Source organism: Lolium rigidum, chromosome 6 (assembly GCF_022539505.1).
Source record: "Lolium rigidum isolate FL_2022 chromosome 6, APGP_CSIRO_Lrig_0.1, whole genome shotgun sequence".
NCBI lineage: Eukaryota > Viridiplantae > Streptophyta > Magnoliopsida > Poales > Poaceae > Lolium > Lolium rigidum.
This window is the reverse complement of record NC_061513.1, coordinates 199,029,366-199,101,454: the sequence shown is the minus strand read 5'-3', so window position 1 is coordinate 199,101,454 and position 72,089 is coordinate 199,029,366.

Below are 72,089 nucleotides of genomic sequence, written 5' to 3'. Positions count from 1 at the left end.
GCAATCTTGTTGTGTTTAATGCTTGTCACTAGGGCCCGAGTGGCATGATCTTAGATTTAAGCTCTATACTTATTGCTTAGATTGTATCTACAAGTTGTTTGCACATGTCTATGTCCGGAACGCGAGGCCCCAGAGTGACAACAACTGGGATAACTAGAGGGGAAGGCGTAGGTATGAGGATCACATGTTTTCACCAAGTGTTAATGCTTTGCTCCGGTGCTCTATTAAAAGGAGTACCTTAATTGCCAGTAGATTCCCTTGAGGCCCGGCTGCCACCGGCTGGTTGGACAAAAGATGTTGTACAAGTTTCTCATTGCGAGCATGTATGACTATATATGGAAAACATGCCTACATGATTAATAATCTTGATGTTCTGTCTTAATGCTATTTCAATCCTATCAATTGCCCAACCGTAATTTGTTCACCCAACACTTGTTATTGGAGAGTTACCACTAGTGTAGATAGTCGGGAACCCCGGTCCATCTCTCATCATCATATACTCGTTCTACATGTCATTGGAAGTAGTATCAACTATTTTCTCGGTGCCATTGCCTCTGTGTTACTATTACTCGCTGCTGTGTTACTCGTTACTATTGCTCTCATATCACTGCTACTTTCACATCACCCCTGTTGCTAGTGCTTTTCCAGGTGCAGCTGAATTGACAACTCAGTTGTTAAGGCTTATAAGTATTCTTTACCTCCCCTTGTGTCGAATCAATAAATTTGGGTTTTACTTCCCTCGAAGACTGTTGCGATCCCCTATACTTGTGGGTTATCATATCATCATAGCAAACTTTCTCCTTTAAAGCTGCGGAACTAAAAAGATCATTTTCATAAAACCTAACTTCCTGATGGCGCGTGAGATACACGTCTGTTGGGAACCCCAAGAGGAAGGTGTGATGCGTACAACAGCAAGTTTTCCCTCAATAAGAAACCAAGGTTATCGAACCAGTAGGAGATGAAGGACACGTGAAGGTTGTTGGCAGAGGAGTGTAGTGCGGCGCAACACCAGGGATTCCGGCGCCAACGTGGAACCTGCACAACACAATCAAAATACTTTGCCCCAACTTAACAGTGAGGTTGTCAATCTCACCGGCTTGCTGTAAACAAAGGATTAAACGTATGGTGTGGAGAATGATGTTTGTTTGCGAAGAACAACAGAGAACAGAGTTTGCAGTAGATTGTATTTCACATGTAAAAGAATGGACCGGGGTCCACAGTTCACTAGTGGTGTCTCTCCAATAAGAAATAGCATGTTGGGTGAACAAATTACAGTTGGGCAATTGACAAATAGAGAGGGCATAAAAATGCACATACGTATCATGATGACTACTATGAGATTTAATTAGGGCATTACGACAAAGTACATAAACCGCTATCCAGCATGCATCTATGCCTAAAAAGTCCACCTTCGGGTTAGCATCCGCACCCCTTCCAGTATTAAGTTGCAAACAACAGACAATTGCATTAAGTATGGTGCGTAATGTAATCAGCACAAATATCCTTAGACAAAGCATTGATGTTTTATCCCTAGTGGCAACAAGCACATCCACAACCTTAGAACTTTCCGTCACTGTCCCAGATTCAATGGAGGCATGAACCCACTATCGAGCATAAATACTCCCTCTTGGAGTCACAAGTATCAACTTGGCCAGAGCCTCTACTAGCAACGGAGAGCATGCAAGAACATAAACAACATATATATGATAGATCAATAATCAACTTGACATAGTATTCCATATTCATCGGATCCCAACAAACACAACATGTAGCATTACAAATAGACGATCTTGATCATGATAGGCAGCTCACAAGATCTAAACATGATAGCACAAGAGGAGAAGACAACCATCTAGCTACTGCTATGGACCCATAGTCCAAGGATGAACTACTCACACATCAGTCCGGAGGCGATCATGCTGATGTAGAGTCCTCTGGGTGATGATTCCCCTCTCCGGCAGGGTGCCGGAGGCGATCTCCTGAATCCCCCGAGATGGGATTGGCGGCGGCGGCGTCTCTGGAAATTTTTCCGTATCGTGGCTCTCGGTAATAGGGTTTTCGCGACGGAGAGTTTAAGTAGGCGGAAGGGCAGAGTCGGAGGGCTCACGAGGGGCCCACACCATAGGGCGGCGCGGGCCCCTCCTTGGCCGCGCCGCCTTGTGGTATCGCCACCTCGTGGCCCCACTTCGTATCTCCTTCGGTCTTCTGGAACCTCCGTGGAAAAATAAGACCCTGGGCGTTCGTTTCGTCCAATTCCGAGAATATTTCCTGTGTAGGATTTCTGAAACCAAAAACAGCACAAAACGAGAACCGGCGCTTCGGCATCTCGTTAATAGGTTAGTGCCGGAAAATGCATATTAGTGATGTAAAGTGTGTATAAAACATGTGAGTATTATCATAAAACTAGCATGGAACATAAGAAATTATAGATACGTTTGAGACGTATCAAGCATCCCCAAGCTTAGTTCCTACTCGCCCTCGAGTAGGTAAATGATAACAAGGATAATTTCTGAAGTGACATGCTATCATAATCTTGATCAATACTATTGTAAAGCATATGAGATGAATGAAGTGATTCGAAGCAATGGTAAAGACAATGACTTAAACAACTGAATCATATAGCAAAGACTTTTCATGAATACTACTTTCAAGACAAGCATCAATAAGACTTGCATAGGAGTTAACTCATAAAGCAATAGATTCTTAGTAGAAAGTTTTGAAGCAACACAAAGGAAGATATAAGTTTCAGCAGTTGCTTTCAACTTCAACATGTTTATCTCATGGATGTATATCTCATGGATGATTGTCAATACAAAGTAATATGATGAATGCAAATAAGCAAGTATGTAGGAATCAATGCACACAGTTGACACAAGTGTTTGCTTCTAAGATAGAAGGAAATAGGTAAACTGACTCAACATAAAGTAAAAGAAAGGCCCTTCGCAGAGGGAAGCATGGATTACTAATTTTGTGCTAGAGCTTTTCATTTTGAAAACATAGAAACAATTTTGTCAACGGTAGTAATAATTCATATGTGTTATGCATAAGACATCCTATAAGTTGCAAGCCTCATGCATAGAATACCAATAGTGCTCGCACCTTGTCCTAATTAGCTTGGATTTACATGGATTATCATTGCATAACATATGTTTCAACCAAGTGTGACAAAGGGGTACCTCTATGCCGCCTGTACAAAGTTCCAAGGAGATAGATCGCATTTGATTTCTCGTTTTTGATAGATCTCAACTAAGGACATCCATACCGGGACAACATAGACAACAGATAATGGACTCCTCTTTAATGCTTAAGCATTCAAAAACAGATAATATTCTCATAAGAGATCGAGGATTGATGTCCAAACTGAAACTTCCACCATGATTCATGGCTTTAGTTAGCGGCCCCATGTTCTTCTCTAACATTATGCATACTCAAACCATTTGATCATGATAAATCACCCTTACTTCAGACAAGACGAACATGCATAACAACTCACATGATATTCAACAAAGGTGTAATAGTTGATGGCGTCCCCAGAAACATGGTTATCGCTCAACAAGCAACTTATAAGAAATAAGATACATAAGTAACATATTCAATACCACAATAGTTTTTAAGGCTATTTTCCCATGAGCTATGTATTGCAAAGACAAGGAATGAAATTTTAAAGGTAGCACTCAAGTAATTTACTTTGGAATGGCAGAGAAATACCACATAGTAGGTAGGTATGGTGGACACAAATGGCATAGGTTTTGGCTCAAGGATTTGGATGCACGAGAGGTATTCCCTCTCAGTACAAGGCTTTGGCTAGCAAGGTTGTTTGAAGCAAACACTAGTATGAACCGGTACAGCAAAACTTACATAAGAACATATTGCAAGCATTATAAGACTCTACACTGTCTCCTTGTTGTTCAAACACTTCACCAGAAAATATCTAGACTTAAGAGAGACCAATCATGCAAACCAAATTTCAACAAGCTCTATGGTAGTTCTTCATTAATAGGTGCAAAGTACATGATGCAAGAGCTTAATCATGATCTATTTGAGCACAACAATTGCCAAGTATCAAATTATTCAAGACAATATACCAATTACCACATGAAGCATTTTCTGTTTCCAACCAAATAACAATGAACGAAGCAGTTTCAACCTTCGCCATGAACATTAAAAGTAAAGCTAAGAACACCAGTGTTCATATGAACGAGCGGAGCGTGTCTTTCTCCCAAACAAAGAATGCTAGGATCCGAGTTAATTCAAACACAAACAAAAACAAAAACATACAGACGCTCTAAGTAAAGCACATAAGATGTGACAGAATAAAAATATAGTTTCACTAGAGGTGACCTGATCAGTTGTCGATGAAGAAGGGGATGCCTTGGGCATCCCCAAGCTTAGATGCTTGAGTCTTCTTGAAATATGCAGGGTGAACCACGGGGGCATCCCCAAGCTTAGACTTTTCACTCTTCTTGATCATATTGTATCATCCTCCTCTCTTGACCCTTGAAAACTTCCTCCACACCAAACTCAAAACAAACTCATTAGAGGGTTAGTGCATAATCAAAAACTCACATATTCAGAGGTGACATAATCATTCTTAACACTTCTGGACATTGCACAAAGCTACTGAAAGTTAATGGAATAAATAAATCCATTCAACATAGCAAAAGAGGCAATGCGAAATAAAAGGCAGAATCTGTCAAAACAGAACAGTCCGTAAAGACGAATTTTTCATGGGCACTTAACTTGCTCAGATGAAAAAGCTCAAATTGAATGAAAGTTGCGTACATATCTGAGGATCACACACGAAAATTGGCAGATTTTTCTGAGTTACCTACAGAGAGGTCTACTCAAATTCGTGACAGCAAGAAATCTGTTTCTGCGTAGTAATCCAAATCTAGTATTAACCTTACTATCAAAGACTTTACTTGGCACACCAATGCAATAAAATAAAGATAAGGAGAGGTTGCTACAGTAGTAACAACTTCCGAGACTCAAATATAAAACAAAAGTGCAGAAGTAAAATAATGGGTTGTCTCCCATAAGCGCTTTTCTTTAACGTCTTTCAGCTAGGCGCAGAAAGTGTGAATCGAGTATTATCGAGGGATGAAGCATCAACATAAGAGTTGGGATTTTTCTCAACAATGCATTGTATCTTGTCTATGTAAGTTTCAGAGGCTCCCCTTTCATTACTTTTAGGCTTACTATCCTCCTCAAATAAATTTTCAGGAACAATCCAATCAAAATTCTTTTCTAGTGCCTCATGCATTCCTATGAGCTTAAGAGATATTGGTACTTTCATCTCCCCCTCACAATTGGTTTTGTTAGTGTACTTTAGCCTATCTTTTTCCATCTTTTCAAGGGTATTTGCAAAATTTGTAAAACACCCAAGCATCTTATGTTTAATAAAGACTTTCCTAGCTTCTCTAGCTACATCTCCAAATTCTCTAAGAAGGGTTTCTAAAACAAAATCTTTCTTTGCTCCCTATTCCATATCACCGAGTGTAAGAAACATATGTTGCATTATAGGATTAAGATTAACGAATCTAGCTTCCAACATGTGTACTAAAGAGGCAGTAGCAATTTCATAAGTAGGAGCAAGTTCTGCCAAGTGTCTATCTTCAAAATCTTTAACCGTACTAACATGAGTGAAAAATTCTTCTATATTATCTCTTCCAATGATAGACCCACGCCCTACTGGTATATCTTTCAAAGTGAACTTAGGGGAAGCATGATGAAATAAACAAAAGGTAAATAAAGTAAATGCAAGTAACTATTTTTTTTGTGTTTTTCATATAAAGAACGCAAACAAGACAGTAAATAAAATAATGCAAATAACTATTTTTTTGTATTTTTGATATAGAGAAAGCAAACAAAGCAGTAAATAAAGTAAAGTAAAGCAAGACAAAAACAAAGTAAAGAGATTGGATGTGGGAGACTCCCCTTGCAGCGTGTCTTGATCTCCCCGGCAACGGCGGCAGAAAAATTGCTTGATGGCGCGTGAGACACACGTCTGTTGGGAACCCCAAGAGGAAGGTGTGATGCGTACATCGACAAGTTTTCCCTCAGTAAGAAGCCAAGGTTATCGAACCAGTAGGAGATGAAGGCCACATGAATGTTGTTGGCGGAGGAGTGTAGTGCGGCGCAACACCAGGGTTTCCGGCGCCAACGTGGAACCTGCACAACACAATCAAAATACTTTGCCCCAACTTAACAGTGAGGTTGTCAATCTCACCGGCTTGCTGTAAACAAAGGATTAAACGTATGGTGTTGAGAATGATGTTTGTTTGCGAAGAACAACCGAGAACAGAGTTTGCAGTAGATTGTATTTCAGATGTAAAAGAATGGACCGGGGTCCACAGTTCACTAGTGGTGTCTCTCCAATAAGAAATAGCATGTTGGGTGAACAAATTACAGTTGGGCAATTGACAAATAGAGAGGGCATAACAATGCACATATATATCATGATGACTACTATGATATTTAATTAGGGCATTACGACAAAGTACATAGACCGCTATCCAGCATGCATCTATGCCTAAAAATTCCACCTTCGGGTTAGCATCCGCACCCCTTCCAGTATTAAGTTGCAAACAACGGACAATTGCATTAAGTATGGTGCGTAATGTAATCAACACAAATATCCTTAGACAAAGCATTGATGTTTTATCCCTAGTGGCAACAACACATCCACAACCTTAGAACTTTCTCGTCATCGTCCCAGATTCAATGGAGGCATGAACCCACTATCGAGCATAAATACTCCCTCTTGGAGTCACAAGTATCAACTTGGCCAGAGCCTCTACTAGCAACGGAGAGGATGCAAGAACATAAACAACATATATATGATAGATCAATAATCAACTTGACATAATATTCCATATTCATCGGATCCCAACAAACACAACATGTAGCATTACAAATAGACGATCTTGATCATGATAGGCAGCTCACAAGATCTAAACATGATAGCACAAGAGGAGAAGACAACCATCTAGCTACTGCTATGGACCCATAGTCCAAGGATGAACTACTCACACATCAGTCCGGAGGAGATCATGGTGACGTAGAGTCCTCCGGGTGATGATTCTCCTCTTCGGCAGGGTGCCGGAGGCGATCTCCTGAATCCCCCGAGATGGGATTGGCGGCGGCGGCGTCTCTGGAACTTTTTCCGTATCGTGGCTCTCGGTAATAGGGTTTTCGCGACGAAGAGTTTAAGTAGGCGGAAGGGCAGAGTCGGAGGGCTCACGAGGGGCCCACACCATTGGGCGGCGCGGGCCCCTCCTTGGCCGCGCCGCCTTGTGGTGTCGCCACCTCGTGGCCCCACTTCGTATCTCCTTTGGTCTTCTGGAAGCTCCGTGGAAAAATAAGACCCTGGGCGTTCGTTTCGTCCAATTCCGAGAATATTTCCTGTGTAGGATTTCTGAAACCAAAAACAGCACAAAACAGGAGCTGGCGCTTCGGCATCTCGTTAATAGGTAAGTGCCGGAAAATGCATATAAATGATGTAAAGTGTGTATAAAACATGTGAGTATTATCATAAAACTAGCATGGAACATAAGAAATTATAGATACGTTTGAGACGTATCACTTCCCCAAGCTCAGAATTTTCCATAGCATTAGCAATAATGGTATTCAAAGAATTGATACTAATAACATTGCTATTAGCATGCAAATAAAGTTCCATAGGTTTTTTAATTTTCTCTTCAAACACGTCATGTCCTAACTCAAGATAAATACTATAAAGCTCTCTAATTTTGTTGTTGTTTTCCGTTAGGCCCAACTAGTGATAATAAAAATAAGAAACAAAAAGATATAATTGCAGAATCTAAATGAAATAACTTTGAGCACTCACACACCAACAACAATATTAGAAGATAGCTTAGTAGCCAGAGGATGTGAGTACCTTTTATCTTACCTCCCCGGCAACGGCGCCAGAAAAGCGCTTGATGTCTATGCACGGTTCTATTCTTGTAGACAATGTTGGGCCTCCATGTGCAGAGGTTTGTAGAATAGCAGCAAGTTTCCCTTAAGTGAATCACCCAAGGTTTATCGAACTAAGGGAGGTAGAGGTCAAATATATTGTGGCACCCCCGGGATCAGGGTTAGACAAATACCAGATCTTCGTCTGACATAAGCCTAAGCTAGAGCTCGAGAGACTACAGTGAGAGAATCGGTAACACAACAGTGACTCTACGACTCAAAAGAATATATTACAACTCTTAAGAGAGTAAGATCCAAATTATTACACACAGAGGTCACTGACCCAACATTCAACAAGAAACGGAAGCAAATTATGTTATTTTAAATAACAAGATAGCAAAGGGTTTAAGAAGCCATAACATAAGGCAACGTCCCAGCCCATAAGTCTCAGGATGCTGCCTGGGAACCCCAAACTAACCGTCGATGTTAACATAGAAACCACCTTCGGCTGTAGCAACTTCATCTGAAACAAAAGCATGCAAAGCTGAGTACATGGACTCAGCAAGACTTAGTACAACCTTTTAGCAAAGCGGGTATGCGGGCTTTCTGTAAGCCAATTTTCCTTTGTAAGACAAGAGAGAGGAGAAGCTCAACTACTTAGAGCCTTTAAAAGGGGATAACAGAGCGACATCTCTATCTCTATTGATCATCATATGTATCCACCAATCTTCATCATCTTGAACCACTATCCTTGGATCACCCCCTCAACACCCAGAGAAGGTATCCGTAAACACACATTAATTGCCAAGTTTTACGATTAGGTTCAAGTTGTCTATGATCACATAATCCATTCCCAAGTCGTCCGTAACCGTGGACACGGCTTTTCAAAAAGATTAATAACCCTGCAGGGGTGCACAACTTTACCCACACGTGCCAACCGACTCTTAGTGCCAACGTTTGAGCTTTGTTCCTTGGAAAGTCGGCAGAGGGTGGTCGACCACGACCTTTACCTTGCTGTCGCCTAGACCATGAGTCACGTGCTAAGGATTGTTTCGCCGTAACGGGTCAAGTCCTGTAGTCGGTCCTTAACGATGTGAGCCGAGGTGGGTTTCCCCAGAGGCCGCAACCCCCAGCCACCACGACCACGCTTACCTTCATGTTATGTACCTTTACCCCCAAGCAAAATGCAATGCATATGACCAGGTAACGTGCAAACTATGTGACTCATGGAATCGACTAGGCAAGTTAGTTAGTCGAGAGGGTACCATAATAGTGCCTCGTGTGGTTGTACGCTCGGTCTTCGTTCAAGAGGCGAGAACTCGGTTCCTAGGGTCGACAGAAACGAAACAACCCACCCCATCCCGATGTGGCCTCTCGTCTGAGCCTTTAATTAATTTTAACAACATCTCTATACTTACCACATCAACCTGTCATGCTAGTTTCATTTCATTGTAAGGCTCCAGTCCGAAGACCGGAGTAGTAGCGTAACAAACTAAGCATGGCTAAGCATAAAGAGATAAAGGCTCTCGCGACGCACACATGCCAAACCTAGGTATTCTAGGAGCAGTGGATCAGGGTATCGAGGCTACAAAGGTCGGACATGCAACAGATAGGGTAATTCTATCTATCGATAAAAGATAGTTGAATCGTATGTGTAACAACCCAACTTTTGTGACTTGATTAAAATTTTGAAATACAAATTTTTGGGCCAACAAATTTTTTTCTATCATTAAAAATTTCATGCATATAGTTATTCTTGCATTGGTTGTAGGATATGTGTGTGTATGTGCTTGTGAATATTCCAATTGTGTGCCAATATCTAGAACCCTAGAACTTATCTTTCACTGTAACACCTTGTTTATCCCTAGTTTTATTTAACTAAAAATAACATGCTAAACCCTAGTGCATGTGATCATGATCTCTCAAGATCATGTTTCTTCCAAATTTCCATCCTCCAAATTTCTTCCATCCTTCCTCAAAAATTCATACTCGAAAATCCTCCACGCAAGTACCCATTGAACCATCATTATTTGCCCTAGTCTTGCCTTTGATCACACATTTGAGGGTTGATTTGAAAATCCAAAGAATGGGAAAATTAAGGGAATGGCCATGCCGGCCATGATCACACCTTTTCCATTACCATCTATCTCTCTTTTTCTCTTTACTCTCCAACCCACCAGCATGGTGGATGCTACTCTGAACCCACACTCGACCCCCATCCCTTCTCTTTTCACTCTCTCACTCTTCACACAAGATCACATGAGTGTGCATGCTTTTTGGCACCATGTGGTTAAGAGAGAAATTAAAGAGAAGAGGTGGCCGGGGCTTGGAGTGCACAAGCTGCCAATAGTGCATGCATCCACTTAGAGACAGCCAAACCTGAAGGTACTCCAACCCTACCCTCCCTCCTGTCCCTCCCCTACCTCCCTAATCATCCTCTCCCGTCACCTCCCTCCGTTGGACACACAAGCACGGGAGACACTCTCCTCCCTTCTCTCTGCTGCTTGTGCACAAGCAGCCAGCGTGCTGTGACACCTCACTGCAACCCATCCTCTCTCCTCGACCAACCTCCCGTACACCCTCTCTTGTCTGTGCTGCACGCCGACCCCCAATAGCCGATAGGCGCGTCACCGTGGACACGACCACGCTGGCCGCCCCACGCTCCATCTCGGTGACTGAAACTGCAAATAGTTGGACGACCAGACCTCCAACACTCCACGCACGCACAGACAAGCCGCTCCCCGAGCTCTCCTGCATGCACGCGTCCGAGCAACGCTGCGGGAATTCCGTCGAGCACCTGGCAGGAGCGACGGGACTCGATGAATCCCAACGAATCACGTGTTCTTCGTGTTCCTCCACCTCCCCCACGAATCCCATCCAAATCCGTGAAGATCGGGCCTCCCCTAGGGCTTAGCCCTTATCATATGGTATCAAGAGCTCATTGGTTGCCACGGATTTGACCCCCACACCCCCAAAAAAATTCTTGAGAAATTTTTCGAAAATCCCAAAAAATAGCCCCAAATTGGCCTGGGTTGGATCTCACGGTTTGTTGAGTTTTTGGTGGTTTTGTTCGAAAAAAAACTTGTCTTTGGTGTTGATCTACAACTCCCCCACCTTCCCATAGCTTTTAGTGCCAAATTTTCCATGAATTCAAAGACTTTCGGACCGGATTTCCGCCCAAATCGACAAACATCCCGCAGATCTGTTGAGACCGGAAGTTCCACTCGGCGGGACCGGAAGTTCCGCTCGGGACCGGAAGTACCGCCCCCAGACAACGGAAATTCCGCCGGCCCGAAATTTTGACAGCTAACTTCGTTTTTCCTGTTGGTACTACCCCTTTTGTGTTTGGACTTTGGTTTTGAGTGCCATTTCAGCTACCACAAGCTTCCGCAACATTGACAACGACGACGACACCCCGAGGATCCAAGTTGTTCATTTGACACCTTCCAACCATCGCAAGTTCGAGATCGTCGGCCACTATCATCAAGTGGTATAACTTTCCTTTTCCTTGTAGCCCTAGCCTCCTTTGCGTACATTACCCATCGAGAGTGGCTTTCTAGTGTTGCGAAGCATTGCGCAAGCGTCCCGACCGTGAGGGTGTGCGTGTGTTGAGCAAAGCTACGAAACAAAAGCTCGTTGTGAAAATATAAGCAAAAGAAGTGTGCCATACTTACATAGATTGTAGTATCTTTACATAGTGAGAAAAAGAAAGAAAAATACAAAAAAAAAGAAAATAGTTTGTGAGTGACACCTACATACAAAAGAGTCCAAAGCTTATAAGCATAAGAGAGAAAAGAGAAGAGAGCCGTCTTGCACAAATCTCGTTGCTTCTCAATTTTGCAACCAAGCCACGGTCTCTCTTGTGTTGGCGTGACACCGAGATAGTAGTCTTCGTTAGGACAAATTTTGTTCGTGCTCATTTTCCTTGGTCACGCTAACCCCATTTTGTCAAGAGCGTGTGTTCCACCTTGTGTATGCCTTTTGTGATCACCGCTTTTGACTTGTGACTTTTGGACCTTACCCACTTTTGAAAATAGACTTTTCGTTTGGTTCTTCCATTTGGCTTTCCACAACCATACCTAACACCATATAGAGTTCTTAGCCTTTTGCGTGTGTAACCGGTTGTTCCTCACATTGACACCCCTTCCCAATTTTGTTGTGAGTCTTTGACTTACTTGTGAGTTTTCCTCTAACCCCCACAACATATTTCTTGTTTTAGTTTGTAACCATGTCTAGTGGAGAGGGGAATCAACTATCGATGACACGGCACCAACATTGGATAGCTACTCAAGCCATCAACAAGAGCATACATGACCTCGCAGCAAGGATAGACGAGACCGTCAAAGTCTATGAAGAACGAGCTCAAGTTCAAAGAAGGGACCTCAATGTCCAAGTGCAAGACCTCCATGACAAGCTTGATGCTCAAGGCCATGATATGAAGGTTACACTTTCCACTCAAGGTCAACAAAACATGGCGAGCATGAGAAGACAAGAAGAAAGGTTGGCATGCCTTGAACAAGCCATTGCCAACATCGCCAACAATCGAAGCCAACACTCAAGGTTTTCGCGCTCTCATATTTCAAGGAATCGAGCTCCGTCTCTGTCTCACCATGCTTCTAATGAAGACCCACACCACCATAATGTGGATGCTCAAGTACTTCAACAACAAGCTCAAGATGCGGAGCAAGCACGTGCTCAACTTGAAAAAGAGAGGCTACAACAACCTAATCATGAAGATCCATTCCAAAGGAACAAAAACATCTTCGTTATGATCAAGATCTTCTTCGAGCACATGAGCAAGAACGTCTTCGCCATGAGCAAGTGGCACGTCAATGATACGTTGCAAACGTATCTATAATTTTTGATGCTCCATGCTTGTTTTGCACCAATTCCAACATGTTTTATAGGCACTTTGTGTCATATTATGTCATTATTTGTACTAACCTATTAACAAGTGCCACAGTGCCAGTTTTTGTTTATTATGTCTGTTTATTGCAGAAATAGTCCAAAAATGAAAGTGCTCGGAAAAATCTGGAAAATTCACCAAAATTCTTATTCACCAGAAGACTCTCGGAGCCAGAAGGGGAGTGCCGGGAGAGCCACAGGGTGGCTATACATGGGCCAGGCGCGGCCTGGGCCCTGGCCGCCCCTACCCCATGTATTCCCCCCCTCGAGCACCACCTCGCGTCGCCTCTTCGCCTATAAGAAGCTCCTGACCCTGAAATTTATGAGGCGTAACTTTTCCGTGGAAGAAGAGCTCCATAGCCGCCGTCATCGCCAAAACCAAGTTTCGGGGGACAGAAATCTCTGTTCCGGCACCCTGCCGGGACGGGTCAGTGCCCCCGGAGCCATCGCCATCGACTCCACCGCCATCTTCATGGCCATCGCTGCCTCCTATGATGAGGAGGGAGTAGTTCACCCCCGGGGCTGAGGGGCCGTACCGATAGCCATGTGGTTTCTCACTCTCTCGCGATATGATCTTTTATGTGATCGTGGGCTTTGTAATCTAGATGTTGTTGTGCTACTCTAGTGTTTTATCATATGAACTTTGGGGTCAGCGTGATCGCGGTATGTATTGTGTGTAGCTCCCTTATGAATTGTGTAATGTTAGTTCCTCCTATGAATGCTCAAAGTGACAGCGTGGGGTGTTCATGATACTTGGGTATGCATCTTGAGGTGTGCTTTTATAGCCCATGCACGCTGAGTTTGTGTTCTTTATCCAACAAGAAAGTGTTTCGTAGTAGCATGATGAAGTGCTTATATTTATATCTAATTATGATTGCATTGTTGAGAGTGCCACTGGTGAAAGTATGATCCATGGGCCTTGTTTCCAAATATTACATCACACTCCTTAGTGCCAACGAAGCTCTTTTCTAGCACCGTTCGTTTACTGTTTTACTGCATGTTTATTTCCTGCAATATTTATTTCAGATCGCAGTTACCGTTTACCACCATCCTTACCACCTGTGTTTTACTATCTCTTCGCCGAACTAGTGCACCTATATATTTGACAAGTGTATCGGGTGTGTTGGGGACACAAGCGACTTCTTGCATCTTAATTGTAGGATTGTTTGAGAAGGATATCTTTGACCTCTACCTCCCTGAGTTCGATAAACCTTGGGTGATTCACTTAAGGGAAACTTGCTGCTGTTCTACAAACCTCTGCTCTTGGAGGCCCAACACTGTCTACAGGAATAAGAGTGTGTGTAGACATCAGTCAACAACAAGGAAAATCTCGACCATCTCAAGTGGACAATGCTCAAGGGCAACCACAACATGACGCCGAACAAGAAGTGAACCAAGAACGCCAAATCATCAATATTGATGGCGCAAGAAGGAACAACATGGACAATAGAAGACACAAACCTCTCAATCATCGAGCTCGTCAAGCACCTCATGCACATCAAGGTGAAGCAAGGCACCGCAATGAAGACGACACATCAAGTGAAGCTAGTGTAATGCCACACCCTCGGCAACCACATGGAAGGCGTCCTCCTCTTCCAAACCGCCGCAATGAAAATGAGGATCATCCTCAACAACCTCGCAACCATAATGAGGATGAAGATGATGCAAGACACCAATACCTTGACGCAATGACCATAATGAGGAAGAAATCTTTGGGAAGCTAAAGTTCACCATGCCCAAGTTCCAAGGAGAAGAAGACCCCGATGCATACTTGTCTTGGCTACTCAAGGTTGACAAGAACTTCCACATACACAACTTCTCTGAAGCAAAGAAGGTGGTCATGGCATCACTTGAGTTTGAGGGATATGCAAATGTTTGGTGGGAAGAAGTAAACAAGAAGCGTGATAAAGAAGACTTAGAGCCCATTGACACATGGGAAGAGATGCAAGAAGTCATGCACACCCTCTTTGTGCCCACCCACCACAAACGTGACCTCTTCAACAAGCTCACTCAACTCAAGCAAAGCTTCAAGTCCGTTGAGGAGTATTACAAGGAGATGCACATGACCATGATGAGTGCAAATGTGGATGAGCGAGAAGAGCAAACAATGGCAAAGTTCTTGAATGGATTGAACATCCCCGTCAAGAGGATAGTGGAATTCTTGCCTTACAAAAACATGGTTGAGTTACTCCATCAAGAAACAAGGGCCGAGCGCCAAGTACGAGAAGACTTAGCAAGTGCAAAGTCCAAAACCTTATTCGCCGCAAGAAATGCAACGAATGGTTCCTCAAGCACAAAGAATACAAGTGCTAGTGCCTCCAAGGATGCTCCCAAGCAAACAAGAAGTGCCATCAAGACAACAAGCTTCAAGCCGGAACCATCAACTATGTCCTCCAAAGCTTCCACCGGATCTAATAACATCACTTGCTTCCAGTGTGGTGCACAAGGACATAAATCCTTTGAATGCAAGAACACAAGAGTTATGATAACTCGGGATGATGGAGATGTGGAGTACTTAAGTGAAGGTGAATATGAAGCCTTAGTGCAAGCCGCAACCAATCTTGAAGATAATGCCTTGGAAGACCAAGAGCAAATCCTATGTGTGCATGATGCAAGCCCATCACTTGTGGTGACCAAAGTCTTGACAACCCATGCAATACCCAATGAATACCAAAGATGCAACATCTTCCAAACTAGCGCTGGAATCAATGGCAAGTCCATCAAGGTCATCATCGATGGAGCTAGTTGCCACAACCTTGCAAGCACCGAACTATGCTCCAACCTCAACCTCCCACTCCGGAAACACCCCCATCCTTACCATGTGCAATGGCTAAGTGACAACGAAAATGTGAAGATACAACACACCGTCACAATCCCCTTGAAGATCGGCGCCTATGAAGACACCGTTAAGTGTGATGTAGTGCCTATGACGGTGTGCCACATGCTACTTGTTGTGGGGCTGACCCCCGGTATGCCAAAGGCATGCCAAACCGGATGGTTTGAGCTATCAAGATGCCGGTTTAAAGGTTATTCCGGGCTGTGAAGCTAAGCTTTTGCCTAAGTGAATCTATACCGGTATCCCAGGAGGGGTATACCGGAATCAGCTAAGAAGGTACCGGATTACCGGTACAGGCTACACTGTAGCACGTCGGCAAGACTGGTCAAAGATTCTCTCAAGAGCTAGAGGACAAAGATGAGTGAAGCACTTCAGCTTTAATCGAAGCTCTGGGGCCAAAGCAGATGATGACGTAAAAGGTACCGGAGGATGTCACCGCTCCTGATTAAATACATACCGGCGTCACCGGTAGCTAAAGAAACTTTATAAAGTAGTTTGTCTAGTCAAAGATGCCATTAGGGTTTCCTAGGGTTTCTTCCTCTGTAAGCCACCCTCTCCCCTATATAAGGAGAGGGGGCACACCCTTGCGCGGGGTAGCTAAGAGCACTTCACTGTGTTCAGAAACCTGTAATCTTATATGATCAAGAAATAGAGAGATCTAGAGGTGAAATAGTCCTTGTGTTCTTCTTCTTCTACCTCTGGCCAAGGCCAAGTTCATCGGAAATCCATCCGGAATCCATCCCATCCTTACCAAAAACCCTCCCCCGAATCCTCTAGCGCACATTCGGCCCCAACTTAAGCCATCCCATGGCATCTGTCTGTTCACCACGACGATAGTTGGCGCCCACCGTGGGGCCAGCTGCTGCGCTTGCTGGAGTTCATATTCGGGCGGGCCTCCTCACCATCGCCGGCGAGCGTGTCGTCACCGCGCTCGTCGACCGCGTCCTCGCCATGGATTTCATCAACGACAACACGGGCAGCTTCGCCAATGGAGGTAAGTTCCCCAAGAACGGCCGCATCATCGAGTTTGGGAGCTTCCGCGTCTACTACGGCACCGTCCCCGAGCGCCAGTGCCTCTCGCCGGTGCTGGTGGCTCCGGACCCGCCAAGGTCTGCGCTTCACAGCGGCCACGCCGCCGGCAGCGTTGAAGTGCTGGTGGTCGGCGCGGCTGACGCCAGCAAAGGAGCTGCGACGGAAGGCGCGGGACCGACGAAGTCCACGCGCACGACCAAGCGCAATCAGGAGGTTGCAGGTGCATCTACAACGCCACTGGAGACTCCTCTCCAAGCGGCCATGAACGTGCTGGCAAGGCCCATCGCGCAGAACGTCGATCCGGCAGCGGCTCAGGCGGAGCTGGAGGCACAACAACAGAAGCTGCTCTCCGCGGGCGCGGACATCATCCGGGCGCAGCGCGAGCTGAACCTAACCCTACGTGAGTATAACGCTGCCCATGGCTTTGCTTCTGTCAGCGCTCACCCGGCTAGGATACCGGAAAACCGGCTTAGGGCTCGCAACCTAGATCAGGATCTGCGTAAGGAGATTCTTGCCGGCAAAAGTACCTCTGCATCTTTGAGCATTGTAGAGAAACCTAAGTACAGTAGCCCAGATAAAACCATAAAAGCTGCTAGGGCTGCAGTAGAGCTGTGTGAATCGCTTACCGGAGATTCTTTAGCAAAACAACAGGATCGTGTCAGGGAGTTGCTTGACATAATTCAGGAACAAAATGCTGAGCAGCTTGCTAAGGTAAACAAAGCATCGGCTTCAAAATCTGTGCGTTCTACAAAGAATGCCGGAAGCAAGTCCCATGGGCAGGCATCGTCCCACCATCCGGACAAGAGAAAAGAAAGAGAAGTGAATGCGCAGCAAATGACTGTGTATGATCCGGTACTTGCCGGAAAACAACAAGCCGGGCGACATGAGGCCGGTAGAAAAAGCCAAGGGGCAGGTCGCGGTTATTCCGGAAAGGGCTACGCCGGAAACGATTATGCCGATAGAGAAGAAAGCGGGCAAAACTATCATGCAGCAAGAGCAGGCTATGTGGAAGAGGAAATGCCTCCGCCAAGGTACCGGCAGGCAAGATCCGCGGTACCATAACGTTACGATGAAGCTGATTCAGGAGCTGAAAGAATTGCAGCCTACCGAAACCCTTTAGGGACACGGCTAGGAGAAAGATGCCTACCAGACCGGGATGCGAGGCACAGGCTGGATAGGGTATACTTGTCTGAAATGATCGAAGAAGAAGGTCCTTCGGGCCCAAAATGCTTTGGCCCACGGATCATGAAAGTGGAACCACCAGTTCGCAACTTCACGTTGCCCCGTGACACAAAAACGTATGATGGCACCACTAAGCCGGAAGATTGGCTTGCGGATTACGTGACCGCAGTTTATGTTGCTGGTGGCGGAGGAACCGTAACTGGCGGAGGAAACCGGCGCTGGGCCGTGAGAATTTTGACATCTTTCCTGGTAGGACCGGCACGAATTTGGCTTAACAACTTGCCGGCAGGAAGCATCAATGGCTGGCTTGACTTTGAGGAAGCTGTCGTGAGCAACTTTAGCAACACCTACCGGAGGCCAAACAGGCCGCAGCAGCTCGCCTTGTGCGTGGAGCGTCAGCATGAAGCAGATCGGGATTATCTGACCCGCTGGAACTCCATAAGAAACTCTTGTGAAGGAGTGATCGAGGCACAGGCCATCGCTTGGTTTTGCAATGGGTGCAGAAGAGGCTCACCGCTGTGGCAAAAGCTACAGAGAAACATGCCAACAACTATGGCAGAGATGATACGTGTGGCAGATAACTACGCATTGGGAGACCCAATGCAACCGGCAGTACAAGCTGAGCCGGAACAAACAAACCAACCTCAGCAGCGCCAAGAGCACTACCGGGATAACCGGCACAACAAAAGAAGGGAAGATTTTTCAGATAGAAGATACGGGCAGCAAGTGGCTGCAGTGCAAGATAATTCTGGCGCCAGTGGAAGCCAGAGGCAAAAAACCGGATCGCAGCCATGGGCGGGTCCTAAAAAACAATGGGTTGAAAAGAAGCCGTGGGGAGAGAAAAAGAATTGGCAAGAAAGTGCAAGATACACCATGGAATCCGCAATGGAACAACCATGCCGGTTTCATACTCCGAATCCGGCAAAGCCGGCAAACCATTTGACAAAAGATTGTTCATGGATCAAGTACTTGATGTTGAAAGGTGCGGTAAAAGATGCGCAAGCACAAGGCTGTACTACGATACTGCCACCATCGCAAGACATGTTGCGTCAACAACTACCACCGCCACCACCGCTTACCGGAGCGAACGCTCTACCGGTACAGCCGCAGCCAAACCGGCAGCAACACCAGCAAGTCCATCAGGTGGGAGATGGCAATGGCCAACCGCCACCGCCGGCACCTTTAGGCCGGAATATTTACCAGGATCCGGACCTGTGTTGTGTTGTGTTTGTCACTGAGCCAACAGACAGGCAAAGCATGCATCGTCGTTCCATGGAAGTGAACGCAGTGATGCCGGCAGTACCAAAATACATGCTATGGTCAGATCAGGAGATTGCCTGGTCGTTGAAAGATCACCCAAAGATAATGCCAAACCCAGGTGGCTACGCTCTTATAGTAGACCCTATCATGCATGGGCCAACGACTCGAGTCCGGTTCAGCAAGGTGCTGATAGACAATGGGAGCAGCATAAACATTATGTACCGGCACACTATGCGATGCTGGGGATAATAGAGAACATGTTACTGTAGGGATTCGTAGCATAAAAAACAAAAAATTTCCTACCGCAAGAAAGCAATCCAAGCCAAGATGCAATCTAGAAGATGGGAGCAACGAGGGGATTTACGAGACTAACCCTTGAAGATTTCCAAAGCCTACGAGAGGAGGCTCTCGTTGCTGCGGTAGACGATCACTTGCCGCTTTCAAAAGCACGTAGAAGATCTTGACGGTGCCACAATCGGGCAGCACCTCCGTACTCGGTCACACGTTCGGTGTTGATGAAGACGACGTCCTTCTCCCCGTTCCAGCGGGCAGCGGAAGTAGTAGATCCTCCTCGGAATCCCGGCAGCACGATGGCGTGGTGGCGGTGGTGGTGGAGAACTCCGACAGAGCTTCGCCTATGCGCTGCGGGAGTATTATGTGGAGGAGAAGAGGCTAGGGTTTGGGGAGAGGGGGTGGCTGATACGTCCAAAACGTATCTACTTTCCCGAACACTTTTGCTATTGTTTTGCCTCTAATTTGTGTATTTTGGATGCAACTAACACGGACTAACGTTGTTTTCAGCAGAACTGTTCTGGTGTCTCGTTTTTGTGCAGAAATCCAACTTTCGGGAAAAACCTCGGGATTTTGACGAAAGGGCCTATTTTCCCGAATACTAACGGAGCCGGAAGGACAATTGAAGTGGAGGCCCGAGGGCCCCACACCATATGGCGGCGCGGCCCGGGGGCCCGCGCGGCCATGTGGTGTGGCCCCCTCGGCTGGCCTCCGACGCCCCCCTTCGGACTACTTATTCGCCTCAACCTAAAAACGCACGGGGAGAAGTCGAAGTCGCCAGAAACCCTCCAGAACGCCGCCACATCGCGAAACTCCGTCGCGGGAGCCGAAGTCTCCGTTCCGGCACTCCGCCGGGACGGGGAATTGGAGGAGATCATCACCGCCATCACCGCCAACGCCTCTCCATCAACCAGCAATGTTTCCCCCATCCATGTGTGAGTAATTCCCCCGCTGTAGGCCGAAGGGGATGGTAGGGATTGGATGAGATTGGTCATGTAATAGCATAAGATTGTTAGGGCATAGTGCCTAGTGTCCGTAGATGGTACTTTTATGATATTGTTGCAACTTGTTATGCTTAATGCTTGTCACTAGGGCCCGAGTGCCATGATCTCAGATCTGAACATGTTATTGATTCATGAAGATATTCGTTGTTTATGATCTTACCTGCAAGTTGTATACACATGTCGCTGTCCGGAACCAATGGCCCCGAAGTGACAGAAATCGGGACAACCGGAGGGGATGGTAGTGATGTGAGGATCACATGTGTTCACGGAGTGTTAATGCTTTGCTCCGGTACTCTATTAAAAGGAGTACCTTAATATCCAGTAGTTTCCCTTGAGGCCCGGCTACCACCGGCTGGTAGGACAAAAGATGTTGTGCAAGTTTCTCATTGCGAGCACGTACGACTATAATTGGAACAATTGCCTATTGATTGATTAGTACTTGGATACCGTTTTATTATTATCTGCAAATGCCCTGCTATGATTGTTACATGAGTTTCTCTCATCCATGCAACGCCCGTCATCCGTCCCCGTGCCTACAATATTTTAATCCTGCTGTTTACTATAATCACTACTGCTGTCTTTGTTACTCTGCTGCTTGTTATTTCACTATCGCTACTTGCTATAAAACTGTTACTATCGATAAACTCTTGCAAGCAAGTCTCGTTTCCAGGTGCAGCTGAATTGACAACTCCGTCGTTAAGGCTTTCAAGTATTCTTTGTCTCCCCTTGTGTCGAATCAATAAATTGGGTAATACTTCCCTCGAAGACCGTTGCGATCCCCTATACTTGTGGGTCATCAAGACTATTTTCCGGCGCCGTTGCCGGGGAGCATAGCTTTATTTGGAAGTTCACTTGGATTGATATTGTTCGCTGCAAATTCTCCATCATGGGTAAAACTCGCGATACTAAGGTCGCCATATTACCATCCACTACAAGAAAAGGTACAACTCTGAGTACCTCCGTTGCTCTTGATTCACCATCTGTGATTGATAAACTTGTTTCACCGCCACATGCTTCAAATGCTGGTACTTCTGCTGAATCTGAAAATTCTCATAATACTGATAATATGTCTGCTGTGCTTGATGATAGTGGTTCGTTGGGAACTTTTCTAGATGCTAAAATTGCTAGGTCTAGACAAATTGAAAATGCTGAAACTCCTGATGTTACTACACCTGTTAATTCACCTGAACTTGAATACTCTAGTGATGATCTTGATGAAGATTATGTGGAACTTGATGATGATTTTATTGAAAAATGCCATGCTACTACTGATGCAAGAAAAATTAAAAAGTTGCTTGCAGAACATACTCGTTAGATATAAACTGTCTCCCGATCCTAAATTTGCCACATCTCCTATAAACATTAGGGATAAAGATTATGATTTTTCTCTTGATCTATCTCATATAGCTATTGTTGAGAAACACCTTTTTGTGGTACTGAAAAAGAAAGTGATGTTGAACACATGACTGAGTTATCTACTTTGAGTAGCTTGTTTTCTGATGATGTTAAGAAGCGTACTTACTTTGTTGCTAAAATCTTTCCATTCTCATTAAAGGATGACGCTAAAACCTGGTATAATAGTTTGCCACCTAGTTCTATTAAAAGTCCAAAAGAATTGCTTGCTGTTTTCTTTCGGAAATACTTTCCTGCTAGTGCTCAACATGCCGCTTTGCAGAGAGTTTATAATTTTGATCAGGGAGATGAAGAGAAATTGCCCGAGGCTTGGGCAAGATTTTTCTCTCTTATTAGAGCTCGCCCGACCATGATTTAGAAAAGCATGATTTACTTGATATATTTTATAGTGGACTAACCATTGAGTCTAGGGCATACCTGGATAGTTGTGCTGGTTGTGTTTTCAGGAAAAGAACTCCAGACGACGCTGAAGAATTATTGGCTAAAATAGGCCGGATTTATGATGATTGGACTACGCCTGAACCAACTCCAACGCCAATAGTGAAGAAGAGGGGTTTAATTAAATTAAATGATGAAGATATGAGGGAAGCCAAGAAGTCTCTCAAGGAGAAAGGTATTAAATCTGAAGATGTGAAGAATCTACCTCCTATAGAAGATATATGTGAGATAATTCCCCCTTCATCCATGATTGAGGTAAATTCCCTTCAACGCTTTACTAGGGAAGATATTCCGTATTCAAAACCTCCTGCGCAATGCTTAGATGAGTTTGATAATTATATTGTTAAGCAAGAAAATTTTAATATGAGAGTAGAGAATCATCTAATGGAAAATTCTCAAGCTATTAGTGAATTGCATGATATTGTGGAGAGAACCTCCAATGATGTTAAGATGCTTGTTAAACATTTTCATATGGTTCAAACTCAAATTGATCAACTCACTAAAGTGCAAAATGACTTGTTAGGAAATAATGCTAAAGAAAAACATGCTTATGAAGTAACAACTAGAGGTGGTGTCTCTACCCAGGATCCTCTATATCCTGAAGGGAATCCCAAAAGAATTGAACAAGATTCTCAACGCATTGAACCTAGAGCTCATTCTAAGAAAAAGAAAAAGAAACATAAAAATGTTGTAGAATCCTCTCGAACTCTGTTAATGATCCTAATAGTATTTCTATTTCGATGCTGAAACTTAAAGTGGTAATGAACATGAGAAAGATAATGATAAGAATGATACTCCCGATAAAGAAGAGGTTGAAAAAGAACCCGAAAAGCATGCTAAAAATAAAAAGTATACTAAAGAAGATTTTATTGCTGAGAAACATGGTAATGAAAGAGAACCTTGGGTGCAAAAGCCAATGCCTTTTCCTGCTAAGAAACTAAAATCAAAGGAAGAAGAACACTATAATAAATTCTGTGATTGGATGAAACCTTTATTCTTGCAAATCCCTTTGACCGATGCTATTAAATTGCCTCCTTATTCAAAGTATATGAAAGATATTGTTACTAACAAAAGGAAAATCCCCAATGAGGAAATTTCCACTATGCTTGCTAATTACTCTTTCAATGGCAAAGTTCCAAAGAAGTTGGGCGACCCGAGTATACCTACTATTCCTTGTTCTATTAAGAATAATTATGTTAAAACTGCTCTATGTGACTTGGGAGCCGGTGTTAGTGTTATGCCTATTTCTCTTTATAAGAGACTTTACTTAGATAAGTTGATACCTACTGATATATCTTTGCAAATGGCTGATAAATCTACTGCAATTCCTGTTGGTATATGTGAGGATGTTCCTGTTCAAGTTACTAATAACTGCTTGATATTGACTGATTTTGTTGTGTTGGAAATGCCTGAAGATGATAATATGTCCATTATTCTTGGGAGACCTTTTCTTAACACCGCAGGGGCTGTTATTGATTGCAATAAAGGAAAGGTTACTTTCAATGTTGATGATAAGGAACACACCGTCTATTTCCCCAAGAGGATTGAAAAAGCGTGCGGAGTTAATACTATTTCTCATGTGAGAACTATCAAAGTGGGAACCATCGATTGTCCTATATATGAGCCTAAAGAAGAAAATCAAACTCTTATGATTGGATCCATACCAATACAATTCAAGGTAACATGATTGATTTGAGGTTTATTTCTTCATATGCTATGTAAAATTTATTTGGTGGCAAGACTTGATCAACCTTGTTAACAAATACCTTTTATATGCATAGAGGAGGTAAACAACATCTCTTTCTTTCCTCTACTTGCTTTAGTTGCTGTAGCATTTTTAATTTGCAAAATTTCTTAGTTGATTTGAGATTTCAAAAATTTTCCTGGCCAGTAATAATAAACTTAATACCCAGAAAATGTGCATTTTTCAAAGTTTTCAAAAATTCACGAAAATTACACCGTTGGTCCTATTTTTCGACGAGGCACCTGGGAGCACCAGAGGATGACCTGTGGGGCACCACAGGGTGCCACACCACAGGCTGGCGCGGCCAAGGAGGAGGGCGCGCCACCATGTGGTGTGGGCCCCTCCTTGCCCCACTATCTCATCTCTTTCTCCCAGCATCTTCTCTCTCCCGAAAAAACTCGAACCAACTTTCTCTCACTCGCGTTTTTGCTCAAGAGCTCATGATTTTTCGATCTCTTTGCTCAGCCCAGATTTCTGTTTGAAATTTGGCACATTTGCTCTCCGGTATGTGACTCCTTCGATTATCCAAATAGAATTTTGTTTGGTTGAGTATATCTTGAATATTTTGCTGCTGTAGGTAACATGTTTAGTGAGCTTGCATGCTTGTTCTAAGTGGTAAAAATTAGTTTTGATGCATGATTAGTACTCTAGCAAGTTCCTATAGTAGTTCCCCTCAATTATATGTCACCAAATCAAGTTTTATATTGTTTGTTGAAAATTTCAGAAAATGGAAGGAGGTAGGTACCAACTCAACCAACATGAGTTGGAGGTGCCACAGGTCATGAGAGTTCACCGGGAAGAAGGAGTATATCCCACTTACTATCCGTGTGCGGATTTCATGAGAAGTGCGAGGATTTTGCGGGACGTCCAAAATTTAATCTCTCGTGCAGGATTGGATGATTTTGTTGATGGGGAACCATGCCAATATGTGAAGCTGACTATGTCGGTAGTGCAAGATTTTAAATTCAATTGGTCACAATCTAACCCCATGGTTCGAGTACAAAATTTATAATAAAACTATCAACTTGCCATTCGGTGATTTTTGTGCAGCAATCAAAGTGCCGCAATGGGGATCATGCGAGAAGATAAAGGGATCGCCGCAAGAGCTCTTGGACCTCTTCAAGATGATTTGTCATGGAAGGAGTTTCTCAGAGGATGATGGTAAAATAAGTAGTATTCATTTCCCAGCTATTCGTTACTTCGCCTATTTCATTACCAAGTGCGTTCTAGCGAGAAAGAATGGAGGTAAAATAACTATCCCGGATCTAGCCTTTCTAGGCTGCTGCATTACAAGGTAATAGGACTTATAACTTGGGAGCTTTGATAGCCAACAGACTTGCCACTAACCGTGAGAAGGGAGGAATTTGTGGGGGTCTCATCGCCTCTCGTTTATTAGCTATGCATAATGTGAGACCTCACCATCTTGATATTCCGCTCCCCATGGAGAAACTTGACATAGCTTCCATGATTAAGCATGAATTTCTTTCTAGTTCGTCTAATTTAGGGAACCTGTCTTATAGAATAACATTTTACAAGAAATCTTGGACAAGGACTAAGAAAGTTGAAAAATTAGTAGGATTTCCTGCACCTTCTCTGTTTAACTTTGATTCCAGGGAGGATTGGTCGGTCACGGAAAGTGCGGTTAACGCATACATCGAGGGAGGAAGCCATCGTGCACGAGACAACACAGATGAGGTCGAGGAACACCTCGACTCGTCATCCGATGCAGCAAGCTCTTCGCATCCACAAGCTGGGTATGAGGAACCCCCACGCTTTTCTTCTGCATCGGCACCTTATTATGACTACTCCACATATGATCCACCGGCGTGGAACCCAGTGCCCTCGATGGGGTTGAACTCCACTTAGGCCAAAAGCCTAAGCTGGGGGGAGGTATACCGGCATCACTCATTCTTTGCATATTATGATTGCTGGATACTTGTATATACTTGTTTAGTCTCTTTGAGTGGTTTTCTAATGAGAGGAAGACGATATTTGGGGAAGTGCTGCCTGAAAACAGATTCTGGACTGTTACCGTAAAAATTCGTGCGCACAGCCAGAACGTTATTTTGCGAAGCCAATTTTTGTGTATGTTCCCCAGGTTGTTATCTAACTTTCATTAGTTGAACACTTTTTGAACTGAGCAACGTAAGATTTTTGTAAAAATCGATTTCTGTACTGCTGTCAGGTTTTGGCAGATTTCTGCCATCTCGCTTTTCTGGGTTTCTTTTAGTTTGCTATTTCTTGCTTTCACTTTGTTTCTTTCCCAAAACACAAAAAGACCAAAAATATTTCTGTTGTTTCTCTTCACCATTTGTTTATCTTGGTTTCTTGCATTTTGTTTCGCTTTATTTGCTATTGCTAGTTTGCTATAAGAAAACCCAAAAAGATTTTGTTTTGTTTGCTTGTTTCCTTTTGTTCTTATTCTCAAATTCGAAAACACCAAAAATATTTGCTGTTCTTATTTGGTTTGTAAAGTTCATCTTGAGTTCAATGGTCTTCGGTGGCTGGAGCATGGTTTTCATTTCATATTATCCAAGCTACACAAGTGAAAGGCAATAATGACGATCTACGACAATCTGATTGTGGTGAGAGGCTGGTATGAACTCTATTTGTTTTCATTTTTGTACATATACTCATCCATGTGAGCATGCTTAGTTGGTTCATGTGAGGTATATGTTATTTAAGAAAGTCTAGTAGTTCATGATCTCTCATGTTTAGCTCCAATTTATTAATATGAGTAGCATGTCATGGATGTTTGCTTGCATTGTTTTATTCATAAGTAAGTATGGCATTGTGGTATCCTCCTCTGAATAATTCATTTATATCGACTTGGCACATGCTCACGCATGCATAAGACTGAACAAAAGTCAATTAAGCCTCAATGATTTACATTGCTTCGGAGTTCTTGTATCACTTTTATGCCTCAGTTAATTTATTTTGCCGCAAGCATGATTATGACGATTACTTGCTCTCTTGATTTGTCGCTCCCTAGTCTTTTGCTAGCCTTCACTTGTACTGAGCGGGAACGCTGCTCGTGCCTCCAAACACATGAAAACCAAGTTATTCCAGAGTGTCCACCATAAATACCTATGCATGGCATTTCAAACCATTCCAAAGTAAATTCTCATGCGCTACCTTTAAAATCTTCAAAATACTTCTCAATTTGTGTTTATGTTTCATAGCTCATGAGGAAGTATGTGGTGTTTAGCTTTCAACCTTGTCATTTACTCTTGACGGACTCTCATATGGAATAGTGGCACATCCGCTTATCCAATAATTTTGCAAAAAGAGCTGGCAATGGGATTCCCAGTCCCGAATTAATTAACTTAAATAGACACTCCTCCATGGTTTGTGATTGTTGGACGGCACCCGAAGGATTCGGTTAGCCATGGCTTGTGTAAGCAAAGGTTGGGGGGAGTGTCATCATCATAATAAAACTAAACTAAAAAGGGCACTCCTTCATGGTATGTGATTGTTGGCAGGCACCCGAGGATTCGGTTAGCCATGGTTTGTGTAAGAAAGGTGGGAAGGAGTGCCACATAAAATTGCAAATAATTCATGGGAGCCGCTCTTGGGAGTCCGGTTGGCGAGGTAGTTGGTGAACCCATTACCATTCGTTGACAACAACAAACACCTCTCAAAATAATTTTACTCCTGCTTTACAAATGAAAAGCTCTAGCGCATGTTAATCCCTGCTTCCCTCTGCGAAGGGTCAATCTTTTACTTTTATGTTGTGTCTCCATTATTTCTTTGAGCACTTTCTTGAGAGCACAACTTTCATTCTTAGTATAATATGCTTGTCTCAAAATATGATTTATTGTGGTATAACTTTGATGCTTTTATCTTTGACAATCACTACTTCTAGTCTTTCTATGAACTCCAGAGGTGCCCGGGCATTTATGTTTTGCCAATCAAATACGTGCAAGCGAGATACCACTTTATCATACTCTCTTATGAACACTGCAATCCCGCTTATATACATGATTCATGATGCTTATTATTAATTGTTGGTACCTCTTCATGATTGACATAGTTGTTAGATGATCTTATTTGCATGTACCTTATTATGAACTGCTCAAGTATTAGCCATATCATGAGAATATATACATCATATGAACAAATGTGTTCGTGAAAGTTCTTTTATCGCTCAGTTGTTAACTGAATTGCTTGAGGACAAGCAATAAGCTAAGCTTGGGGGAGTTGATACGTCCAAAACGTATCTACTTTCCCGAACACTTTTGCTATTGTTTTGCCTCTAATTTGTGTATTTTGGATGCAACTAACACGGACTAACGCTGTTTTCAGCAGAACCGTTCGGTGTCTCGTTTTTGTGCAGAAATCCAACTTTCGGGAAAAACCTCGGGATTTTGACGAAAGGGCCTATTTTCCCGAATATCGACGGAGCCGGAAGGACAATTGAAGTGGAGGCCCGAGGGCCCCACACCATATGGCGGCACGGCCCGGGGGGCCCGCGCGGCCATGTGGTGTGGCCCCCTCGGCTGGCCTCCGACGCCCCCTTCGGACTACTTATTCGCCTCGACCTAAAAACGCACGGGGAGAAGTCGAAGTCGCCGTAAACCCTCCGGAACGCCGCCACATCGCGAAACTCCGTCGCGGGAGCCGAAGTCTCCGTTCGGCACTCCGCCGGACGGGAATTGGAGGAGATCATCACCGCCATCACCGCCAACGCCTCTCCATCAACCAGCAATGTTTCCCCCATCCATGTGTGAGTAATTCCCCCGCTGTAGGCCGAAGGGGATGGTAGGGATTGGATGAGATTGGTCATGTAATAGCATAAGATTGTTAGGGCATAGTGCCTAGTGTCCGTAGATGGTACTTTTATGATATTGTTGCAACTTGTTATGCTTAATGCTTGTCACTAGGGCCCGAGTGCCATGATCTCAGATCTGAACATGTTATTGATTCATGAAGATATTCGTTGTTTATGATCTTACCCGCAAGTTGTATACACATGTCGCTGTCCGGAACCAATGGCCCCGAAGTGACGAAATCGGGACAACCGGAGGGGATGGTAGTGATGTGAGGATCACATGTGTTCACGGAGTGTTAATGCTTTGCTCCGGTACTCTATTAAAAGGAGTACCTTAATATCCAGTAGTTTCCCTTGAGGCCCGGCTGCCACCGGCTGGTAGGACAAAAGATGTTGTGCAAGTTTCTCATTGCGAGCACGTACGACTATAATTGGAACACATGACTATTGATTGATTAGTACTTGGATACCGTTTTATTATTATCTGCAAATGCCCTGCTATGATTGTTACATGAGTTTCTCTCATCCATGCAACGCCCGTCATCCGTCCCCGTGCCTACGGTATTTTAATCCCGCTGTTTACTATAATCACTACCGCTGTCTTTGTTACTCTGTCGTCGTTATTTCACTACTGCTATCGCTATAAAACCGTTACTATCGATAAACTCTTGCAAGCAAGTCTGTTTCCAGGTGCAGCTGAATTGACAACTCCGTTGTTAAGGCTTTCAAGTATTCTTTGTCTCCCCTTGTGTCGAATCAATAAATTGGGTAATACTTCCCTCGAAGACTGTTGCGATCCCCTATACTTGTGGGTCATCAGTGGCTAGGGCGCCGGCCATGGGCAGCCCTAGGTGGTGCGGCCAAGAGTGGCCGCCCCCTCCCTCTCCTCCTCATTATATAGGTGGAAATCCCCAAGAGTTGTAGTCCAAGTCTTTGAATAAGACCCCAACAACAAAACCTCCCATAGGTGGGAAACCTACTCAAGGGGGGAGTCCTACCCAAGGTGGGACTCCCACCTTTCCCTTAGGTGGGGTGGCCGGCCACCTATGGTGGAGTCCACCTGGGACTCCACCCCTTAGGGTTTGGCTGGCCATGCAAGGTGCAGTCCCTCCGGGACTCCACTTTCCATGATGATTTCTTCCGGACTTTTCTAGAACTTCTAGAACCTGTCATAAATACACCAGATCATTTGCAAACTTGGAATATGACTTCCTATATATGAATCTTATTCTCCGGACCATTCCGGACCTCCTCGTGATGTCCTGGATCCCATCTGAGACTCCGAACAAAACTTTGAACTCCATTCCATATTCCATATCTACTTAAACGACATCAAACCTTAAGTGTGTCACCCTACGGTTCGCGAACTATGTAGACATGGTTGAGATCTCTCTCCGACCAATAACCAATAGCGGGATCTGGAGATCCATAATGGCTCCCACATATTCAACGATGACTTTAGTGATCGACTGAACCATTTACATACGATACCGATTCCCTTTGTCACGCGATATTTTACTTGTCCGAGGCTTGATGATCGGTATCTCTATACCTCGTTCAACCTCGTCTCATGACAAGTACTCTTTACTCGTACCGTGGTATGTGGTCTCTTATGAACCATTCATATGCTTGCAAGCTATTAGACGACATTCCACCGAGAGGACCCAGAGTATATCTATCCGTCATCGGGATGGACAAATCCCACTGTTGATCCATATGCGTCAACTCATACTTTCCGGATACTTAATCCCACCTTTATAACCACCCATTTACGCAGTGGCGTTTGATGTAATCAAAGTACCTTTCCGGTATAAGTGATTTACATGATCTCATGGTCGAAGGACTAGGTAACTATTTATCGAAAGCTTATAGCAAATAACTTAATGACGTGATCTTATGCTACACTTAATTGGGTGTGTCCATTACATCATTCACATAATGACATAACCTTGTTATTAATAACATCCAATGTTCATGATCATGAAACTATGATCATCTATTAATCAACAAGCTAGTTATACAAGAGGCTTACTAGGGACTCCTTGTTGTTTACATAACACACATGTATCAATGTTTCGGTTAATACAATTATAGCATGATATATAAACATTTATCATAAACACAAAGATACATAATAACCACTTTATTATTGCCTCTTGGGCATATCTCCAACAGTCTCCCACTTGCACTAGAGTAAATAATCTAGTTTATATTTGTAAAGATATAACACCTTGGCCTTCCGGTGTTTTATCATGTTTTGCTCACGGGAGAGGTTTTAGTCAACGGATCTGACATGCTCAGAAACGTATGTATTTTGCAATTCATTTACATCTTAATGCATCACTCTTTTTCCAAATGAGTCGGCATTAAATATGTTTGGTCTTCTGGTGGAACCTTAATTCCGCGGTCTGAAATATGTCACTAATATTGTCACACACAATATAGCTTCAAAGTTCTGACACTATCGGAACTACACCAAGTTCTCAAAGAACTCTTCGACTCAAACATCCTCAGTCATTGTCAAAACAATGACATACTATGCCTTCGTTTGTAGAATCCGTCGCAATATTTAGAACTCTTCTAAATCTAGCATTGTGCTACCTTTTAAACAACACTTAGCCTAATTGTGATTTGAATTTCATTTTTTATATATGACAAAACCAATATCGGTGTAACATCTTACAGCGATTTGTTTATCATTTCTTCATACAAAATTATATTTATATATCCTTGGTTCTTCTTAAGTACTCAAGAATATTCTTACTGTTTTTCAATGATTATCATATGAATCATTCTGGTACATGCTCATAACATTTTTAGAGCACAAGACATCTGATTGTGTACATTTTATTCGTGATCTATAATCACTCATGTGTTTTTACTCATTGAGTGTCAGATACACTCAAGTCTTATTAAACCTTCACATGACAAGAACATTTTCTTAATATTTCTATATTGAACTACTTCAAAATCCATTCTATGTACTTTGACTTAAACTTTATTATGTGTTTCAATCTATCTTCATAGATCTTGACACTAATTTGTTTCAGTCCATATCCTTTCATTGAAGTTAATTTCTCAATGAAACCTTTTTAATCAAGTATATAATTACATCATTTATAACCAACTATATGTCATCTACATAAAGTATTATAAATATGTCTCAGCGCTCCCACTTAATTTCTTGCAAATGCAAGCCTCTTCATCGTCTCTGATGAAATCAAAAACTCTTTGACTATTTCATCTGGTGAAGATTCCAACTCCGCGATACTCACTTCATCCAATTGAAGTTCGTATACCTATCTAGTATTCTACGGACTAGCAATGCTCTTGGTTGTATCTTGTATACACCTTTAATACACACTTCTGTTAAGTAATGTATTTTGCCATCCTACTATCATATCTCATAAAATAAATATGTAGCGATTACTAGAATAATCCACATAGACTATAAGCATCGCTACGGAAGATCTAATCTTATCGTAGTCAACTCTTTGAACTTTGTCGTAAACAGCTTTTTGACAAGTCAAACTTCTTCAGGATATTACATCCAAGTCCATCAATTTTATAGATCCATTTACTTTCAAAAAGTATTCATCTATCTTGGATTTCATGGCGTATAGCCATTTTAATGGAGTCAGGGCCCATCATAACTTCTTTGTTTGTAGTTGGTTTATCATTGTTCAAAATCAATCCTTTGTCCACAAATCATTTATTTGATCACAAAGTAAACCATACCTACAAGGTTCAATATGTACTACGATCTCCATGGTTAAAACACTTTGTAGTCATGGGAGCCATGATCGTTGTGGCCGCTTCCGGAACCAATTCTGATGCTGCGCTACTCTGATCATTTTGCTCAGGTTCATAAACCTTATCAAGTTCTATTGTCCTCCCACTCAAATACTTCGCTAGAAAACAATTTCTTGGAAATAAGCAAGTAACATTAACAAACACTTTTGTCTTTTAGTTCATAGTGGAAAGAATTCCCTATCAATTCTTTGGGATAACCAACAAAGACATTCATCCGATTTTGGTTGTAAACTTATTTACTTATGCTATGCATACCAAAATTTAAGAAAAGACTATTAGGGTTCATACCCATGCCATAACTCGTATGATGTCATTTCAGCGGATCATGATGATGCTCTATTTAGTGTAAAAGCGGTAGTCTCTAAAGCATAATCCACAAAAATATAATGGCATCAATATTTTTTTTCTCATCATTGATCCAACAAGGTTTGGATACATCTCTCGGATACTCCATCATCACTATGATACTCCAAGAAACATGAGTTGTAGAACAATTTCATAACTCTCTTAGATGTTCACTAAAACTCGTAATTCAAATATTTCCACCATGATCCAATCATAGATATTTGATTTTTCTATTACGATGATTTCCACTTCATGCTGAAATTTATTTGAATCCATTCAAATGTTTCAAACTTCTTCCTTATTGAATATATCCACACATATATACTCAATTCATTGTTGGAAGTTTTCATGAAGTAGAAGAATCTCCCGCACACAACTATGCCCAGTGAACCACATACATCATCATGTATTTTTCCACTAAGTTAGTTGCCCGTTCAACTCTTGGCCTATGAACGGTATTTTAGTCATTCTCTTTAGAAAATATTTGCAAGCGTCAAACGATTCAAAAATCAAATGACTCCAAAAATCCATTTGCATGGAGTTCCTTCATGCGTTCCTTTCTAACATGACCTAAATGGCGGTTCCACAAATAAGTGGAATTCTTAATCATTTGCCTTATGGCATTTTAGTGTCAGTATTATGTATGTGTGATTCACCATTAAGATTTTATAATAACTTATCCATCGTACATGGAGTAATGTCATAATTTGAACAACTCATTGTTTTCATTTGACCAGAGCAAAATAACAATTATTAAGTTCTTTATTATAAATTCTAAGGGCTAGATAGAATGCCAACGACGAACATAATAACACTTTATTTTTGTTCCGGACGTGCATTCCTATCATATTCCTTGTCGATCACTTAGGCCATTGTATTCTTGTATTGCGTTGTTTTGTATGACACTTCATACCAACCAATATGGTACTAATACCCAAGAATTTCATTGTGTGACCTAACTAGGAATACAACCATAACATGTATATCATTTATATACACCTGAGCTAGACTTTCTAGTCTTTTCATTTCTTTCTGCCAAAATATCTTTTGTAATTTCTCTTTTAGCTTTCCTCATTATTCAGAAAACACTTCATCTTTAATAACTTCTAAGTTTGTTGGTCAAATACCAGTAACCTTGAGGTTCTTACTTTGAAGTTGATCATCATATGACAAGTGTTCTAGATTTCACTATTAGTAACTTTGTAATATGATGAACAATTTCACCCATAATTTTATCCATCAATTCATGATGAATTTCTGAGACCATGTCTGTACATGCTAGGCTCATAAAGTTTAACCTTAGCATTTGCATGTGCAAATCTGGCTTGCACCCGTTGTAAGCACACGTAGAATCTATAACACCCGATCATCGCGTGATGCTTCGAAACAACGAGTCTTAGCAACGGTGCATACTAAGGATAATCACTTCATGGATATGCGAATATCGTTAGTGCCCCAATAGTTGGAGGATTGGGACGCCTTGCGTCTTCAACCTTCGTACATTCCCATAAAACTTATGAGTTTATGTAGTCTCACCAAATTATATTCTATCATCTTGCAATAAGGTCTTAGATATCACATATATCTCATACCTTGATTATTTCTGATAACTAAATTTTCAGCTCCTTACTTTTCAAATAGATTTGAACTTCAAGTTTCACGGAGACAAGATAACTTTAGGTACTAATTGAAACCATAGCTCTTTGAATCAACAATGTCAGGTTTACTAAAAGTTTGCAATGGGACTTAATCATTTCTTGATACTTTAACAATACGGTACCAGTCCGTAAAGTTTCTTGTCGATTTTAACAGTATTTCAATCTCAATTACAAGACTAGCGCATGGTAGAAAACGGATGCCAATACTACAAAATTAATTCAAAATACTACTCGGACTATGTTCATGATAATTAGTTCATGTTTTAATCTAATTACTAATGAACTCCCACTTAATACAACATCCCTCATAGTTGTTAAGTGGTACACGATCCAAATCCACTACACCAAAACCGATCATCACGTGAGATGATGTAGCTTCAATAGTGAACATCAACATGTTGATCATATCATCCATATGACTCGTGTTCAACCTTTCGGTTTCCGTTGTCCCGAGGCCATGTCTGTACATGCTAGGCTCGTCAAGCAAACCCAAGTATTCCGCGTGTGCAACATGGCTTACACCCGTTGTATGTGAACGTTGAGTCTATCACATACGATCATCACGAGATGCTTCGAAACGACGAACTGTGCAACGGTGCATACGAGGGGAGAACACTTTATTATCTTGATATTAATGTGAGGGATCATCTTATAATGCTACCGTCGCGTTCTAAGCAAAATAAGATGCATAAAGGATTAACATCACATGCAATTCATATGTGATATGATATGGCCCTTTAGTCTTTGCGCCTTCGATCTTCATCTCCAAAGCACGGACATGATCTCCATCATCAACGGGCATGATCTCCATCATCGTCGGCGTAGCGTCAAGGTCCATGGCGTCGTCTTCATGGTTGTTCACCTCATGTAGCAACTATTACAACTACTTTGAAATACTACTCAACATGAAGATTAAAGACAACCATAAGGCTCCTGCCGGTTGCCACAGTACAATAATGATCATCTCATACATATTCATCATCACATTATGGCCATATCACATCACCAAACCCTTCAAAAACAAGTTAGACGTCTCTAATTTGGTTTGCATATTTTACGTGGTTTAGGGTTTTCGAGTGAGATCTAATCTACCTACGAACATGAACCACAACGGTGATACTAGTGTTGTCAATAGAAGAGTAAATTGAATCTTCACTATAGTAGGAGAGACAGACACCCGCAAAGCCACTTATGCAATACAAGTTGCATGTCGAGCGTGGAGCAAATCTCATGAACGCGGTCATGTAAAGTTAGCTCGAGCCGCTTCATCCCACTATGCCACAAAGATGCAAAGTACTCAAACTAAAGACAACCTAAGCATCAACGCCCACAAAACAATTGTGTTCTACTCGTGCAACCATCTATGCATAGACACGGCTCTGATACCACTGTAGGGATTCGTAGCATAGAAAACAAAAAATTTCCTACCGCAAGAACGCAATCCAAGCTAAGATGCAATCTAGAAGATGGGAGCAACGAGGAGATGAACGAGACTAACCCTTGAAGATTTCCAAAGCCTACGAGAGGAGGCTATCGTTGCTGCGGTAGACGATCACTTGCCTCTTTCAAAAGCGCGTAGAAGATCTTCACGGTGCCACAATCGGGCAGCACCTCCGTACTCGGTCACACGTTCGGTGTGGATGAAGACGACGTCCTTCTCCCTGTTCCAGCGGGCACCAGAAGCAGTAGATCCTCCTCGGAATCCCGGCAGCACGACGGCGTGGTGGCGGTGGTGGTGGAGAACTCCGACAGAGCTTCGCCTATGCGCTGCGGGAGTATTATGTGGAGGAGGAGAGGCTAGGGTTTGGGGAGAGGGGGTGGCTAGGGCGCCCGCCATGGGCAGCCCTAGGTGGTGCGGCCAAGAGTGGCTGCCCCCTCCCTCTCCTCCTCATTATATAGGTGGAAATCCCCAAGAGTTGTAGTCCAAGTCTTCGAATAAGACCCCAACAACAAAACCTCCCATAGGTGGGAAACCTACTCAATGGGGGAGTCCTACCCAAGGTGGGACTCCCACCTTTCCCTTAGGTGGGGTAGCCGGCCACCTATGGTGGAGTCCACCTGGGACTCCACCCCTTAGGGTTTGGCTGGCCATGCAAGGTGCAGTCCCTCCGGGACTCCACTTTCCATGATGATTTCTTCCGGACTTTTCTAGAACCTTCTAGAACCTGTCATAAATGCACCAGATCATTTCCAAACTTGGAATATGACTTCCTATATATGAATCTTATTCTCCGGACCATTCCGGACCTCCTCGTGATGTCCTGGATCCCATCCGAGACTCCGAACAAAACTTCGAACTCCATTCCATATTCCATATCTACTTAAACGACATCAAACCTTAAGTGTGTCACCCTACGGTTCGCGAACTATGTAGACATGGTTGAGATCTCTCTCGGACCAATAACCAATAGCAGGATCTGGAGATCCATAATGGCTCCCACATATTCAACGATGACTTTAGTGATCGACTGAACAATTTACATACGATACCGATTCCCTTTGTCACGCGATATTTTACTTGTCCGAGGTTTGATGATCGGTATCTCTATACCTCGTTCAACCTCGTCTCATGACAAGTACTCTTTACTCGTACCGTGGTATGTGGTCTCTTATGAACCATTCATATGCTTGCAAGCTATTAGACGACATTCCACCGAGAGGACCCAGAGTATATCTATCCGTCATCGGGATGGACAAATCCCACTGTTGATCCATATGCCTCAACTCATACTTTCCGGATACTTAATCCCACCTTTATAACCACCCATTTACGCAGTGGCGTTTGATGTAATCAAAGTACCTTTCCGGTATAAGTGATTTACATGATCTCATGGTCGAAGGACTAGGTAACTATGTATCGAAAGCTTATAGCAAATAACTTAATGACGTGATCTTATGCTACACTTAATTGGGTGTGTCCATTACATCATTCACATAATGACATAACCTTGTTATTAATAACATCCAATGTTCATGATCATGAAACTATGATCATCTATTAATCAACAAGCTAGTTATACAAGAGGCTTACTAGGGACTCCTTGTTGTTTACATAACACACATGTATCAATGTTTCGGTTAATACAATTATAGCATGATATATAAACATTTATCATAAACACAAAGATATATAATAACCACTTTATTATTGCCTCTTGGGCATATCTCCAACAGTTACAACCAACTCACACAACTTTCCACGGAATCGTTCCGGTCCTGTCCTGTTCGCCCATGGGAAAAGTCCGGGTGGATGTGTCATTCGGAGGACGTGATAATTTCCGGGTGGAAAACATTCTGTTTGAGGTGGTGGACTTGGACAGTCCTTACCATGCACTGCTGGGGAGACCGTTGTTGGCGGCGTTCATGGCCTCAACTCATACGGCGTATCTCAAGATGAAGATGCCGGCACCTCGTGGACCCTTAACTGTGGTGGGAAACTACAAAGTCCCACTGTAAACTGCTTCCGCCGGATCAAATCTGGCAGAATCGTTGGTAATTGCAGAGGAAAAGAGAAGGATCCAACTGCGGTTGCGCTGGCTCAGTCCTCACAGTTGAGCTTAGCGGCAATGAGTGGCAACTTGGGCACACCGGCATTCAAGCCAACCAAGGAGACAAAAGATATTGTGCTGGACCCGGCATACCCTGAGCGTACCGTTCATATCGGTGCTGGCCTGAGGCAGAGGAAAGCGCGCTCGTCAACTTCCTCCGTGAGAATCGGAATATCTTTGCGTGGTCTACTGATGACTTAGTGGGTGTTCCGAGGGAGTTGGGTGAGCACTCTCTAAATGTCCGGAAGTATGTGAAGCCAGTGCGACAACCCTTATGCCGGTTTGCTGAAGACAGGAGGAAAATCATTTGAGAAGAAGTGACAAAATTGATGGTTGCCGGTTTCATCGTAGAATTACTGCATACTGAGTGGCTAGCCAATCCGGTGCTGGTCGAAAAGAAAAAAGAGGAGGAACCCAAAGCTCCAAAGGTGTGGCGCATGTGCATCGACTACACCAACCTGAACAAGGCTTGCCCGAAAGATCCTTTCCCTTTACCCTGGATCGATCAAGTGATTGATTCTACTGCTGGTTGTGAGTTGTTGTCTTTCCTGGATGCTTATTCCGGTTTCCACCAGATTCCCCTGAAAAAGGAAGATCAAATAAAAACTGCGTTCATTACCCCGCACGGGGCTTATTGCTATGTTACTATGCCTTTCGGTTTGCGCAACTGATACGTCTCCAACGTACCTATAATTTCTGATGTTCCATGCTTGTTTTATGACAATACTTACATGTTTTGCTTGCACTTTATAATGTTTTTATGCATTTTCCGGAACTAACCTATTAACGAGATGCCGAAGGGCCAGTTGCTGTTTTCTGTTGTTTTTGGTTCCAGAAAGGCTGTTCGGGCAATATTCTCGGAATTGGACGAAATCAACGCCAAACATCCTATTTTTACCGGACGACCCCAGAACACCGAAGGAGAGTCGGAGGCGAGCCAGGGGGCACCACACGACAGGGCTGCGCGGGCTCCACCCTGGCCGCGCCGGCCTATGGGGAGGGAGCCCTGGCGCCCCTCCGACTCCGCCTCTTCGCCTATATAAGTCCTTTCGACCTAAAAACGCGATACCAATTTGACGAAACTCCAGAAAGACTCCAGGGGCGCCGCCACCATCGCGAAACTCCGTTTCGGGGGACAGAAGTCTCTGTTCCGGCACCCTGCCGGGACGGGGAAGTGCCCCGGAAGCCATCTCCATCAACGCCACCGCCTCCATCATGCTCCGTGAGTAGTTCCCCCATGGACTACGGGTTCTAGCTGTAGCTAGTTGGTATTCTCTCCCCCATGTACTTCAATACAATGATCTCATGAGCTGCCTTACATGATTGAGATTCATCTGATGTAATCGGTGTTGTGTTTGTCGGGATCCGATGGATTGTTACATTATGATTGTCTATCTACAAAGTTTATGAAGTTATTGTTGCTGCAATCTTGTTGTGTTTAATGCTTGTCACTAGGGCCCGAGTGGCATGATCTTAGATTTAAGCTCTATACTTATTGCTTAGATTGTATCTACAAGTTGTATGCACATGTCTATGTCCGGAACCAAAGGCCCCAAAGTGACGAAATTGGGACAAGCTGGAGGGGAAGGCTTAGATATGAGGATCACATGTTTTCACGGAGTGTTAATTCTTTGCTCCGGTGCTCTATTAAAAGGAGTGCCTTAATTTCCGATAGATTCCCTAGAGGCCCGGCTGCCACCGAGCTGGTAGGACAAAAGATGTTGTACAAGTTTCTCATTGCGAGCACGTATGACTATATATGGAAAACATGCCTACATGATTAATGATCTTGATGTTCTGTCTTAATGCTATTTCAATCCTATCAATTGCCCAACCGTAATTTGTTCACCCAACACTTGTTATTGCGAGAGTTACCACTAGTGTAGATAGCTGGGAACCCCGGTCCATCTTTCATCATCATATACTCGTTCTACATGACATTGGAAGTAGTATCAACTATTTTCACGGTGCCATTGCTCTCATATTACTATTACTGTCTGCTGTGTTACTTGTTACTCACTGCTCTCATATCACTGCTACTTTCACATCACCCCTGTTGCTAGTGCTTTTCCAGGTGCAGCTGAATTGACAACTCAGTTGTTAAGGCTTATAAGTATTCTTTACCTCCCCTTGTGTCGAATCAATGTGACTTTAGTGAGGAAGTTTTAATTAAGAACTATAATCGGAATAGCTATATTCATTTTGGGTTCGAAGAAGTAGAACAATTTGTTTTGTTTATGGGAGCTTCTGAGATCGAATCCTTCATTGCTAAAAATTATGAAACTTGTGTTGTTTGTAAGGACCTTAAAGATTATGTCTCTTCTATCCTTAATTTTTGCATAGAAAGCTACAGTGATAATCCTTATATCATTGATTATAAAGAGAGACTCATTAATGCACAAGAATGCACTCTCAATTTGCAGGAACCTGTGGAAGAAGAAATTGATGAACCTGAAAGCTCATTGGATGAAAAAGAGGAGGAAATTGATGAACCTAGAAGCTCATTGGATGAAAAAGAAGAGGAGAGTGCTGAACAAAAGGAGTAAGAATGGATTAGCTACCCATGCCAACCTTCTAATGAGAGTAACTCTTTATCTCTTACACTATTTGATTGTCCTCCATGCTTACCGAAAGAGGTTGAATGTTATGTTCCTGTGGATTCTCTTGAAATATTCCCTATGAGTAAAACTTGTGAGAATAATTATACTACTGTTATCTATGATAATCCATGCTACTTTGATAAATCTTATGATAATGCTTTGTTTGTGGCTGATGTCGATATGCATGGTACTAAAGAGTTTTGCTTGGCAAATGTTTATGATAAATCTCTAGATGATGGTCCTATGTTACTTGATAATATTAATTGTACTACTAACGAAAATGGGATTGGAGAGTTCTTGACTTTATCTATGAGTCCCATATCTTTTGAGATTGATCAATCATCTTGTTATATAATTGATAAAAGTGGGTTTGAAAGTTTTAATCCTATTATTTCTGAGCTTGATAAAAATTATGTGTTTGTGAATCATGAAAAGCATGCTGTATGTGATAGTTATGTTGTTGAGTTTGTTCATGAAGCTACTGAAAAATATTATGAGAGAGGAAAATATGGTTGTAGAAATTTGCATGCTACTAAAACACCTCTCTATATGCTTAAAATTTTGAAGTTACTCTTGTTTTATCTTCTTATGCTTGTCACTTGGTTCTTCATGAATTTATTTGTGTACAAGATTCCTATGCATAGGAAGTGGGTTAGACTTAAATGTGTTTTGAATTTTCCTTTTGATGCTCTCTTTTGCTTCAACTCTTATTTTTTGCGAGTGCATCATTACAATTGCTGAGCCCATCTTAACGGCTATAAAGAAAGCACTTCTTGGGAGATAACCCATGTGTTTATTTTGCTACTGTTTTGTTGTGTTTTGGAAGTTGTTACTACTGTAGCAACCTCTCCTTATCTTTATTTTATTGCAATGTTGTGCCAAGTAAAGTCTCTAATAGAAGGTTGATGCTAGATTTGGATTTCTGCGCAGAAACAGATTTCTTGCTGTCATGAATCTGGGTATGATTCTCTGTAGGTAACTCAGAAAAATCTGCCAATTTACGTCAATGATCCTCAGATATGCACGCAACTTTCATTAGTTTTGAGTTTTCTGATTTGAGTAACGGAAGTACCTCTTTAAAATTCGTGTTTACTGGCTGTTCTGTTTTGACAGATTATGTCTCTATTTTTTGCATTGTCTCTTGTGGACTTTAAGTGAGGCTTTCTAGACGTGGAGAGCTGTAGCTAATGTTTTATTAAGTTCTTGCAATGTGTCACTACAGGGCCAAGGTGGATTAAAGTTTTTTGAGTACTAACCCCTCTAATGAAGTTTATGAGAAGTTTGGTGTGAAGGAAGTTTTCAAGGGTCAAGAGAGGAGGATGATATATGATCAAGAAGAGTGAAAAGTATAAGCTTGGGGATGCCCCTGTGGTTCATCCCTGCATATTTCAAGAAGACTCAAGCGTCTAAGCTTGGGGATGCCCAAGGCATCCCCTTCTTCATCAACTTATCAGGTTTCTTCTATTGAAACTATATTTTTATTCGGTCACATCTTATGTTCTTCACTTGGAGCGTCTGTGTGTTTTTATTTTTGTTTATGTTTGAATAAATTCGGATCCTAGCAATCCTTGTGTGGGACAGATACACGCTCCGCTTTTTCATATGAACACTTGTGTTCTTCGCTCTTACTTTTAATGTTCAATGACAAAAGTTGGAAGCTATTGCACTTATTGTTATTTGGTTGGAAACAAGAAAATGCCTCATATTGTCTTGGATAATTTGATACTTGGCAATTGTTTTGAGCTCTCAAGTAGATCGTGTTTCTTACATCATGTAGTTTAAACCTATTAGTGGAGAAATACCATAGAGCTTGTTGAAATTGGTTTGCATGATTGGTCTCTCTAAGGTCTAGATATTTTCTGGTAATTGTGTTTGAGCAACAAGGAAGATAGTGTAGAGTTTTATAATGCTTGCAATAAGTTCTTATGTAAGTTTTGATGTACCAGTTCACACTTGTGTTTGCTTCAAACAACCTTTCTAGCCAAAGCCTTGTACTGAGAGGAAATGCTTCTCGTGCATCCAAAACCTTGAGCCAAAACCTATGCCATTTGTGTCCACCATACCTACCTACTATGTGGTATTTTCTGCCATTCCAAGTAAATACTTCATGTGCTACGTTTAAACAATTCAAAATTTGTTATCTCCTATTTGTGTCAATGTTTTATAGCTCATGAGGAAGTATGTGGTGTTTTATCTTTCAATCTTGTTGGGCAGCTTTCACCAATGAATTAGTGGCTTCATCCGCTTATCCAATAATTTTGCAAAAAGAGCTAGCGCGGGGTTCCCAGCCCCAATTAATTAACTTTCATTAATAATTCTCTTCACGTGTTTTGCCCTGATTCATCAGTAAGCAACTTAATTTTGCAAATAGACACTCCTTCATGGTATGTGAATGTTGGAAGGCACCCGAGGATTCGGTTAGCCATGGCTTGTGTAAGCAAAAGGTTGGGAGGAGTGTCATCCATAAATAAAACTAAAATACATGTGTAAACAAAGAGAAGAGGGATGATCTACCTTCTGGTAGAGATAACGTCCTTCATGGGAGCCGCTCTTTGAAAGTCTGTTTGGCAAGGGGGTTAGAGTGCCCACTACCATTCGTTGACAACAACAAACACCTCTCAAAACTTTACTTTTATACTCTCTATATGATTTCAAAACTTAAAAAGCTCTAGCACATGATTTAATCCATGCTTCCCTCTGCGAAGGGCCTTTCTTTTACTTTATGTTGAGTCGGTTTACCTACTTCCTTCCATCTTAGAAGCAAACACTTGTGTCAACTGTGCATTGATTCTTACATACTTGCTTATTTGCATTCATCATATTACTTTGTGTTGACCATTATCCATGAGATATACATGTTGAAAGTTGAAAGCAATTGCTGAAACTTAAATCTTCCTCTGTGTTGCTTCGATGCTTTTACTTTGAATTTATTGCTTTACGAGTTAACTCTTATGCAAGACTTTTGATGCTTGTCTTGAAAGTACTATTCATGAAAAGTTTTGCTATATGTTATCTATTTGTTAGCAACTATAGATCATTGCCTTGAGTCACTTCATTCGTCTCATATGCTTTATAATAGTATGATCAAGATTATGTAAGTAGCATGTCACTACAGAAATTACTCTTTTTATCGTTTACCTACTCGAGGGCGAGCAGGAACTAAGCTTGGGGATGCTGATACGTCTCCAACGTACCTATAATTTCTGATGTTCCATGCTTGTTTTATGACAATACTTACATGTTTTGCTTGCACTTTATAATGTTTTTATGCATTTTCCGGAACTAACCTATTAACGAGATGCCGAAGGGCCAGTTGCTGGTTTTCTGTTGTTTTTGGTTCCACAAAGGCTGTTCGGGCAATATTCTCGGAATTGGACGAAATCAACGCCAAACATCCTATTTTTCCCGGACGACCCCAGAACACCGAAGGAGAGTCGGAGGCGAGCCAGGGGGGCCCCACACGACAGGGCCGCGCGGGCTCCACCCTGGCCGCGCCGGCCTATGGGGAGGGAGCCCAGGCACCCCTCCGACTCCGCCTCTTCGCCTATATAAGTCCTTTCGACCTAAAAACGCGATACCAATTTGACGAAACTCCAGAAAGACTCCATGGGCGCCGCCACCATCGCGAAACTCCGTTTCGGGGGACAGAAGTCTCTGTTCCGGCACCCTGCCGGGACGGGGAAGTGCCCCCGGAAGCCATCTCCATCAACGCCACCGCCTCCATCATGCTCTGTGAGTAGTTCCCCCATGGACTACGGGTTCTAGCTGTAGCTAGTTGGTATTCTCTCCCCCATGTACTTCAATACAATGATCTCATGAGCTGCCTTACATGATTGAGATTCATCCGATGTAATCGGTGTTGTGTTTGTCGGGATCCGATGGATTGTTACATTATGATTGTCTATCTACAAAGTTTATGAAGTTATTGTTGCTGCAATCTTGTTGTGTTTAATGCTTGTCACTAGGGCCCGAGTGGCATGATCTTAGATTTAAGCTCTATACTTATTGCTTAGATTGTATCTACAAGTTGTATGCACATGTCTATGTCCGGAACCAAAGGCCCCAAAGTGACGAAATTGGGACAAGCTGGAGGGGAAGGCTTAGATATGAGGATCACATGTTTTCACGGAGTGTTAATGCTTTGCTCCGGTGCTCTATTAAAAGGAGTGCCTTAATTTCCGAGTAGATTCCCTAGAGGCCCGGCTGCCACCGGCTGGTAGGACAAAAGATGTTGTACAAGTTTCTCATCGCGAGCACGTATGACTATATATGGAAAACATGCCTACATGATTAATGATCTTGATGTTCCGTCTTAATGCTATTTCAATCCTATCAATTGCCCAACTGTAATTTGTTCACCCAACACTTGTTATTGGAGAGTTACCACTGGTGTAGATAGCTGGGAACCCCGGTCCATCTTTCATCATCATATACTCGTTCTACATGACATTCGAAGTAGTATCAACTATTTTCTGGTGCCATTGCTCTCATATTACTATTACTGCTGTTGTGTTACTGTTACTACTGCTCTCATATCACTGCTACTTTCACATCACCCCTGTTGCTAGTGCTTTTCCAGGTGCAGCTGAATTGACAACTCAGTTGTTAAGGCTTATAAGTATTCTTTACCTCCCCTTGTGTCGAATCAATAAATTTGGGTTTTACTTCCCTCGAAGACTGTTGCGATCCCATATACTTGCGGGTTATCAGCAACGCTGGTGTAACGTACCAGCGCTGTATGCAAAAGTGTTTGTTTGATCAGGTCGAAAAAAATGTGAAAGTCTATGTGGATGATGTCGTGATAAAAACTAAGGTAAAAGAAACCTTGATCGATGATCTGAGGCAAACGTTTGATAACTTGAGGAGGTTCCGGATGAAACTCAATCCGGCAAAATGCACCTTCGGTGTCCCTGCCGGCAAACTGCTTGGCTTTCTCGTATCAAGCCGGGGGATTGAGGTTAATCCGGTAAAAATCCGGGCCATCGAAAGAATGACTATACCGCACGATCTCAAAGATGTGCAAAAGTTTACCGGAAGCTTGGCATCGCTAAGCCGGTTCATAAGCAGGTTGGGGGAAAAGGCCCTGCCACTCTATGCTTTGATGAAAAAATCCGATACCTTCGTCTGGACCCCTCAGGCAGACGCAGCGTTCAAAGAGCTGAAAACAATGTTGGCAACTGCGCCGGTATTGGCTTCGCCGCTAGAAAGAGAGCACATGGTGTTGTACATAGCAGCAACAAACCGGGTCGTGAGTGTTGTAGTTGTGGTGGAAAGAGAAGAGGAAGGAAAAACCGTGCAGAGACCGGTATACTACCTGAGCGAGGTGCTCTCCCTCTCAAAACAAAACTACCCTCACTTCCAGAAAATGACCTATGGCGTGTTCATGGCCGCCACAAAGCTCAAGCACTACTTTGAAGAGCACCCAATGAAGGTGGTGAGTGAGGCAACCATTTCAGATATCATGTGCAACAAGGATGCTAGCGGCAGGATTGCCAAATGGGCAATTCAGATATCACCGTACGTACCGGTGTACGAACGAAGAGACGCCATAAAATCACAAGCTTTAGCTGATTTCTTGGTTGATTGGGCGGAAATGCAATACAAACCGCCGGAACAAAAGATAGAATACTGGAAGATGCACTTTGACGGATCCAAGCTCAAAGAGGGTCTAGGTGCCGGTGTGGTACTTACCTCACCTAAAGGGGATCATCTCCGGTATGTTCTGCAAGTGCATTTTAGGGCATCAAACAATGTCGCTGAATATGAGGCTCTGATCCATGGGCTCAAGGTGGCAAAAGAAATCGGTGCACACCGGATCATTTGCTATGGTGATTCAGATCTTGTGGTGCAGCAGTGTTCCGGAGATTGGGACGCAAAAGATGCCAACATGGCCTCATACCGGTTTCACGTGCAAAAGATTGCCGGCTTCTTTGAACGATGTGAGTTTCACCATGTGCCGCGGGCGGAAAATGAAGTCGTGAATACGCTCTCTAAGCTAGGCTCCTCCAGGCAAGAAATTCCTCCCGGAGTGGCTTTGGCTCACTTACGGATGGCATCGATTAAACCAAGTCCAGAATCGGAGTCAATCTTTGTACCGGAGTCACACGTTGTGCCAATGGACATTGACGAGGGAAACGCGGGGACTGTTTCGGCAAACTCGGGGACTGCAGGATCTAAGCCGGAAGAGGCTATGCAGGTGGAAAATATGGAGATAGACGTACCGGTATTTCTGGTCCGGGAAGCACCAACTTGGTTTGAACCTATTAAGGAATTCATGATCAACGACACTCTGCCGGCTGACGAAAATGAGTCAAAAAGAATCCAAAGGAGATCCAAGGCCTACACCATCATCAATGGAGAGGTGTACAAGAGAAGTGTTACCGGTGTCGGAAGAGGGAAAAGAAATGCTGGTGGAAATTCACCAAGGAGAGTGTGGGCACCATGCCTCATCAAGGGCGCTGGTGGAAAAGTGTTCCGGCATGGGTTCTACTGGCCCACGACACTGGAAAACGCTGAGGATTTGGTGCGAAAATGCAAAGGGTGCCAGAGGTACGCCAAGCAAAACCATACCCCAGCATCCGGCCTGAAAACTATACCATTAACTTGGCCGTTCGCTGTTTGGTGCCTTGACATGGTTGGCCCATTCAAAACTGCAAGGAGCAGCATGACCCACGTCCTAGTGATGGTGGATAAGCTCACTAAGTGGCTTGAGGTAAAACCTATCGCAAAATGTGATGGGCATACGGCGGTGAAGTTCTTGAAAGATGTTATTTTGCGGTATGGCTACCCGCATAGCATTATCACTGACAATGGAATAAACTTCGCTCAAGGAGAGTTCAAAAGATTTTGTGAGGATAACAACATCCAGCTGGATCTGTGCTCAGTCGCACACCCGCAAGGCAATGGCCAAGTGGAAAGAACCAATGCTTTGGTGCTTTCCGGTATCAAACCAAGGCTCATTGAACCGCTTGAAAAGACACCGGGATGTTGGCTCGATGAGCTACCATCAGTACTGTGGAGTATAAGAACGACTCCAAACCGGTCTACCGGATACACTCCATTCTTCATGGTTTACGGGGCAGAAGCCGTGATACCGACCGATATCATACATGATTCACCAAGGGTTCAACTCTATACCGAAGAAGAGGTAAAAGAGGCCCGAGAAAATGATGTGGACTTGCTAGAAGAAGCAAGGGAGCTAGCTTTGGCAAGAACAGCCATATACCAGCAAAACCTCAGACGCTATCATAGCCGGAAGGTTAAACCGAGAGTGTTCCGGGAAGGGGACCTGGTGCTACGCCTAGTGCAGCGCACTGAGGGGCGCCACAAACTCTCACCTCCATGGGAAGGACCTTTCATTGTGAGCAAGGCTCTGCACAATGATGCCTACTACTTGATCGATGCACAGGAATCAAAGAAGGGAAAGGCGGACAGGTCAGGACAGGAAACTAAGCGTCCTTGGAACATAGCCTTACTGCGTCCTTTCTATTCCTGAAGATGTGCTGTAAGGAGTTCCTTTTTTTACCTTATATGCTATGAATAAAAGATGCCGGAACCTTGAATGAATCTCGGGGACTACCTCTACCAAAATTGCATGCAATGTGTTTATTTTTTCAGTTTACCAGGTGCTTGTTGAACGTTTTTTCTTTCCGGTTTAGTAACGTGCTAAACCTACCGGAGTCTTCGACTCTGCTGTTGTCCGCAACCCGGCTTCATGGCAAGCAAGATAAACCGGTAGGAACTAAGCACGTGAAACACGAAAAGAGAGAGTGGGAGCAAACAATCCGGAAAATTTAACTAACCCCGGTTATACCGGTTTTTTGTGAAATTTTTTGAATTATTTCTAAGTTCAAGAAAATGCTTGCTTGGCAAAAGAACTTTGTGACTCATACGCCAAAACACCAGAGAGGTATGCAGAGCCAAAGCAAAAGAACCAAGTGTGCATCAGATTGGATGCGGAAACAATTCCGGAATCTTCACAGTGCAAGATGAAAGCAAACAATGGGTAAAATAATAAAGCAGCATACGAACTTCACTTAATAAGTTACCAGTATACAAGATACCGGCATAATCAGTTGTAGCACAGCCAAAAGAAATGCTAAGTTTTATATTACATCAAAGACCCCGGCATCCCGGGGTAGAATTTAACTGATATTGTTTTGAGGCAGCAGGTGTGGCAAACACATAACAAAGAACCTTTAGGCAACAGGGGGTTGAGCGCCAGCTTCAGGAGCTTCCGGAGGAGCATCGCCTTCTTCCGGAGGGGCATCGCCTTCTCCGGCTTCTTCATCCTCCTCGTCCTCAACTTCTTCCTCGTCATCAGAAAGTGCATCCTTGACTTCGGGAGGAGGAGGGATGAAGGTGCGGGTGTGAGCGCATTCCGCGATCCGGTAGGCACGATCCTGCCGCTTGGCGGTTAAGACTGGGTCCTTATCCGTGGCGCATCACCGCGAAGGCTGTGGAAGGCGTCCAGGTCCAGGTCTTCGTACCAAGAACAAGCAACGCGTAGCGCTGCATCTGCTCCGGCACGGGGCGCTGAGCACTTCCACTCGTGGATCCTCCGGCAGGCATCCTTGAAGCGATCGGAGACGAGCGTCACGTTGGCCGGCACCGCTTCCCCAGGCCACAGCACCTTGAAAATCTCTATGGCATGATCCGGCAGATCGACCAGATGCCGGTCCACAGCGCGCATATGTTGGATCCGAGCGGCAAGCGCAACCAAGTGATCATAAGCATCCCAGGGTGCATCCGGGTTGCTCATGGCTTGCTCAGCCCTGCGTTCCGTAACCTTCTTGTGCGCATGCGGCTGTGAATCCGGAAAGAGTTCTAGAAAGAAAGAAAAGGAAGGAAAAAGTAACCGGTGTAAGGACATACCGCCAAACAACATAAGCTTATAAGCAAAAGAGAAAAGAAGAATGGCTTACTGAAGGCCAGGGCATCGGCCTGCATGACCAACCGGTCATACTCAGCCTGGTCCGTGGTGAGGGTGGCGATCCGGCCTTGCGCCTCTTTCCGCGCCCGGGTCTCCTCCTCCAGCTCCGCCCGCAGCACCGCAGTGGAGTTGGTGAATTCCTTCAGGGATTCATCCAGCTTGGCCTCAGCTGCAGCCTGGGCCTCCTTCAGCTCACGCGAGTGCCGGAGCTCATCCTGCATGAGCTTCTCCTTTAGCTCAGCGGCGAGGGTCCCTCTGAGCGTCCAGGGCCTTGTGATGCTCTGAGGCAAGCTGCTCCTTTTCAGCTGGAATCCGGCAAAAAGATGTTAACAGAAAAATAACCGGTAGATTAAAGAGAGGCAAACCAACCGGAAACGAAATGGTACCTTGAAGCGCGGAGAGCTGAGCAGTGAGGGCCTCGACGGAGGCTTCCGGAAGAGCTGGTGTGCAAAGAGTGTATAAGTACTTAAAGGAAGAAGCAACCGGTAAAAAGAAGCCGGGAATGCAGAAACTAACCTTGGCACTTGTTGTGGGCCTCAGAAAGCTCCCGGTGCTCCCACAAAAGCTCCTCGAAGAGCTGCTTCCGGGTGTCCATCACGCTCTGTTCAAGTTAAAATATTGCGGTAAGAAGATGCCGGCATTGAAAGAAAGTTTTGCGCTAAGAACTGCGCTCTCAACCCGAAACTCGGGGACTGGCTATGCCGGTTTTTTGTGTTTCTAAGAAAGTTTCGCACTAAGAACTGCGCTCTCAACCCGAAACTCGGGGACTGGCTATGCCGGTTTTTTGTGTTTCTAAGAAAGTTTCGCGCTAAGAACTGCGCTCTCAACCCGAAACTCGGGGACTGGCTATGCCGGTTTTTTGTGTTTCTAAGAAAGTTTCGCGCTAAGAACTGCATTCTCAACCCGAAACTCGGGGACTGAGAGGATATACATATAAAGTGCAAGATTGAAAACCGGCATATGTTTAAAGAGCTATAAAGTTTGTGCAACTTACCGCCACGTTGTTGTTGGCATCATGCCACGCGGTGTCGAACTCCCGGACCGCGCACCTGAGCCGGCCAAAATGTTGGCTGGTGCTCCGAGGGCCTGTGGGGTCAACCACCGGCAGCTTGTCCTTCTCAAGGCCGCGCGTTGCTGGGGACAGATCTGCTTGATTCCACTTTTCAGCATAATCAAGCAGATGGCCCAGGTCGGCTCCTCCGCGGGTGAGCTCAGTGATCCGGCCCAGCTGAGCTGAGGCCGTCTCACCGGCCGCAACGGCGGTGCGGCCAGCGTGCAGAACTAGTGTCTGCGAGCCGGAAGAGGGGGAGGTTGCTGCGTGACCACCGGGGCAAGGTCCTGTGCGGTGAGCCTGGCGCCCTCAGGAGGTGTTGGCTTGGCAGCAGCTGGCTCGCCGGAAGAGGCAGCAGGCGGAGGTGTTGGTGTGGCCCTGGTTGGCGCAGGAGCTTCAGGTGCTTCCTTTGCCGGGGCAGAGCTTGCCGGCGCGGAAGAATCCAACACGGTCTTGGAGGGGGGAAGCAGTCGGCTTCTTCTTCTTGTTCTTCTTCTTCTTTGGGACGGGAGGAACCGGAGGTTCCGCCCTCCCGGCTTCTTCAGTGTCGGCGCCGATGTTGCTGGCGCCGGTGTCTTGGGCTTCTGGAGGGGAGACAAGGTCCTCCTCCGCGCGGTGATTAGTAGGTTCAGGGGCCACGCGCCCCGCACTTGTGTTGCCTCCCCGAGAGGAGGCAGGAGATTTTCCGGCACCAGATGGTACCGGACTTGGTTGAGGAGGAGGTGAGGCCCTAGCGACGTCCTCCGAGGTCTCCGGCCTCATGCCGGTGGCGCTCTTGGTAATCTTGAGCGCAGGGCTGAAAAGATAAAGAAAAAACAAGTTCAGAAAAGCAACCGGAAAAAGAGACTCACGAAACAAAAGGAAAGAGGAAACGTAAGCTTACCCGGAAGCAACCGGCATCTCTCGCTTCCGGTAGTGCTTCGCGGTGACCTTCTTCCTGCCAACTTCCATCCGGGAGCGCTTGGCAGGAGGAGCGCCGCTCGAGCCGGCTTCGGGCGCCGGTGCCTTGTTCTTCTGACCCCGAGAGGTGAGATTGTCCAGGAATTCCTGGCCAACCTCGGCCTGCAGCGGGGTGGCGCGCTCCACAACCTGTGGGTTGGCGCTGGCTGAGGGAAGATCTACAGAAAGACAATGTATGAGGAAGCGAAAGAATAAAATACCTCAAGTATAGTGACCTCATCATCTATACCGGAATCTTTGGTTGAAAAGTTGCCGGGGCGTGAGGTGTGGGTCCTCCCCATCTTGTGCTTGTTCCCGATCACGTAAGGATCCGGGTCAACCTCGTCCAGGGCGCGCCTCTGGCAAGGGCCTCGAGCCTCCGCAGCAATGCGAGGGAAGCGATTGCGGGCCTGAAAAAGAGAAAAAAGATAGTTAGCAACACAGCAGAGGCTACCAGAAAAACAATCCGGTTTGCTTAAGTTCTTACTTCGGCGGTTGGAGGATTTTTGGAGCACAGGGGAAGGAAGCCCCACTCCCAGTCCAGCGACATGTCGGTTTGGCAAATTTGCCTAGCCTTAAGGGCTACGTCCTCTTTGCTTAGGGGCAGCTGGTGATCTTGGTGGGATCGCGGGGGCCGCACATCTGGCTCATCTTGTGAGCCCGGCGCTGAAGGGGAAGCACCCGGCGTGAGATGAACGCGCGGATGATATCATCGGCGAATATGTTGGTTTCCTTCATAAGCTGCTCCGTGAAGCGGACAATCCGGTTGGTTTCAATATGGTTAGTCCCAGGATTGTACCTCCAGTTGGCCTTCGATGGCGTTCCCGGATGGTAAGCCGGCAGATTAATGAAATCTGCGGCGTCTTTGTTCCTCACGTAAAAGAAGGTCTGTTGCCATGCCCGGCATGACTCCAGACCGGAGAATTTGAAAAAAGGGCTCCCTTGGCGGGAGCCGATAATGCAAGATCCGCATTGGACCGGAGGTTTGGGCTTGGGGATGTTTTTGCCCTGGACCGAATTGATCCGAAGGCAGAAGAAGCGAGCGAAAGCATCTTTTGTGGGGAGGAGACCAATGTAGGCCTCCATGAAAGAAACGAAGCAAGAAAGATAAAAAATGGCATTGCCAGGAAGATGGTGAGGTTGGAGTTGGTAAAAAACTAGAAACTCGCGGAAGAAATCGGAGGCCGGAAGGCCGAAGCCGCGCTCGAAGTGAGCAGAGAAAACTACGTACTCTCCGGGTTCGGGTGCGGGTTCCACCTCGTCGCCTGGAATCCGGCAAGACACCTGTGCCGGTATCCTGCGGGAGTTGTACAGCCAATCAATCTCCGGCTCCTTTACCTCGGAGCCCTTCCAGGCTCCACGGGTAATTGCAGCCAGGTTCACACCGGAACATTGGCCGTAGCTGCTGGCCTCCTGGCCCCTCCCGGAACCGGCTTCAGGAGCTGATGATGAATCTTCCATCCGGGCGAGTTCAGCCTCGAGCCCGTCGGAGTCCTCGCTGTGACGGCTGCTGCCGGAAGATTCGGGAAGATAGTCCTCAGAAGACATACCGTCGAAAGATGCCCAAATCTACCTAAAAACAGATTTCCCAAGATTTAGCCTCGCGCTAAGATCTACGAGTAAGAGAAAAACCGGAAGAAAAAGAAAAGTAAATCCCCTACCGGCCCAAGAACTAGAAGGCAAAAGGAAGAGAGTAAGGAGGCGTTGAGGCTAACCTGAGGCGGCAGAAGACGTTGAGGACAACGGTCGCCGGAGATGGGGCAAACTCGCAGTCGTCGATGAAGACTAGCGATGAAGAAGAACGGAGGTTGCTGTGAGGCGCTCGATGCGGTAAGAGCGGAGGCGCGGCGGAGAATCTCTGCGCAGCGGGGCTCAAAGGAGTCACAGCGGAGGTTCGTCGGGGCGCAATGCTCTGGCGGCGAACGACGGCGGCGGGAGCGCAACGGGCAAAGAGCTCAGAGCGCGTGAGAAGTGAAGAGTGCGGAGAAGAAGAGGAGAAGGAACCGCTTCGCCCTTAAATAGGGAGAAGAGGTCGTGGGCTGGCAACCGCTGGGCCGCGGCGGTTCAGTTCGTGGGCCGCCACGTGGCGCGATGATACAGGCGCGAAAAACGAAAAGCCATAGGGAGGCCGCACGGATCCGATACGGCAGCGAGGATCCGGTGTGGCGCCATAAATGCAAGTGCAGAAGCCGAAGGGAAGTGACCCCTGACACTGCTGCGTCAGAAATAGTGCGCATGTCACTGACATGCACTGTACCCGAGAAATTCTCGACTTCGCCGAGGAGAGTTTAATGACAAAGATGCCGGAAGAGATCGGTACGAAAAAGGAAGTTCGGCTGAAGTGCCGGAAGGTTTGAACTGGTAACAGAAAGGATTAAACCGGTACCTTGAATGTTGGGAAACTGGCATGGTTCGTTGGATAAGATCCACCGGACTATACCAGCTTCAGGGACTAATGTTGTGGGGCTGACCCCCGGTATGCCAAAGGCATGCCAAACCGGATGGTTTGACCTATCAAGATACCGGTTTAAAGGTTATTCCGGGCTGTGAAGCTAAGATTTTGCCTAAGTGAATCTATACCGGTATCCCAGGAGGGGTATACCGGAATCAGCTAAGAAGGTACCGGGTTACCGGTATAGGCTACACTGTAGCATGTCGGCAAGACTGGTCAAAGATTCTCTCAAGAGCTAGAGGACAAAGATGAGCGAAGCACTTCAGCTTTAATCGAAGCTCTAGGGCCAAAGCAGATGATGACGTAAAAGGTACCGGAGGATGTCACCGCTCCTGATTAAAGACATACCGGCGTCACCGGTAGCTAAAGAAACTTTATAAAGTAGTTTGTGTAGTCAAAGATGCCATTAGGGTTTCCTAGGGTTTCTTCCTCTGTAAGCCACCCTCTCCCCTATATAAGGAGAGGGGCACACCCTTGCGCGGGGTAGCTAAGAGCGCTTCACTGTATTCAGAAACCTGTAATCTTATATGATCAAGAAATAGAGAGATCTAGAGGTGAAATAGTCCTTGTGTTCTTCTTCTTCTACCTCTGGCCGAGGCCAAGTTCATCGGAAATCCATCCGGAATCCATCCCATCCTTACCAAAAACCCTCCCCCGAATCCTCTAGCGCACATTCATCCCCAACTTAAGCCATCCCATGGCATCTGTCTGTTCACCACGATGACACTACTTGGTCGACCTTGGCAATATGACAAAAAATCAAACCATGATGGTTAGACAAAAGCTTATAGCTTCAAGGCCGACGACAAGTCCTTCATCCCATGCCCAATGACTCCTAGCCAAGTAATTGCGGACAATGCAAATGCTTTAGCGAGGGCTAATGAAGCTACCATCACTAGTGAGATGAGAGGTGAGAGTGTGATCCACCAAAAAAGAGAGTGAGCGCCACAAGCCATATGTGAGCGAGACGAAGAGTGTCCTCCTAGCCACTAAGAGTGAGATGAGAGAAGTGCACCACAACCCATCCAGCAAATTGCACTATGTGCTCATTTGCGAGGGGCCACCCTCTGATACTAATAACTTAACAACACTTCCTTCGTCTTTGTTGTATCTTTTGAAGGAATTTCAAGATGTCTTCCCTGATGAGCTCCCTCATGGGCTACCACCGCTTAGAGGAATCGAGCACCGCATCGACCTCATACCCGGCGCCCCTCTAAAAAACCGCACCGCCTAGCGCACCAACCCCGAAGACACAAAGGAGATTCAACGACAAATTCAAGAGCTCCTCGAAAAAGGGTATGTCTGTGAAAGCTTAAGCCCTTGTGCGGTGCCGTTCATTCTAGTTCCTAAACCGGATGAGTCGCAAAGAATGTGTATGGATTGTCGTCCCATCAATGTCATTACCTTTCGATATCTCCATCCCATTCCGCGTTTAGATGACATGCTTGATGAGTTGAGTGGTGCCACGATTTTCTCTAAAATAGATTTGCGTAGTGGCTACCACGAAATCCGCATGGCAATTGGTGATGAATGGATGACGGCCTTCAAGAACAAACTTGGTCTCTATGAATGGCTTTGTCATTCCATTTGGTCTTTCAAATGCTCCATCAACTTTTATGCGCCTTATGAACCATATATTGAGACCTCTCATTGGCAAGAGTGTGGTTGTCTACTTTGATGATATTCTCATTTATAGAAGAAATCTCGAGGACCATGTGCAACATGTGAGAGAAGTCTTATGCATCTTACGCCGCGAAAAGCTCTTTGCAAATCTTCCAAGTGCTCCTTTGTACAAAACAAGTTGTTTTTTCTTAGGTTTGTTGTTTCTGCCAATGGCATTGAAGTGGAATCTTCGAAGGTTGAGGCCATTCACAATTGGCCCACTCCTACCAATGTTGGTCAAGTTCGAAGTTTCCATGGACTTGCCGGATTCTATAGACGTTTCGTGAAAGATTTTAGCACCACTGCTTGCCCTTTAAATGAGCTTACTAAAAAGAATGTTCCTTTTTTGGGGCAAGGCCCAAAAAAAGCTTTTGATGATTTGAAAAAACGACTTACCGAGGTGCCACTTTTCGTTCCTCCGAACTTTACAAAAACTTTTGAGATTGAGTGTGATGCGAGTGGACTCGGTATTGGTGGAGTCCTTATGCAAGATGGAAAACCCGTGGCATACTATAGCGAGAAGTTGGATGGCGCACGCCTCAACTATCCTACATATGACAATGAACTTTATGCATTGGTTTGTGTCCTTGAAATTTGGCAACACTACCTTTGGCCAAAAGAGTTTGTCATCCATTCTGATCATGAATCCTTGAAGTATTTGAAAAGCCAAACTAATTTGAACAAAAGGCATGCTAAGTGGGTTGAGTTTAATGAGTCCTTCCCATATGTTATCAAATACAAAAAAGGAAAGGAAATGTGGTCGGAGATGCTCTTTCCCGCAAGAACAACCTTTTGCTCACTCGCTTGGATATTCATGTTTTGGGTCTTGACAAAATCAAAGAACTTTACACATCCGACATCTTCTTTGGACCCATCTTTGCAAAGTGTTCCGTTGAAAGAGGATTTGATGATTTTTATTTGCATAATGGCTACTTGTTTAAAGCTAACAAACTTTGTATACCCGAGTCTTCTCTTCGTAAGTTGCTTTTGCAAGAGTCACATGGCGGTGGTCTCATGGGACACTTTGGGCGTGACAAGACGCTCTCCATGCTATCTACCCATTACTATTGGCCGAGAATGAAGCGAGATGTGGAGCGCCAATGCAACCGTTGCACAACATGTTTACAAGGTAAGTCTACCATCAACCCTTACGGTCTTTACACACCTTTACCCATTCCACATGCTCCTTGGTCGGATATAAGCATTGACTTTGTACTAGGCTTGCCAAGAACAAAAAATGGTCATGAATCAATATTTGTGGTAGTGAATAGTTTCTCTAAAATAGCTCATTTCATACCATGCCATAAGACCGATGATGCTTCACACATTGCTTCCTTGTTTTTTCAGAGAAGTCGTTCGCCTACACGGAATACCGGCAAGCATTGTGTCGGATCGAGACATCAAGTTTATGAGTTATCTATGGAATTCGCTCATGGAAAAGTTTGGAGTCAAGCTCTTGTTTTCATCATCCTTGATCCCGCAAACGGACGGACAAACGGAAGTGGTGAATCGAATCCTCTCAACGCTCCTACGCACGCTTGTGAATAAGAATTTGAAGTCATGTGAAGAGTGCCTCCCCCACGCGGAGTTCGCCTACAATCGAGCCAAGCACTCCACAACTTCACGGAGTACATTCATGATCGCTTATGGTTTCGAACCTTCCACGACACTCGACATCCTCCCACTACCTCTTCATGAGAGAATGAACATGGACTTCGACAAGCGCACCACCACCATGAAGAAGCTACATGAAGACACAAGGGAAACCATACAAGAGCATGTACTTTGCCAAGTTACCCACTTCAATGCCAAGAACAAGGAAAGGATCTTCAATGAAGGAGACCTAGTGTGGATACACCTTGCAAAGAACGGTTCCCTCAAGAACGCAACTCAAAGCTCAAGCCCCGAGGTGATGGTCCATTCAAGGTCCTCAAGCGCATCAACAACAACGCCTAGTCGACATAACAACATCCAAGTACTTGGTGAACAACACATTCAATGTGTCGGATCTTTCATCCTATCATGAAGATGAGGAGAACATAGAGTCGAGGCCGACTCTTTCTCAAGGGGGGGAGATGATGTAGGCCTGCCCAAGGATGAAACTACATCAATACTGAAAAACTCTCCTCGTGGCCCAATGACACGAGCTCGGGCCAAAGCCATACACCAAGAGGTGAATTCGCTCCTTTCCACATATATGTTTGATACCTCATTGGATGGCATGCTACTTCATGCGAATACTCTCTGTTCAATCAGGTACATCGAACAAGACACAAGCTATGGAGACCGGGCCAATGGAGAGGGAGCTGAAGATGAAGAAGATGGAGACCCAGCGCTCAAGCCGGAAGTACCGCCCCCAGGACAGGAAATTCCGGCCAGATGCCTCCTAGATGCTGTCCAGCGCCCAGGAAAGAGGATCCAGCCGGAACTTCCTCCCCCATGGACCGGAACTTCCACCCGCTGGAACTTCCGCTCAAGTTTCGCTCCAGTTCCGGAAACGCGCCAAAACGCCCCGGGATGTTACTGCAAGCAAATCGGTCATTTTTGGATCTGAGATTTAACCTTTTTGTGAGAATAGCCTTGTTGGCTCAGATCTGAGATTTAGACTTGTCGTGAGAATATACCCGAGCTTTGCTCCTCCCTATGGGAAACCCTTCTAGATCCAAATCTATGAAGTTATCAAGACTCTTCTAAGGAATTGGTCTCTTCCATTATAGGAATTGTAGTGTTTGTGGATCTTTTGCTTCTTGCAATTCTATCTATTGCACTCTTTTCCTCTTTGGAACTCTACCAATTGCTTGCCAATCTTTTGTGAGGGATTCTACTCCTTGTGAGTCTTTGCCTTGCAATTCTATTGGGTTGGTGTATCGGGCGAACGAAGAACAACCGGTTGTATGTATCTTCGATCCACTCCGCTTTCCACCCGTTTTCTTCGTGTTCCTCCACCTCCCCCATGAATCCCATCCAAATCCATGAATATCGGGCCTCCCCTAGGGCTTAGCCCTTATCATAACATCTACTTATTCAACTAGATTACAAAGCTCATGATAACATAAAGATCACACCATGGGAGAGAGAGATAGATCACATAGTTACCGGTAAAGCCCTTAGCCTCGACGGAGAGCTACTCCCTCCTTATCATGGGAGTCAGCAACAATGATGAAGATGGCGGCGGAGTCGATGGAGATGGCTCCGGGGGCAATTCCCTGTCCCGGCAGAGTGTCGGAACAGAGATTTATGTCCCCCGAAACTTGTCTTCGATGGCGGAGGAGCTACGGAACTTTTCATGGATGGAGACTGATTTATTTAGGGTTTTCGCGTCGGGAGCAATATATAGGCGAAAGGGCGATGTCGGTGGGCGCCCGGGGGGCCCACACCATCCCTAGGCGCGGCCAGGGGGGCGCGCCTAGAGGTGGTGTGGCCGCCTCCTGGCTCTTTGTGACGCCCCGGAACCGGTATCCTGAGGATTCCAGCGAACCCGCCGAAATCCGCACGATATCGATTCAGAGACGCCCTCCGACACGACGTGCGCGAAGAATCACACACGTGATGCCAGAGGAATTAACAAGAGCGGTAACATTACAACAGGATTACAATAGAGCCCACAAGAAACATATATTACAACAACAACTCCAACGAGTCAAGATACAAATATACAATACAAAGATCCAAATCATACAAAAGATCGAATACGTCCGAGTACGGACAAGATACAAATTGGACTAGGAGTCCTGAAGATAACCAGTGGCGTCCATAACCCTGCCCGGGCCAAGCCGGAAGGGTAACCTTGCTAACGTCGTCATCTCGTACCTGTCAAAGTCGGGCCATCGGTTGCCGACAAAAGGAAGGAAGCAAAAGAGAAAGGGAAAAGGCGAGAGTAAGTACCAAGGAACGAACTCCGGCACGTACTTAGCGAGATTAGAAATGGCTATGCTCGCCGAGCGAGTATATATATATATATCGCCTGGGGCTATATGGTAGGTTTAGCGGCAGCAAAACTGTAACCAATACAGACACACTACAACATCCGTCTGAGCGCACAAGGTAACAGATAAATACTACACAAACATAACCCAGCCAAATACACATATCCCCTCCAACAATTGCGAAGAGGCAATGTAAAAGGCACTCAACGGTGGACAAGTTTTATTGAGTATCGGTTGTAGTAATGCTATATTACTATGCAAGTTATTAGCAGATTATTAACAACAAGATAACAGTGTAAGTTGTTCTATGATCAAGCTATACAATTCCAAGTCGTCCATAACCGCGGACACGGCTTATCGATAAGATGTACACCCTGCAGGGGTTGCCCAAATGTAACCATACGCATGCTCGACCCACTTACGACAGGTGGATGTCTCACAACAAGACCGTTCCCAGTCCAACGAGAAAGTCTAGGGGGGCCACCCGACTAAGCTATCCGTAACGAAGTCCGGCCGTACTCCGAAGCGGACTCAGGATTTGCGACGGCGGCTAGGCGTGCGAACCACACGCTTTCGCTAAACGTCCCGCAAGGTACAGTACAAAATATAAACACCCGAAGGCAACAGGAAGTAAACACCCGAAGGCAACAGGAAGTAAAGCATGGCATACATGGCATAGGCAAATAAAACCAAGGTTGTGGCCCCCTTTTCAACTGACTTGAGAAAAGGTAATGGGTGAGGGGGTTCCCAATAATCGTCCCCACGCATGGGTAGAGCGCTCAATCTCGGAACGGATAACAAGAACTCGGGTCCTAGGGGACATTAACGAGTCAAAGTTCCGATGCTTTCGCAAAGGGGCTCACAGATGCCTCTGCTTACAATTTTAGTTGTTAACAAATAAGTAAAGCATGTGTATCTCCAACAACTGATATAGCATGTGATAACCTCCCAACAACCCAACATATCCCGATAACACAACAGAGCCTAAACACGCCTACGACTCGCAAGGCTCAAACATCAAGCAACGGCTATGGATAAGGAATGGTGCATATAGGATTATTATGGTAAACAAGTGGAATAGGATACGTGACTCGATAAAGAAGCGCAACATAAGGATAGCAATGCGAGGGAGAGAGTAAAATAGGTGAAGAGAGAGGGCTCGCCTGTGAAAAGCTGCAAAAGAACTTGTCGTATCTCACAACACCACTTCGCGATCCTATCCGGGAAGAAGCAGATGCTGGAACACACACAACGTATGCAAGACTTACTACTACGGATAAAGAACCGGCATGAGCAAGATGCGGGCATGCATGTCATGGCAGATATGATGCGATGCAACTATCCAATTTAAGCGGAGCTGGAACCCCGGACAATCAAATTAAGGTTGGAGTTGCATTTCTACCGACAAAGTTAAGTGTTCATTAGCATGGCATAACATGACAGGGGTGAGATACTTCAATATTAAACGGAGCGGGAAAACCCTAGGTGGTGTTCCGAAATACTCCGCGTATATGTTAGGTGAACATGCATAACTATCAACGCGCGACATGATGCAAGATGCAAACAGGCATATGGATGGCATATTCATGTTCAGCACATTTTTCTAATCAATTTTCATATAGAACACTTTTAATTTCGAATTACCAATTAAAAGTTATTAACAGATTAGTTTTTAGTATTTATAATATAGAAACAGATTTATTTTAATTAGATAAGGACTCGAAAATGATTTTCAAACAGGGGAAGGACCCCGGGTTGTTTATAAAAGGTGCAGGGGGGTTTTCTTGGAAACAGCACAGGCAGGGACGGCGGGTTGAAGCGAAGAAAGTTGTAGGGGCTTTTTGAATAAAAGCTCAGATCTGGATCGGTGCGGTTTTTCTCACCGGGGGCTGTTTGACCCACAGGCTGACAGGAGGGCCCCGCGGGGTCGACGTGGCGGTGACGTGGCGAAGCATCCTGGCACGCCTGCCAGGTGCTCGATCTGGTGCGTGCCACACGCGGCGAGGTAGGAGGCGGTGACCGCGGGGTGGCGAGGATGCGCGCCGGCGTCTGGGGGCGTCTGGGGGCGTCCCAGGGCGCGAGGAAAGGGGCGCCAGGCGCCTCTCATCGGCGCGGACCGTGGAGGGGCGGCGCCGTCGTCGGGGAGCGCCGGAATCTCGTCGGCGGCGGACATCTGCGGACAGCAGCGGTCGGCAACAAGGTGAGACGGCGAAACAGTAAGAGAGAGGGGAGGTCAAGGGGTTCAGGAGGTGCGGAAGCTCACGATGAAGCTCGACGTGCCGACGGTGAGAGCAGAGGAGGAGGGAGGCGCCGTAATTTCGACGATTTCTCGCCGGACTTGGAGGCAGGAACGGCAAATTTGCGGGCAGACGAGGAGGTTCTGAGTCGATTCCCCGCAGGAGGAGGTAGAGGAGATCAAGGCGCGTTGATTGGAAGTAGCGGCGCTGCTCGGGGTGGCTTGTAACGCTGGGGCGATGGCGAGGCCGTAGCGATGGCGCACGGTGGTGTTCACGAGAGAAAGGAAAAGAGGGAGGGGAAGGTGGCGGCGCGAGGGAGGAGAGGGGAGAGGAGGGTTGGTGGCTAGGGTTTTGCTTGAGGAGATAAGGAGGAGGGGAGCAGGTGGCCGCGAGGTGGAGGACCACTGCCTCACGCCCTCGGCGTGCTCTCGCTTTCCAGCGAGGATGAAAAGGAAGGGGAAGAAAGGCGAGGGCCTAAGCGAAGGGGTACGGGCTGGACTGCTGCTGGGCCGCGCGAGAAGGTAGGGAAAGAGGGAAAGAGAGAGAGGTGGTGGGCCAAAAGAAAAGGGAGAGGCCCAGGGGAGAGGGGAGGGGTTTTAGTTTTATTTTCTGTTTTTATTAAACCATTTTGAACTCAAAGACATTTCAATTTGAATTTGAACCAGGGGTGTGAGTGATACAAGAATAGATTTCAAAATATATACTTTATTTGTAACCCAAAACAAAACACAATTTTATATCCAAAATTTCTTTGTTGGAAAGGTTTAATTATAAAATAAGAACTATGAGAAAGAGATTAGGGTTTTATTTAAAGGAGAAGACAAAAGGGGGGTTTATAAAATAATTTTATTTAATAAAATCATGGATGATATGATGCATGATGCCATGATGATGCATAAAAGAAAAAGAACAAACAAATTCTATAGGGGGTACTACCCGGGGCCGTTACAATCGACACCACTAACAAGGAACCTCGCCCCGAGGTTCCACGTCAAGCCAAGGGGGAGTTGGTTAAACTATCGAGTCTTCTTGTACCATGTTGACAATCACCCGACCTCGAGGTGGAACCTTCTTTTGGCGAAGTGTTGATCTTCTCGACACCACTAACAAGAAGTCTTGCTCCAGCTTGATCGGCGACACCACCAACAAGAAGTCATTGCTCCGTTGCCGATGATGCGCTTTCGTCGGGACCTCTGAAGATCGGACCTAATAGGTGAGGGGTAAAGATCGTCCAACCCGCGTCGGAACCTAAGACTCGGAGAAACAGATAAGAGAAGATTCAAAATTCGCATAGGTAAGATGAGAAAGAAGAGAGGTAAGGAGAAAAATTCAGAGCTACTCAGATCTATCCAACGAGTTTTCAGAAAATAGTTTTGACACTCTAAACTCAACGATCGTTGGCAAGGTTATCCTACAGGCTGGACTAGTGGGGTACCGTCAACCTGGGCTCTGATACCAACTTGTGATGCCCCGGAACCGGTATCCTGAGGATTCCAGCGAACCCGCCGAAATCCGCACGATATCGATTCAGAGACGCCCTCCGACACGACGTGCGCGAAGAATCACACACGTGATGCCAGAGGAATTAACACGAGCGGTAACATTACAACAGGATTACAATAGAGCCCACAAGAAACATATATTACAACAACAACTCCAACGAGTCAAGATACAAATATACAATACAAAGATCCAAATCATACAAAAGATCGAATACGTCCGAGTACGGACAAGATACAAATTGGACTAGGAGTCCTGAAGATAACAGTGGCGTCCATAACCCTGCCCAGGCCAAGCCGGAAGGGTAACCTTGCTAACGTCGTCATCTCGTACCTGTCAAAGTCGGGCCATCGGTTGCCGACAAAGGAAGGAAGCAAAAGAGAAAGGGAAAAGGCGAGAGTAAGTACCAAGGAACGAACTCCGGCACGTACTTAGCGAGATTAGAAATGGCTATGCTCGCCGAGCGAGTATATATATATATCGCCTGGGGCTATATGGTAGGTTTAGCGGCAGCAAAACTGTAACCAATAGAGACACACTACAACATCCGTCTACTCAGAGAAGATAAGAGAGCGCACAAGGTAACAGATAAATACTACACAAACATAACCCAGCCAAATACACATATTCCCTCCAACAATTGCGAAGAGGCAATGTAAAAGGCACTCAACGGTGGACAAGTTTTATTGAGTATCGGTTGTAGTAATGCTATATTACTACGCAAGTTATTAGCAGATTATTAGCAACAAGATAACAGTGTAAGTTGTTCTATGATCAAGCTATACAATTCCAAGTCGTCCATAACCGCGGACACGGCTTATCGATAAGATGTACACCCTGCAGGGGTTGCCCAAATGTAACCATACACATGCTCGACCCACTTACGACAGGTGGATGTCTCACAACAAGACCGTTCCCAGTCCAACAAGAAAGTCTAGGGGGCCACCCGACTAAGCTACCCGTAACGAAGTCCGGCCGTACTCCGAAGCGGACTCAGGGTTTGCGACGGCGGCTAGGCGTGCGAACCACACGCTTTCGCTAAACGTCCCGCAAGGTACAGTACAAAATATAAACACCCGAAGGCAACAGGAAGTAAACACCCGAAGGCAACAGGAAGTAAAGCATGGTATACATGGCATAGGCAAATAAAACCAAGGTTGTGGCCCCCTTTTCAACTGACTTGAGAAAAGGTAATGGGTGAGGGGGGGGTCCCAATAATCGTCCCCACGCATGGGTAGAGCGCTCAATCTCGGAACGAGATAACAAGAACTCGGGTCCTAGGAGACATTAGCGAGTCAAAGTTCCGATGCTTTCGCAAAGGGGCTCACAGATGCCTCTGCTTACAATTTTAGTTGTTAACAATTAAGTAAAGCATGTGTATCTCCAACAACTGATATAGCATGTGATAACCTCCCAACAACCCAACATATCCCGATAACAGATCGAGATAAACAACAGAGCCTAAACACGCCTACGACTCGCAAGGCTCAAACATCAAGCAACGGCTATGGATAAGGAATGGTGCATATAGGATTATTATGGTAAACAAGTGGAATAGGATACGTGACTCGATAAAGAAGCGCAACATAAGGATAGCAATGCGAGGGAGAGAGTAAAATAGGTGAAGAGAGAGGGCTCGCCTGTGAAAAGCTGCAGAAGAACTTGTCGTATCTCACAACACCACTTCGCGATCCTATCCGGGAAGAAGCAGATGCTGGAACACACACAACGTATGCAAGACTTACTACTATGGATAAAGAACCGGCATGAGCAAGATGCGGGCATGCATGTCATGGCAGATATGATGCGATGCAACTATCCAATTTAAGCGGAGCCGGAACCCCGGACAATCAAATTAAGGTTGGAGTTGCATTTCTACCGACAAAGTTAAGTGTTCATTAGCATGGCATAACATGACAGGGGTGAGATACTTCAATATTAAACGGAGCGGGAAAACCCTAGGTGGTGTTCCGAAATACTCCGCGTATATGTTAGGTGAACATGCATAACTATCAACGCGCGACATGATGCAAGATGCAAACAGGCATATGGATGGCATATTCATGTTCAGCACATTTTTCTGATCAATTTTCATATAGAACACTTTTAATTTCGAATTACCAATTAAAAGTTATTAACAGATTAGTTTTTAGTATTTATAATATAGAAACTGATTTATTTTAATTAGATAAGGACTCGAAAATGATTTTCAAACAGGGGAAGGACCCCGGGTTGTTTACAAAAGGTGCGGGGGGTTTTCTTGGAAACGAGCACGAGCGGGGACGGCGGGTTGAAGCGAAGAAAGTTGTAGGGGCTTTTTGAATAAAAGCTCAGATCTGGATCGGTGCGGTTTTTCTCACCGGGGGCTGTTTGACCCGCAGGCTGACAGGAGGGCCCCGCGGGGTCGACGTGGCGGTGACGTGGCGAAGCATCCTGGCACGCCTGCCAGGTGCTCGATCTGGTGCGTGCCGCACGCGGCGAGGTAGGAGGCGGTGACCGCGGGGTGGCGAGGATGCGCGCCGGCGTCTGGGGGCGTCCCAGGGCGCGAGGAAAGGGGCGCCAGGCGCCTCTCATCGGCACGGACCGTGGAGGGGCGGCGCCGTCGTCGGGGAGCGCCAGAATCTCGTCGGCGGCGGACATCTGCGGACAGCAGCGGTCGGCAACAAGGTGAGACGGCGAAACAGTAAGAGAGAGGGGAGGTCAAGGGGTTCAGGAGGTGCGGAAGCTCACGACGAACCTCGACGTGCCAACGGTGAGAGCAGAGGAGGAGGGAGGCGCCGTAATTTCGACGATTTCTCGCCGGACTTGGAGGCAGGAACGGCAAATTTGCGGGCAGACGAGGAGGTTCTTAGTCGATTCCCCGCAGGAGGAGGTAGAGGAGATCAAGGCGCGTTGATTGGAAGTAGCGGCGCTGCTCGGGGTGGCTTGTAACGCTGGGGCGATGGCGAGGCCGTAGCGATGGCGCACGGTGGTGTTCACAGAGAAAGGAAAAGAGGGAGGGGAAGGTGGCGGCGCGAGGGAGGAGAGGGGAGAGGAGGGTTGGTGGCTAGGGTTTTGCTTGAGGAGATAAGGAGGAGGGGAGCAGGTGGCCGCGAGGTGGAGGACCACTACCTCACGCCCTCGGGGTGCTCTCGCCTTCAGCGAGGATGAAAAGGAAGGGGAAGAAAGGCGAGGGCCTAAGCGAAGGGGTACGGGCTGGACTGCTGCTGGGCCGCGCGGGAAGGAAGGGAAAGAGGGAAAGAGAGAGAGGTGGTGGGCCAAAAGAAAAGGGAGAGGCCCAGGGGAGAGGGGAGGGGTTTTAGTTTTATTTTCTGTTTTTATTAAACCATTTTGAACTCAAAGACTTTTCAATTTGAATTTGAACCAGGGGTGTGAGTGATACAAGAATAGATTTCAAAATATATACTTTATTTGTAACCCAAAACAAAACACAATTTTATATCCAAAATTTCTTTGTTGGTAAGGTTTAATTGTAAAATAAGAACTATGAGAAAGAGATTAGGGTTTTATTTAAAGGAGAAGACAAAAGGGGGGTTTATAAAATAATTTTATTTAATAAAATCATGGATGATATGATGCATGATGCCATGATGATGCATAAAAGAGAAAGAACAAACAAATTCTATAGGGGGTACTACTCGGGGCCGTTACACTCTTCTCCGTCTCCCCTTTGGACTCCGTCTTCGTGACAACAAATTAAGAACTTCAGCTTTTGTTTCATCCAATTTCGAGAATATTTCTAGAACAACTTTTCTGAAAAACAAAAATAGCTGAAAACAGGAACTGACACTGTGGCATCTTGTTAATTGGTTAGTTCCAGAAAATGCATAAAAATACCACGAAGTGTAAACAAAACATATATAAATTGGTGTAAAACAAGCATGAAGCATAAAAAATTATAGAAATATTTGCAACGTATCACACAATGTGGGGCAACTATTTAGAAATTGATGACACATGGCAAGTTAGGATTGGAAATTGGTGACACGTGGCAAGCTAGAATTGCTCAAAGATGCATGATGATGTGGACATCTTGCATGTCAAGAGAAACCCCCTTAATGGGGATAAACTTCTTAGTTATGTAGGATTCTCTATGTTTGTTTTCTTTTATCTTCTCTCTCGTTCCTATTCTGAATAAATTTCTTTGTTTGAAGGAAGCGTGTTCTTCATTATTCAGATCTATCATGCTGAATTTTATCTATTAGAGGAAATCTGTATCTGTTGCTTTGCATCTTACCCTATCCATTTAACCTTTGTCTTCTTCTTGTCTACATCTTTGAAGGAGAGACTTAATTATGTTTTGCATGATCTTGTCCTATTTCCCTTGCAACAGTGACACTCCGGGAAGATGCGGCATGTCAGGATATCAACCACATGAAGATGAGGATCCTTTTACTATGATGTAATATATTGTTCACACACCATTGAACTTGATCAACTGCAAACTTGTATAAAGTTATACTTTTGGTTGAGCTTGGTCTCTCATGTGCGCGATAAAATACATTGTGCTTGATAAATAACATTCTTACTAATTTTTGGACTGGTTGGTCTGCAATTGTAAGTATCAACTACTGCATTTGTACATACATCAAACTGAATTGCATTATCTACGATAAATACAACACATTTTTTCCCTCTAAAATGAACCACTGTCAGGAAGATATTGGCAAACATTCACTGTGGAACAACTTCCCGTGACCGCGGGTAAAAAATTGTGAACATCACTTGATGCTCACCAATGGTGTTCCCTTATGAGGTGATGCCACCACAATTTTACTAATGATAGATATTGGAAGAATCGCGACGTCATTGCAAATCTACTAATGATAGAGGAAAATGAGAAATTCATGTCATTGATTACTAACTAATGAAGATCATATTTTACCGATTCTTGTCAACTTGATAACTTATGGTGGTGGATCTTTTCATATATTGTCAACACCAAGTACTTCACAAGTGAACCTCGGCTCGCCAGATATACACGTACCGGTGACGTCTTGTTTTGCGATTTTCATCATGTCTGCTATTCACCACTAATAGCCAAATGAATTTCGTGTGAAGAGTTTACAAGTGACACTATGAGTGGTGGGCTCCTCTACCGTCAGCAGTTCGAAAAACACGCCCGTCACCGGTGCGCCTTTGTTCGGTAGTGGTAACTAACCTTGTGCGCTGCAGTTATGCAATCGAGGAGGCGGCATTTTCAGTTCATTTCCCATTTACAAGAGAAGAGAATATGGAAAGTGTGAAAAGAGGAGACCAGGGTCAGTGAAAGTTTTTTCAGATCCATTCGCCCTATAAATGCAAGATGTGGTGTGCGCTTCCATCAGTCCCCCACAAGTACTTAAAGAAATAACATGTGTGAAAGAAGTACTTATTATGTTCCGAATAAGGATGACAATTTTATCCATGGTTACGGGTACCCGCAGGTAGCCGGTACCATACCCGCATGGGCAGGGTATGGGTAAACTTTAATGCCCATGGGTAGTGCCCATACCCTACCCGTTAAAATATGGGTAGGGCACGGGTATAGCCTTGTACCTACGGGTATACCCAGTTTATCGTCAATTTCTTACGTGCCATATCTAGTTTTGTTTACTTATGAGTTAGAATATGAGAATGTGATTTTTATATTTTGTTAATTGTTATGTACCCAACTACCTGTTATTTAGTTGAGATAATTTACTTTTTAAATAAAATTTCTTCACAGTAATGCGAGTTACATGTGTACAATTTAACCTACCCACCGGATACCCAATGCGTACGGTTACTCGCCGGGTATGAGTATTTGTAAATTTTTATACCCATGAGTACGGGTATGGGTAGAAGTTTGTACCAATTGACTATACGGGTAAATGTGTGGTATTGCTACCTTGCCCATAATCTACGCATTGCCATCCATATTTCCGAAATTGCTTGAGTGCTGGTAGAAATTATAACACCCTTTTCCTCAATATGTTTGAAAATTGTTTTGAACCAATTTGGACAAAAATATACGGCAAACCCTACTACACACAGCCAAAGTACAAAACACCGTTTTAGATAGCTATCCGGAAAAATGTTACTAGGAATAAGTAAATCGTAGGATATACACACAATTTAGAACAGATTTCCGTGTGCGAATTTGCAGAAGATTTTTTTCCTTTGGAATCCACTAGTAGAAAAACAGCCTTCCATCCGCCCCCATTAGTCCCCAAATTATATGAACCGCGACTAATGGGGTCTTTAGTCGCGGTTCGGGAGGCGAACCGCGACCAAAGGCCTCGGCCCAGGACGCTCGGTGGCTAGCTGGTGGACGGGAGGAGCTTTAGTCGCGGTTGGCCTGGCCAACCGCTACTAAAGGTGCCCGAAGGCCTTTAGTCGTGATTGGCCAGGCCAAGAGCGACTAAATCCCCACCCATATATATACCCTTCAGCACACTCACTTAGCCATTTGGTGCCACTTCTCTTCACAATCTTCACAAGTGGGTGGTGGGTTTGATTTTGGTTCCTCTTATGCACACAAGGTGTTCGATGAAATGCCCGAGAGATTGAAAGAAACATGATATGAAGTGTCCGAGCCACACTTTAGCTTTCTCATTTATTTTTCCTCGATCGCGGTTAGCAACTTGAACCTTTCATGTGTCATTGATAAAATATGCATGTGTGTAGTTCATGGTTTAATTTCTATTATTTCTAGCTAGTTAGTTTAACAAATGCATGATGGTTAATTATATACTTTATATAATAATAATGCAGATGAATCGGCAATGGATGTACCGGTAACCGACTCTCCGGCGAGTTCATTACGGGTTTGAAAGATTTCCTCGTAGTGGCTAATGCGAACAAGCAGGGGGGTTTTGTTATCTGTCCATGTGTTGGCTGTAAGAATCAGAAGGGTTACTCTTCCTCAAGAGAAGTTCACCTGCACCTGCTTCGGCACGGTTTCATGCCAAGCTATAATTGTTGGACCAAGCATGGAGAAAGAGGGGTTATAATGGAAGAAGATGAAGAAGGGGATGATTTCATCGATGACAACTATCTTGATCATTTCAGTGATACTTTCATGGGGGATGCTGAAGGTGGAGAAGGTGAAGGGGAAGGTGAAGGGGAAGGTGAAGAACAGGCACGTGATGAGCCCGCTGATGATCTTGGTCGGACCATTGCTGATGCACGGAGACGCTGCGAAACTGAAAAGGAGAGGGAGAATTTGGATCGCATGTTAGAGGATCACAAAAAGTCGCTGTACCCAGGATGCGATAATGGTCTGAAAAAGCTGGGCTGCACACTAGATTTGCTGAAATGGAAGGCACATGAAGGTGTAGCTGACTCAGGATTTGAAAACTTGCTGAAAATGTTGAAGAATATGTTTTCAAAGAATAACGAGTTGCCCGCTAGTACGTACGAAGCAAAGAAGGTTGTCTGCCCTCTAGGTTTAGAGGTTCTGAAGATACATGCATGCATTAACGACTGCATCCTCTACCGCGCTGAATACGAGAATTTGAATGAATGCCCGGTATGTACTGCATTGCGTTATAAGATCAGAGGCGATGACCCTGGTGATGATGTTGAGGGCCAGAAACCCAGGAAGAGAGTTCCCGCCAAGGTGATGTGGTATGCTCCTATAATACCACGGTTGAAACGTCTGTTTAGGAACAAAGAGCATGCCAAGTTGTTGCGATGGCACAAAGAGGACCGTAAGTCGGACGGGGAGTTGAGACACCCCGCGGATGGAACGCAATGGAGAAAGATCGACGGAGAGTTCAAAGATTTTGCGGCTGATGCAACGAACATAAGATTTGGTCTAAGTACGGATGGCATGAATCCTTTTGGCGAGCAGAGCTCCACCCATAGCACCTGGCCCGTGACTCTATGCATCTACAATCTTCCTCCTTGGTTGTGCATGAAGCGGAAGTTCATTATGATGCCAGTGCTCATCCAAGGTCCGAAGCAACCCGAAAACGACATCGATGTGTACCTAAGGCCATTAGTTGGTGAACTTTTACATTTGTGGGGCAGACCTGGTGTACGTGTGTGGGATGAGCACAAAGAAGAAGAATTTGACCTACGAGCGTTGCTTTTCGTAACCATCAACGATTGGCCTGCTCTTAGTAACCTTTTGGGACAGACAAATAAGGGATACAATGCATGCACGCACTGCTTACATGAGACTGAAAGTGTATATTTGCCAAATTGTAAGAAGAACGTGTACCTTGGGCATCGTCGATTTCTTCCGAAAATTCATAACGTAAGAAAGAAAAGCAAGCATTACAACGGCATGGCAGATCACCGGCCGAAGCCTATTGGTCTTCCTCGATCGCGGCACGAGGGGAGACTAAGTGGAAAAGGCACGATCGGAAGGAAATCAACGATATGTATGGACGGCCATTCTATGACTGAAGCACACCACACAGTTCTGACAAATTCCAGCTTGGTGGCTCCGTACTTCGAGAAACACAAGCATATTTTATGCTCGGACAACCCGGGGAAGCCTGAATCCTGGATTAGAAAGGCCCACATGGAGACTTTCGGCAGTTGGTTGAGAAAACATTTAATGAATGACAATGATGTTGGAGATCAGCTGTACATGTTGGCCAAGACACCATCTTCGACTATAACGACTTTCCAAGGGTACGAGATAAATGGGAATACATTTT